Source organism: Chanodichthys erythropterus, chromosome 14, assembly GCF_024489055.1.
Source record: "Chanodichthys erythropterus isolate Z2021 chromosome 14, ASM2448905v1, whole genome shotgun sequence".
Lineage (NCBI taxonomy): Eukaryota > Metazoa > Chordata > Actinopteri > Cypriniformes > Xenocyprididae > Chanodichthys > Chanodichthys erythropterus.
In genome coordinates, this window is record NC_090234.1 from 601,650 (window position 1) to 673,738 (window position 72,089).

The 72,089-nt window shown below is 41.8% G+C and overlaps 2 pseudogenes; one reads left to right on the plus strand and one right to left on the minus strand.

Moving 5' to 3' along the window:
- The first annotated feature begins 2,055 nt into the window (after window positions 1-2,055).
- LOC137035480 (sacsin-like) lies at window positions 2,056-37,917 on the plus strand (annotated as a pseudogene).
- Window positions 37,918-57,636: 19,719 nt separating this feature from the next.
- LOC137035482 (disintegrin and metalloproteinase domain-containing protein 23-like) overlaps window positions 57,637-72,089 on the minus strand; it is a 71,260-nt pseudogene continuing 56,807 nt past the window's right edge.

Sequence of the window (72,089 nt, forward strand, 5' to 3'; positions counted from 1 at the left end):
AACTATGAGACAGCAAGAAAGTCTTCAGTTTCTGTTATGGCGCACTGGCCTGCACAATAATCAAATCAGAGTGCCTCTTGCATACATGAGGAGGCAGATACAAGGATGCTACTCCATGTGGCAGATTCTGCAAGAAAAGGACCTGTCCATATACCTCTACTGCAGATGACATGACTACAGAGGCCTTCCCTGTCAAAGGCTCCAAAGGCATTCAGCGGAGGTGATTTCTATTGTGGAACACTTCACAATACTCCTCTTTGATCGCACCAGCAGCCAACTCAACATCGATCGAGCTCATCTCAAGCTGTTCACAAAGAAAGGAAGAGGAATGGAACAAATCCCCTCATCTGAGGATGCACTGGTGCAGCACCTTAAAAGAGCCTCCTTAAAGTGTGCAACTCTGTATCAATGTAGTGGAGACTGTGATGAAGGCATTGAAGAATAGGTTCAACAACAAAACAGTCAAATATGCTTCTCAAAAAAATGAACGGAACACTCAATCATCACAGTATAATAACATTTAAAAATTAACAACAGTCAATTAAACTTCAGGGATATCAATCTGTCCAATTAGGAAGGATAAGTGATTTGGTGCAAGTGATTTGACTGCTTTGGTGCAAATAAAAGTAACAACAGGTGCACTGAAGAGGCAACAGCAAGGCAAGAGGTTTGGTGTGTCTCCCAGCACGGTTTCAAGAGCATGGAGGAGATACCAGGAGACAGGCTGTTACAGGGACGTAGAAGGGCAACAACCCAGCAGCAAGACTGGTATCTGCTCCTTTGTCCTCCTATGGACGCATACTGTTTGGGTAGCAATATTCAATTTGAAAAATAATATGTAAAATGGCAATGCATTTCTGTATTAAGTTTACGTTTTCCATACCATATGTGCAACATTTGGAGCAAAATGATTATTCAAATTCAATAATATAATTTACATTTGCTCTTTCCTACACTAGTTTTAATATGTAATTTAAACATATATTTTAACGCTTTATAAACTGCAATAATAAAATGACATTCACTACGCACCGACCCTCCACCCCTTCGGCTGCAGCAGGTTTCTCCCTCTGTCCTCAGTCACACTGTCATTGCTCCAGTCACCTATAGGCCTCCAGAACCTGTAACTCCACTCAGTGCCACTGGCTCTCGATCTGCACCCAGGGATCCATCTGCCTCGTTGACATCGGTTGTTCCCCAGATGCCATCAGCCACCAAAACACCATCGTTTCTCGTGTTGATATATATTCTTCTGCCTTCTTGTGTTTCTGCAAGCAACATGACAGTGCCTTATGTGTATATAAAATCACTTTTGTAAATTTCTATAGCTTATTTACTTACATGATTACGAAACAACTTAATCAATGCACTTAATGACTGCACTTTCTCGCTAAAATGCTCCCAAAAGTAAGATTGTTGTCTATCAAGTACCCCTTAGTTCTAAAATACTTGCAGTTTAATTTATTTTCCAGATTGTTACCCCTTTATTCCTATAATTACCTAAAGTTATATTGTAAATTTGTTGTAATTACACAGTATTTTCCAGGCTGTAATCTAAAGCGTTACCTAAGATTTTTCTAAAGAACAGTGGGCAGTTTAACTGCTCAGAGATGCGTTTCTCAAAAGCATACTATGCTGCGGTTCTAAGATAAACTTATACAATGCTGTTGGGAAACACAGCCCAGGACAATCAAAGGACTCTTGAACAACTATCACAAAACATGAAACAGTGGAAGATCATCCAGGTAAAAACACACAGTATAAGGTTCGAGTGTGCAGTATGTGAAGTTTTGAACTGGTTCAGTTGTGTAAATTTGTCTTGTGACTGTATGGAAAAATCAGTTTAGCTTATTCAGGGCAGTACAAAATAAAGGACAAAATGCAATTTTTATAATCCCTCTTTGTATGAATAAAAATAAATAAATTGCATTTACAATAGTATTATAACAATTACTATGGAATAACTGTTCAAAAAAGGCTTCTTTTGAGAATTTGGAAGTTAATTGTTTTTAAACAGTTTTCATTTTTAACCACAGGAGAATGTAAAGAAGCACAATGAGTTCAGCATCGAGGCAAAAGAAGAAAAAGAAGTATGTGGTTTTATTCACTGCATGTTTTTGTAATGATTATGTTCAGTTTATGTTCCTGTTTGCCTGTGTTCCCTTTGTTAGTTTGTCTCTGTGGTTTTTGATTGAGTTCACATGTTCCTGGTTACGTTAATTATCCCTGTTTGTATTTAAGCCCTGTTTTTTCCTCTAGTTCAATTGTCTGTTATCGTCATTGTTATATTGTGGTTGTGTTATATTTCCTGTAGATACTCCTAAGTGTTCTTTGTTTGGATTTATTACAGACGGTTTATTGTTTGTTTATTATCTCCTCAGAGACAGTTTTATGCTTTACCCCGGAACTAATATGGTGGAGTGTTAATGGAGAGTCATCAGATAAAGCATGTTTATGATAAAAAGAGTAGGCTATTATGTTTTACAAATTATGTGTATCGTGAACCTTGAATTTGCTCTGAATGTGTTTTGTAGAGCCCGATCACACGAAAATGCGTATCAATAGTACGAGTTTGTAATCTCGTAGAATATATAGGCTACGTCAAAATGAGTTTTGGCGTGCTTATGGTACGCAGTTTTTCGCATTTATGGCGTATTATACACCAGTGCGTATCATATGCACGCGAAAAACTGCGTACCATATATATTCTACGAGATTACAAACTCGTACTATTGATACGCATTCTCATGTGATCGTGTTGGTTTTGTACAGTTTGTGATAAACTTTACATTGTTCAAAGCAGAAATAAATTTGGTGCGACGTCTCCACCGTTCATTGATTACTTGAAAGAAATTTTGAGAAGGTACCCGGATGGAGAACAAATATTGAAGGAGGGCAAAAAAAGCATTAAATATTGTCGGAACACTTTTGTATCATTGTCAAATGGTGTGTATCTTATATCTCATCGTATGTGTTGATAATATTTATGCTGTATCATATCAGGAGCTGATACAGAATGCAGATGATGCAAGAGCTTCACGTGTGGTGTTTATTCATGACGAGAGGCATTATGGGACTCAGAGCCTGTGGACTGAAGAGCTCGGAAAGTATCAAGGTACTTGTGTTGTAAGACACCAGGTAGTCAACTTTTGTTTTCTTTCACACACAGCACACAAACAACTTTCTAATTCAGCAACCAAAACTGCTTGTCAAGTGATAGACAAAACTGACTATTTCATTTTAACCTAAAGGGAAAAATGCATTAACAGTCATAAATCTTTTCCTTAAAAGAAAACTTATAGAAAGCAGAAAGGATTTGCATTTCACATGTCGGCAAATCAAATTAAATTGGCAAGCAAGCTCTTAAGGACAGCGCAACATCAATGCACCAAAAATAAAATAATTTACAGAATTAAATTAGAACGGAATATACCTTTCTAATAAATAATAATAAAAAATAAATTTAAAAAATAAAGTCAGAATCATGTCACAAGGTGCTAAACAAATGTATGCAAAACACAGAAAGTGCAGGGGAACATATATTCAAAACACAAGCCATAAATAGTTAAATTAGATAACCCTGAGTGATCAATAAATAAAATAAAAATAAAATAAATTCAAATAACAACAGTATAGCCAGAATTGCCAGGTTTGTCTTTTTATCTGCAGAGACAACAACACACACTAAACTTTTTAGCTAAACATAATCACAGTGTAACACTGAATTACATGAGACTCAGATTATACTGTGTGAGAAGAGTGTTTAAAAAGATGAGACATACAACAACAGTTGTAAAGTGAATAAATAAAATGTATTTACAATAAACACAAGGAACTTAACACAATTGTACAGGCTGTTAAAAGTAGAGTCCGTTTTCACCATACCATAAAACAGAAACCTAGTGTGTCACCAGTCTCACTGTGTAAGTGTCCACCGGTGTGTATACAAAGTTCGTGGAAGTGTTGATCCAAATTATGCTGGAAAGGAAAGTCCTTTAAAAGTGCCAGCCAAAAGGTCCAACCAGCCAGTGATCACCAGTTTGTGAGAGACTGTTTGATTGCCATGCTGCCTCCTTTATGCTGGCTATTTCCTGTATCCTGTCATGTGATCAGTCACATGACAGGCAGACCAAGACTCATTTAAAGACATTAGGTGTATTCGACATCGGCAAAGAATAAACACTAACGAGAAGTGAAACATTCCATTGTAACACCGGCGCCCAGCAGCAGCTCTGCGTTTCCGCCATTTTGGGGTGAAAGCGAAAGGGGTCCACTAGTTTCTATGGCAATATCAGCTGAAAAAATGGCAATATGGCAATATTAGTAAAAAAAAGTATATTAAAGCTGAAGTCAAACCTGAATGATGACAACACAGAATGAAATACTATCGCTAGTGATCATCAAATCCTTTTAACAGTTTAATTTACAGACTTTGTGTTTAAGTCTTTTTTCACAAAAAAGTTTGCTCTCTAGAAACCCAGTCAGTTTGGGTTAAAATTATTTGAAGTTCAAATATTAGCATTATAAACACTGAATTAATACAACATGTGAAATTAAATTAAAGACATGCATCAGAAAAATTGAGAATGTTGGACAATAAATATATGAATATAACAGCTTTACAGTAAACTTTTTTTGCAGTGTTGTCTTATATTAATGTCTGTTAAAGCAAGACTATTTAAACAAATAAACACAGCCACTGTGTCCAAAAGTGGCAATTAGGGGATAACAGCAATGCATCATGTTTTATAAGGTGAAGTTACATGTTTTACATGTTTACATGTTTTATAACTTATAACTGAAGGCGTGAAAATAAACATGAAACACACGTGATTGTTGACATGCGGAGGGCATGTGGACATGCATCCTCCTTTTGCCAAGATAACAGCTCTTCACCTATAATGCCTGATGAGTTTGGAGAACACCTGACAAGAGATCCGAGATCATTCCTTCATGCAGAATCTCTCCAGATCCTTCAGATTCCAGCTCCATGTTGGTGCTTCTTCTCTTCAGTTCACTCCACTCATTGTCTTTAGGGTTCAGGTCAGGAGACTGGGACGGCCATGGCAGAAGCTTCATTTTGTGCTCAGTGACCCATTTTTGTGTTGGATTTGATGTTTGTTTTGGATCATTGTCCTGATGGATGATCCAGCCACAGCCCATTATAAGATTTCTAGCAGAAGCGGTCAGGTTTTGATTTTTTATCTGTTGGTATTTGCTAGAATCCATGATACTATGTATCTGAACAAGATGTCCAGGACCTCCAGCAGAAAAATAGGCCCACAGCATTAAAGATCCAGCAGTATATTTCATTGTACACATGGGGTACTTTTTTATCCATGTGTGCACCAAACCCATCTGGTGGGTTTGCTACGAAAAAGCTCTTTTTTTTAGTTTCATCTGACCATAGAAGCCGGTCCCGGTTGAAGTTCCAGTCTGAATATGCTGGATGTGGCGAGAAAGCGGTACAGGTTAACGCACACACAAGCTCAAGTTTGACTAGTTGTAGAAAATTCGACTACGCCACCTGGGAGGGTTTCACCCAGGAAATATAAATAAACCCCAAAGTTTGTTATTAGGTCACACAGGTTCGATTCTCTTAAAAAATAATGTAGGCAGGAAACGTGGGCATCATATAAAAATACAAAAATTTATTCACAACTTGAATTCAAGATAGAAAAATCACTTAAAATAGACTCAATGATATAGTACCATTCATAACAGCTCTATCTCAGTGACACTGCAAAATAAATTTACACAAAATGAAATTTCAAAAGGACAAAAACAGCACACAAAAATAATCACAAACTTAAAATTATACCAAATTACAAAAAAACAACCTTAACAAAAAGGGAATGTCCTCACTGGTAAAAAAGTCCAGTGACAGACAATTACACAAATAACAAAAACAACCAGAAAGAAGAAACATTAAACAAAACCAATTTACACAACTTCCAAATAAACTAAACAATATAATATAATTACAGGGCTGGGGTTACCCACCGGAGTGATCACCAGCGCTAGTTATCCAAAAGCACACTTCCACACACACCCCACCGTGAACTCAGATCACACACTCGTACACTTCAAAAGTGTCACACGGCAAACGTTGAAGCAGCACCACCACCACAAAAAGATCTTTCACCCGTGGGACCCCAGCTCCTGAAAGAAAGCAAAACCAAAATAAATAAATCTCAAACAGAAATAAATGAAAAGCAAATTAGTCACAATTCCACCGTAACACGATGGGCAACAGTCACCACAACACAGTACAAGTCACCGTATACAAATCTGCAAAAAAAACACAAAAATAAACGAAAAACTATTAAAAGGTTTGAGGAAAACAGGACTCGAAGGAGCGGCCACGTCGTCCTTAGGCCAGCCCCAATAAATGTACGATCGTCCACCCCAAAATAAACAAAAAAAAGTCAGTTAAACCCAATCACAGAAACCAGACGGCAGCAGCAGAAGTCCCTTTAAATGGTTGTACTCCGATATCGTTCGCTCGGCGCGCTGCGGAGACAGAACCGAGCTGCAATAATAATCGCCCAGGACGAAAGGGAGAATCCTATAGCATGCGCGAATGATACAAACACAAAACAGGGTTACTATTAATTGCACAATCACACACCGAAATTCCCCCCCGTAAACCCAACAAAACTTACCAAATGCGGATAGACGAGTTTTACAATCAGTTCACTGCTCAGGATACACAGCCTTCAAATAACCCGCTGGTAAAACTGAAGTACAGGGACTGCACATTAATCAAACCACCCGCCCCTCAGTGAAACGAGACCTAGCTTACAATAAAACTTCCTCATACCTGAAAGGAGGGCAGTAATCGCATCCAAAACAGCATCCGGAGAAACACACAAACCGATGAAAAGACAGGCTGGTGTACAATAAGCTAGCTATTAGTGCAACAAGCAATAATAAACAGTTAGCAAAATGCTACGTGCTAACAGCACATACCTGAAACCGCTGAAACAAAACAGAAAAGGGGGGGGGATCCGGACGTGACGCATCCCAGGCTGCAACCAACCAGCCCTGAAATAGTGCCCACTCGCTGCTGATTGGTGCTCATGAGCGTCAATCACCAGCCTTACCTCATTCATACTGTCACAATCCACCCCCAGCTTCTGCATCGTCGCCCCGACGGTGGACTAAACCAAGACTTACCCTCTTAACATTCAGTCCCAAGGACGGAACCAAACCATAGTTGTACTACCCACTATACTAGACACCGTACCTGCCCCCAATGATCGTGGGAGGTGATGTACATTAGAATGCTGCCCAGCAGTACTCCTTCCAGTCCTCCTCACCACACTCTCACCCATCCAAGCAGAGTGCAAAGAAGGGTCCATTACCGGCTGTACATTCACTACTGCCTCGGGGATTTCTTCTGATCCCTGGGCTTCACCAGAGCCCTGAGATTCAGACTGAACCATATCCCAAGGTGCTTGCCTACTACTAACCTGTGGTGTTTCAGGTACCAAGACAAACAAATCTCCCTCATCCACATCCTCTTCCCGAGGCCGTACAGGTTCCACTACTGGAATCTCCTGCAATATGGGAGAGGAGTCCCTGCCAATCTGAGGTTTCAGCAAAGATCGGTGCACATGCTTTAACTTACCTAAATCCGTGGTAGGAGCAATTGTATACACCACACCTCCTTCCTTAGGTGCCTTCAAGATCTGGTACCCCACTGAGCTCCACAGGTCGTGGATTTTATGTCGACCTCTCACGCTATAGTCGCGGAGATATACCAACTGACCCTCCTTCAGTGGTGATTCCCGTACCTGCAGATCGTGCCTGGCCTTTCGGCGGTCAGCAGCGGCCCCCAATCGCTCACGAGCGCCCTCAAACGCCACCTGCAAACGATCCTGGTGCTCCAGGACCCACCGATGAACACTGCCTGCCAGCGGCTCCTCGACTCTACCAAGCAGGAAGTCGACTGGAAGTCTAGGCTCCTGCCCAAACATCAAAAAATACGGGCATTCCCCCGTAGCTTGGTGAGGAGTAGTGTTGTAGGCGAACAGTACCTGGGGAAGACAAGATGGCCAGTCCCCCTTCTTTGACACAGGCAAGGTGCGCAAGAGATTGTGCAACGTCCTGTTAAAACGTTCGCACTGGCCGTTTCCAGCAGGGTGGTATGGAGTAGTACGTGACTTTTCAACTCCATATAAGCAACACAGCTGATGAATGAGAGCTGACTCAAAGTTACGGCCTTGGTCCGAATGGATACGGCCCGGCACCCCAAATTTACAAAACCATTCAACAACCAGAGCCTGTGCCACAGTCTCAGCTCGTTGGTTTCTAGTGGGTACAGCCAAGGTGTATTTGGTGAAAATATCGGTCATGACCAACACATTCTCAAGACCAGAACTTGAGGGTTCCAACACAGTAAAGTCCAAGGCCAGAATCTCATTTGGCCGTGCAGCCAACAGGTGTCCCATGAAACTAACAGGGGCAGGCTGGACACCCTTCGCACACTGGCACCTCTCACACTCATGGCACCACTGGGCAATGTCTGAGGACATCCTTGGCCAATAACATCGTTGCCACACCAGCTGAGAGGTGCGCTCCACCCCCTGGTGTCCGTGCTGTTGGTGTAGTTGTGTCAACACCTCTGACTTCATGGCCACCGGCAATAGCACTTGGAGGACCTCCTCTCCACCATCTGGGCGGAACACCCGACGATAAAGCACCCCCTCCTTCTCCACCAGGCGATCCCACTGCCGAAACAAAAGCACAGCAGACCTAGAAAGTTTCTTACGCTCCTCAGAGCTGGGCGGGGATTTCCGCCTCCAAAACACCAGCAGCTCTCCAATAACTGGATCGGCCTGCTGCTGAGCAGACATATCGCTGGTGGAATAACCAGGAAATGATACGATCTGATTTACCCGAGTCACGAATCCACCTTGGTCGACTTGACGCAAAGCAACTGGAACAGCTACACCTGGGCACAAATTCTGAACCTCCACCACAGATGGATTCTGGCGTGACAACGCATCAGCATTGCGGTTGCTCTTACCTGATCTATACTTAAGCTCAAAGTCGAAGGCTGCCAACTGGGCAGCCCAACGCTGTTCCATGGCACCCAGCTTAGCTGAGGTCAGGTAGCTAAGAGGGTTATTATCAGTGTAGACTACACACTTATGTCCCAGCAAGTACTCCCGGAACTTCTCGGTCATGGCCCACTTGAGCGCAAGAAACTCCAACTTCATAGAACTGTAGTTTGAAGTATTGCGCTCAGTGGGCCTAAGACCTCGGCTACCATAAGCTATGGGACGCACCTTACCTTGTTGCTCTTGTGAGAGGACCGCCCCTAGCCCTCCATGGCTGGCGTCCACCTCCAAAATGAAAGGAAGAGAAAAGTCGGCATAGGCGAGTACGGGGGCTGTGGTAAGTCTACCCTTTAACTCCTCAAAGCTACTCTGACACTCAGTGGACCATGCCTCAGCAAACTCCCGGGACCTAGACTTTGACCTCTTTGGGGCTGCTAGCTCCGCCACCAACCTGTGGAGGGGGCAGCCAGCCTCGCAAACCCCTCCACAAAGCGGCGGTAGTAGCTAGCAAACCCCAAAAATGACCGCAAACCTGCAACACTGGTTGGCTGAGGCCACTGGGAAACTGCCTCAATCTTGCCTGGGTCAGTGGAGACCCCTTCTGATGAAATCACATGGCCCAAGTACTGCACCTCACGTTTGAAGAAGGCACACTTGGACAACTTGGCCTTCAACCCCTCCCTGAGTAACCGGCTTAAAACTACCTCCATCCGAGCTAGGTGTTGGTCAACTGAAGAGGAAAAAACAACAATGTCATCAAGGTACAAAAGGAGAGACTGGCACTGTTGGTCCCCAAATAACCGCTCCATTAATCTTTGGAAGGTGCTGGGGGCGTTGCAAAGCCCGAACGGCATCCTGTTCCATTCAAAGAGCCCAAACGGAGTACAGAAAGCTGTCTTGGGTCTATCTACCTCACTAACAGGGACCTGATTGTACCCACTGGCAAGGTCCATGGTAGAAAACCAACGTGCCCCTGCCAGTGAGTCCAACGTCTCCTCGATACGGGGTAGGGGAAAGGCATCCTTCCTGGTCTTAGAGTTTAAATGACGGTAGTCTACACACATGCGTAGACTACCGTCCTTCTTCTTGACTAAAACAATTGGCGAAGCGTAAGGGCTGCAGCTCTCTCTAATTATCTGGGCCTCAAGAAGTTGGTTAATGTGTGCCTTTACTACCTCGTACTCGGAAGGAGGAATACGTCTATACCGCTGGCGCACAGGGACCTCATCTAGTAAGGGGATGTCATGGGAAATGAGATTAGTACATCCCAAATCCCCATCGTGAATGGAAAACACAGACGAATACCTATCCAGTAGCGCCCTCACCTTACCTTGTTCTTCCACTGACAACACAGACAAGTCAATTGCCCTGATCTGCTCTGGTACAGACAGGGAAGCCTGGACCACTTGTGTACTCACCCTAGCTGAAACCTCCTGAACTTCAGTGACCTCTGGGGGTAAGCTAACCACCTGAACATGGTTGACAGTGCCTACGACTGTGCTAGCATACATTACTACATCTATTGTACCCACATTAACCACAGGCACATAAGCTGTGCCATGGTCCACGTGTACCAGAGCAGGAGATGCCAACAAACCTGCTGGAAGACCAGAATCTGGTGGCTCAAACAATACTGTACCATTTGAGTACTGTGCAGAACACGTTACGGCAACCAATTTCATGGTGCCCCCTGGGATGCGACACGCCCGGCGTCCACGCACTTTGACTCGACCCCCCTGATCTGAAACTGGCTGAACGTCAATGAAATGGCAATGCTGTAAGGCCTGGAAAACAGAAATAGGGGCCTGTGACACAACAGGTAAATCAAAAAGACTTGTGCCATGCTGGCCAAAGAGCTCCCGGTAGCAGCGGCTCAGGACGTTCATTCCCAGAACCCCAGGAACCTGAGCACACAAACCACCGGGAGGATCTCTGACCACCAGCACTCCGCACCCTAAGACCACACGCCCACAAAGCTGTACATCCAGCTCTAAATAGCCGATATAAGGAATTGAGAGGCCATTCGCAGCCCGGAGCTGTAACCAGTGGCACGACCTAAGCTGTTCCTGACCCCACGACCCGAAATTTGTCAAGAAACAACTCTCTGTAATGGTGGACACCATGGAACCAGTGTCCACCAGGCAAGGTACCATAACCCCACCCATACACACGTCGAGTTGTGGACACGTCGACATAAAACGAGACATAAAATCAGCATCATTTAGAACACCCGAGCCTGTCTTTTCCCCGACCAAGCTGTGGCCCTGCAGCTCAGCGGGAACTAGTTTTCCGACGGCTGCCTGGACTGTGACTGCCCACCCCTCGTTACCGCGGGATCTGCACGTGCTGGTGGAAAACGAGAAGGTCTCCGTTCTCCATCACAATCCCTGGCAAAGTGACCAGGCTGCTGACACCTTCTACAAATGATCTGATTAAGCCGGGATACTTGCGAACGCTGAGGATTTTGAATTTGAGCCACACTTTGAGTAAGTTGATTCAATTGTTGTTGCTGCTTTTTCAGCATTTCTCGCAACTCGCTCAATTCGGAAGTCGCCGAGATACTACTTCCCCCCGTGTGCTGATGTCCCTGTACCCCATACTGAATACCATAAGCGGAAGGAACTGATTGGCTTCGACCACGTGCCCCCCCAGGCATTCCCTCACGTTCCCAGCGAATAGCTTCGCTGCGAACGTCCAACAACATGGCAGTGGGTTGGCGGCGGAAGCGCACGACGAAGCGCACCATCGCTCACATGTTCAACAAATTGATCTCGCAATAAAATATCCGCATTAGGCATACCATGGGGTGATTGACGTTTCACCTTATCCAGAAGATTCAACAGGGCCAGGGAGAACTCTAACAAGGTCTCCCCATCCTGTTGTTTTCTGGAAAAAAATGACTCTTGAAGAGCTACGTACGAACTTGTGCAACCATACAATTCACGCAATGCCTGAATAATTTTGTTTGGGTCCTCCCTCTCGTCCTTTGGTCGATATCGAATTTCCTCCCTCGCCTCTCCCTCCAAATGATCAACCAAGAAAAATGCTTGATCAACCGAGGAGAGATGGCGAAGCCGCATGCAGGCCTGAGCCTCCTCCACCCATTCCTCGATCATAACGCCGGACCTACCGTTAAATTTCGGGCACTTACGATCTCGAGGAACAAAAACGAAACGATCAGTTGCTGATGCACCGGTACCAGTGAGTGGAGGATCTACAACGGCAGACACAGGAGCATCAGATGGGCCAGGTTGTGCAATTGGCACTTGCTCCTGTCGCAATCTTTCATTATCTGCCCTTAATTGGGCTACCAATTCTCTCAACTCACGTAGTTCGTCGTCCATAATTGCAAAACCCGCAATTACTTACCACTACTGATGCACATATGAAACTTGGGATCTACTCTCCACACCCACAAAATTAAAGGACTGCTGCTGCCCAGCCTCTGAAAAAGAAAAATGAAATACAAAATATCCAAAACAGAAATACACAAACAATACCCACGTCTTCTGCACTACACAACAGAGACCCTGCCGACTACGCCAGAATGTGGCGAGAAAGCGGTACAGGTTAACGCACACACAAGCTCAAGTTTGACTAGTTGTAGAAAATTCGACTACGCCACCTGGGAGGGTTTCACCCAGGAAATATAAATAAACCCCAAAGTTTGTTATTAGGTCACACAGGTTCGATTCTCTTAAAAAATAATGTAGGCAGGAAACGTGGGCATCATATAAAAATACAAAAATTTATTCACAACTTGAATTCAAGATAGAAAAATCACTTAAAATAGACTCAATGATATAGTACCATTCATAACAGCTCTATCTCAGTGACACTGCAAAATAAATTTACACAAAATGAAATTTCAAAAGGACAAAAACAGCACACAAAAATAATCACAAACTTAAAATTATACCAAATTACAAAAAAACAACCTTAACAAAAAGGGAATGTCCTCACTGGTAAAAAAGTCCAGTGACAGACAATTACACAAATAACAAAAACAACCAGAAAGAAGAAACATTAAACAAAACCAATTTACACAACTTCCAAATAAACTAAACAATATAATATAATTACAGGGCTGGGGTTACCCACCGGAGTGATCACCAGCGCTAGTTATCCAAAAGCACACTTCCACACACACCCCACCGTGAACTCAGATCACACACTCGTACACTTCAAAAGTGTCACACGGCAAACGTTGAAGCAGCACCACCACCACAAAAAGATCTTTCACCCGTGGGACCCCAGCTCCTGAAAGAAAGCAAAACCAAAATAAATAAATCTCAAACAGAAATAAATGAAAAGCAAATTAGTCACAATTCCACCGTAACACGATGGGCAACAGTCACCACAACACAGTACAAGTCACCGTATACAAATCTGCAAAAAAAACACAAAAATAAACGAAAAACTATTAAAAGGTTTGAGGAAAACAGGACTCGAAGGAGCGGCCACGTCGTCCTTAGGCCAGCCCCAATAAATGTACGATCGTCCACCCCAAAATAAACAAAAAAAAGTCAGTTAAACCCAATCACAGAAACCAGACGGCAGCAGCAGAAGTCCCTTTAAATGGTTGTACTCCGATATCGTTCGCTCGGCGCGCTGCGGAGACAGAACCGAGCTGCAATAATAATCGCCCAGGACGAAAGGGAGAATCCTATAGCATGCGCGAATGATACAAACACAAAACAGGGTTACTATTAATTGCACAATCACACACCGAAATTCCCCCCCGTAAACCCAACAAAACTTACCAAATGCGGATAGACGAGTTTTACAATCAGTTCACTGCTCAGGATACACAGCCTTCAAATAACCCGCTGGTAAAACTGAAGTACAGGGACTGCACATTAATCAAACCACCCGCCCCTCAGTGAAACGAGACCTAGCTTACAATAAAACTTCCTCATACCTGAAAGGAGGGCAGTAATCGCATCCAAAACAGCATCCGGAGAAACACACAAACCGATGAAAAGACAGGCTGGTGTACAATAAGCTAGCTATTAGTGCAACGAGCAATAATAAACAGTTAGCAAAATGCTACGTGCTAACAGCACATACCTGAAACCGCTGAAACAAAACAGAAAAAGGGGGGGGATCCGGACGTGACGCATCCCAGGCTGCAACCAACCAGCCCTGAAATAGTGCCCACTCGCTGCTGATTGGTGCTCATGAGCGTCAATCACCAGCCTTACCTCATTCATACTGTCACATGGAGATTGTTTCTGGATGAGAGCAGAGGATTTGTTTGAAAACCCCCCAAGGGTTGTAGGTACTGTTTGATATTTTTTAGGCTTTCTGAGGCTCAAGACTCAACTAATTTCTGCAATTCTCCAATTGTGATCCTTGGAGAGTCTTTGGAGTCCTTGGAGAGACACACGTCCTCTTCCAGGCAGATTTGTAACATCTTTAATTGTTTGGAACTTCTTAATTATTACCATGATTCTGGATTTTCAGTGCTTTAGCTGCACATCAGAATTATTTTCTTTGGGTTTTTTTTTCTCACTGTGATGAATGATTAAGGGAATTTGGCCTTTGTGTTTCCTCATGTTTGTACTCCTGTGGAACAGGAAGTCATGGCTGGACAATTTCATGTTCATGATCACCCTGGTGTGCTAAAAAAATGTAAATATGAATAGGAATATACTTCAGAGATATTTTACTTATAAGAATATCTAGAGGTGCCAATAATTGTGGCCAATGTGAACTAGAGAAAAATATTTATTTCATAATGTGAGTTTCCCCCCATTTTCAATTGTTGTCTTTCAACGGAAGATTAGATTTTTTGAATGAAAGATCAAAAGGATAAACAATTTATTTTCACAGCAGCCTTTGCTTAAGGGTGCCAATATTAGTAGAGTGCACTGTAATTAAAGAGTGGACAGACTTGTGCTTGCCCAGAATCTTAATGGTAAGAAATGTGTTTTAAGTGGAAGGCCATGTTTGATATTGTTGAGTGGTAGGACAATAGCTGTTGGGACAACTTGCATCTTACTTTTTTGCATCATCTTTTGCATTTTCAAAGTGCATCCACACTTTAGATTTTCTTACGCCAAACATTGCAAACAATTTAAATCCCTGCCGCCAGGAGGCTCCTCTGTCGGTCACAGATCTTTTCTTTCTTTTCACACTTTTTATTTACAGCATTATCATAATAGTCTGTACATTAACTTATTGGGGGGAAAAAAAACGGTAGTTCTATGTGAATCAGACATTGAGCACCCCCATATTGCTCAAATTGCATGATCCTCATTTTATAACACCTCTGCGAAGATTTGACTGTGAGATTGGTAGTCAGTCAGTCAGAATCAGGCTCCTTCTATCGAAGCATTGAATCTTCTTTGGGGTCACCCCTTGTAGTCTGAATTGTTTCATTGTTTTGAGTTTTATGAACTTGTTTTTTTAATTTAGACAAACTTAAATTTAACTGAAACTGGGACACTCGAAATGGAGTATAAATGTTAAAATTAAGCATTATGTTTTTTTGTTTGTTTGTTTTTTTGCAAGATTAATGTTAAGTGGAGGATTTGGTAGTATTTAATGCTTTAATGCTACGCCAATTTTGAAGAGTTTCTGATATTTGTGTTTTTTTTCGGAGCTTTACCATCATGGTGTTGAGTAGAGCATTGGCTTAGTTTGAGAACAGGTTTTTCAAACATCTTCTATATTGCTGTACTCTCTAAGCAATTGCTATGCTTTGCTAATGTTATCAAAGCATTGTGATACCAATTACCATTTGCCGAATTAGCTAATTATAGCTAGCTAAACTTCCACTACTAAATATTAGTGATGGGCGAACGCAAAACTTTTCAAAGCTTAAAAATCAATTGAACCAAAGTGATTTACTGTTTACTGGTCAAAACAGTGTAATGCAACAAAAACTCTATCAGATGCAATTAACTAATCATCTAATACTATTTAATATTAAGTGTTTGTATAATATGTTTTTTTCTTTATCAATTTTCAGGGCTTGTTTTGTTCTATGGATGGCTCAGCTAAACAGAGACTATTAACTATTATAGTCTTCAGAGATTCAGAATAGTCATCAGAGATCATGTAATAGACACTTTTAGACACTTAATACACACGGAGACGCATTTCTGTGTATACATACACATTTTGTATCGTATAGGCATTTTGTCCACATGGATCCAGCATTTTCGGAAGGTGAAACTGCTATTTTTTGAAACTGGGTCCCAGAGTGGATAAATCTGACAACCCGTCTTTGCATTTTTGTGTGTATAGCCTATCTGTACATCTTGTGAAAAGATGATGTCATCACCCCAGGTGTTGACCCTAGTCAGACGGCGCTAACAGCACAAAACAGCACCAACAATAGCATACTCTAGATCCTTGTGTTCGTGCTGCAGAAGCTACTGAGCCAAAATAAAGCATAATTTCTAAGCTTTACTATGGTTTGTATACAGCACGCAAGGTTTATGCACATGCTCCAAGCTCCAGTACGGTTAAGAAATTTCCCATGCGGTTATTATGGTTATATATTCGGTATTACTGCCATTTTTTTTTTTTTTTTCACAAACCTAATTTTACTGCCTACAAAGCTCTATTGTTGAGTTATTATGTGTAGCATACATTGTTGCTTTTTAACTGACAGAGACACGTTTTAAAACATTTTTGTTTATTGTTAAATCCAAAACAGCAACAAGAACATGCCTTCTCCCATTTAAAAAAAAATAATAATAATAAAAGAAATCAAAGGACTCTAAAGTATCACATGAAAACAAGCAATAAGAAAATGCCTTTTCCAATTTGAAAAATGAAAGAATTTTAAAGTATCACATGAAAACAACGTGTAAGCCTATGTTAAAATCATGTCCTTGTTTCGCGCTAGGAAAACCAACATATTAACCTTAGGTGGTTTCAGGGAGGATCGCATGGGGGTAACAATATTCCCCGCGGCACTGAAAACCGTTTCTGACGGTGTGCTCGTTGCACAGATACACGTGTAGCAGCGGAACTCTAGACTTATTATTGCACCACTAGGACAGCGGATTCGCGTTGGAGTCAATGCACTCCTCATGCGTTATCTTGGGTATGGGCGCTGACACGGAGGTTGCCTGTGACTTCAGTAGGTCTCCAAGAGTCTTTTTCTTTACTGGTGGTGGCACCATCACTTGCCCTTCTTCTCCAACCACTGACGCACTGGCAGCGGTCTCTTCGTCCTCCACTCCCACCATCTCTTCGATGAGTGCAGATTTTGTCTCTGTGTCATTTATATGATCGGGGCGAGGATCTAAAAAACAAAAGTTCATCCAGTACTCTTCTGATAGCTGGGATTTGTTCCAAAACCCTTTCCACCATTTTCTGTTTGGTGCCCCATCTCGTAGCGCAGTCCTGAACAGAATTTTGGCCATTAAATCGTTGAATAGAAATTAGCCATTGACAACAAATCTAATTAGCCTACCAAAATAAATTATAGGCTACATTTTAAATTAGGCTATTTATTCATTTCAATATATTTTTTCACTAAACAAAAAAATATTTTTGTTATCCCAACTGCAAATGTCCATATCTGTCTTTAAAGAATATGCATTGGACATGATCTGAAATTAGCCTAAATATGTTTTATTTTTTTTCAATATACCTTTTGAAATAATTTGTCTCAAAATATTTATTTCAAACGAAAAATACATTTAATAGGCTACAAGTATCCTATTGTAACAGTAGGCCTATATTGTTTAATTTTCATATATAATTTTTATTTATTGCTTAATAACATGATCATTTAGCCTGCATTTTATAACTTACCAGTATGAGGCCATGCTGAGGATTTTGAAGTTCCGCTTGTGCTTTCGCTATATCTCTTCTCTTCTGAGAATATGTACTGACCAATGTGTGACACAGGCCCATTGCTCGGGTTGTGCAGTCCTTGACACTTGCCGTTGCATTTGTGACTGCCAAATGTAAATTGTGACCAAAGCAGTTCACCCACAGCCAGTTCAACTTTTTGACTGCTGCAACAATGTTGGCCCCATTGTCTTTAATAATGCATATCAGCTTCTTCTCATCCAGGGACCACTCTTCAAATGAGTGCCGGAGAGCATCCGAAATATTGTCGGACGTGTGGTTTTCGGGCATAAACACAGTTTCGAGGCAACGTGATATCAGAGTCCATTCCATACTGAGATAATGAATCGTTAGACTCATATAAGGAGTCATATTGACACTTGACCACTTCGGCTGTGGCAGAAAAGTAGTCGACATTCATGAGCTCGCTTTTGATCACTGTCTTTACCGTGCTGTACATTTTCGGCACAGCTGTTTCTGAAAAGTAAGTTTTTCCCGGCAACTCGTACTGCTTGTCAAATTTCTGAAGCATTGTTTTGAATGCTGGTTTCTCCACCGTGTTGAATGATACCATCTCCTGAACAAGATACTGCGTAACAGCGGCTGTAAGGCACTTATGCCTATTACTTTCACGGCTGTATTTTACAGATTTCGCAAAGGCTTCAGCTACTTCTAACTGTCGGCTGGTATCGTTACCAGCCTCAGCTGTTCTTTTTGATGTTGCTCCGTGACCTGATGCTTGAGGGGGCAGCTGCGCTTCAATGGCTGGATGACAGTTAGCGAGATGACACCTCAAATTAGATGTATTGCCACGTGTCACAGGAACCTTTTTGCCGCAAATTTTGCATATTGGCTCATCTAAATTTGCTGGCTCGCCTTTTTCATTGAGTTGAAAGCTGAAATGTTCCCAAACTGGCAATGTAACATTAGGTTTTGGGACGAGAGCACCTGCCGCAGTTTCTACGGTTTCTTTCCTTCCTCTGCAGCTGGCTTGACAACAGCACGGTATTACAATATTGCGGTTATCGTGACAGCCCTAGCTAAAGGCTAAGTGTGTCATTTTCAAAGTTGTTTGTCCATTTTTGTATGATCAGCTGTTTGTATCTTTGATCTGGCAGGACCTGCTCTCTATGCCTTCAATGATGCAGCCTTCACAGAGGAAGACTGGGAAGGAATTCAGAGAGTTGGCAGAAGTATCAAGCAGGATGACCCAACAAAAGTTGGGAGATTTGGGATCGGCTTCAACTCTGTTTATCATATTACAGGTGAAATACATTATAATAACAGATTGGCTCATTTACCATTTGGGTATTCTTCTAAGTGTTTGCTGATTAGAAATCCTACACTATCACTTGTTGATTTATGTAGTGCATACACAATATATCAATACATGTCTTTTTAAGTTATATTCCATATTATGTAACCAAACTTACTAATGATCATGTGATTTTTGTGTTGTATTTGAATTCTCAGATTCCTAATGGTTAGCATGTTAAGAGATTTGTTTGCTAAATTAGCACAGCTTACACAAGTTACTACCAAAGCAAACCTCCATAGAATGATGTGCTCAAAGTAATATCATAATAATTCTTTTATAATTTTATTATGATGTTAAATTGCCAGAGGGTAGGCTATATGTTTAAAGTATTATTATTGTAGGCATCACAAAAGAAAGATAATATGTTACAGAATACAGTAAACATTTTAATGGTTATTCTATTAATATTAAAATGTACGTGCTTATTTCCTATTTTTTTTACATTTAGATTTTCTTTCCATCATCCAACACTCACTTAAGTTAATCTTTTAATAACACTAAAATAACATACATTTCATAACACTGTTAATTATATTTAGCCAATCTCAAAACTGTACATTATAATGTTCTGATACCTAAATTCACTTGAAGCATTATAAATAAAATTTACTTTATATTTTATAGTTTTACTATTTAATCTATTTAGACAAAATAGTGGAGAATTTATAGAATTATTTTAATATTGGTATTGCATCCCTAATTATAGTGTATCAGCAATTGACTGCCCTGATCAGCTGAAACATCAGTTTAAATGACCTTCAGAGTACTTTTGGTGTCGGATTCTGACATGGGAATTTGCTAGCAATGCTAACACTATTTAAAATTAATATTATTATTGTTGTTTATTTACAGACTTGCCATGTGTATTCAGTTCTGAACACCTTGCCATTTTTGACCCTCAAAAGAAGATGTTTGGAGATGATGAAGAAGGCTATCGATGGTCTTTGAATGACGAGGAGGACAGAGAGAGCCTTTTGAACTTGAGAGATCAGTTTCAGCCCTTTCAAAGTGTTGTCAGTCAAGTCAACAGTTGTTCCTGGGAGAAGGTCATCAGCGAGGAGCAATACTTCGAAGGAACACTTTTCCGCGTAATGAGGCTTCTGAGATCTCCGATAACTTGTATGACTCCACAAAAGTTACACAGCTTTTTGACAGTTTCATTGCTGATGCAGACATCAGTCTTCTTTTCCTGAGAAATGTGTCATCCATTACTTTGCTGCATATTGACACCAATGGCTTCTGCAACAATAGGTTAAAAGTTTCAGTTTCAAATCACTTTGGCCTTACTCATGTCAAGCAGCAATCATTTGACAGAAAAATTTGTTTCAAAACGGCATCACATATTTCCCATCAAATGGAAGAAACAAAGTCCCAGTGGCTTGTGACAACTTGTCTTCTGAAACACGGATATAAACCAGAGATTGACTCTCTAGCCAGTAAGCTGAGCTTCTACCCTCAAGTTGATGCAGCTTTTCGATTAGATGACGACAGATCACTTTGCAATGGGCGACTAAGTTGCTTTCTGCCACTTCCAAATAATGAATCAAACAAAACTGGGCTTCCCATTCACATCAATGCTTGCTTTGGCCTGACAGATAATCGGAGGTTCATTAAATGGCAAGAGGAGAATCAGAAGAATGATGAGTCTGCAAAGTGGAATGAGCTACTTATTAATGAGCTTTGATGATCCTGGATGCCATTCAGTTATCCAAAAACTCAACCCTGCCTGCTGCCACTGTGTACAATCTTTGGCCTGACCTATCCAAGACTGTACATAAAGACAGATGGCATGAAGTTGCAACAGACACTCTGAAAGGTCTAATTGAAAACAAGATCTTTCACCTTGCCGAAGATGAGAAAATCTGGGTGTCTCCCTCAGATGCAGTTTTTCCAGTCAACAATATATATAGTGACACAATGTCTGCAGTGTCAAGATTACTGATTGCTGAAGGAGAGAACCTGGTCACACTCCCAGAACATGTTTTGAAAGATATTCAAGAAATCTTCCCTGAAAGTGATACCTTGACATGGGTGACTCCATCTTATGCAAGAGATGTCCTTCACAGAAGTAAGGCTGAAAACCTCAGTAAAGATGACAAATACTCTCTTCTTGAATTTGCTCTCAGTGATGAGAAGTACACAGAACTACAAGGCCTTAAGCTTCTGCCTCTCAGTGATGGAACCTTCACTTCATTTAGCAATGGAGTGCAGGACACTGTTTTGATCGACAATGAGAAGTTTCCAAGGTAAGGTGTGATATAATTGTCTCTTTTCTTCTTGAATTCTTTAGTGTTTTTATATTGTGTTGTCAAAGTAATAATGATCTGTTTGTTTGTTTGTTTGTTTGTTTGTTTTTTCTTTGTTTAGAACATTGCTGCCATTTTGTAAAGAAGGATTTTTACCCAATGATCTGAGCCATTTTTGCACTATGCAACTAAGGAAACTAGCGACAATGAGTGAGAAAATTGTTGTCATATGTTTCATTGTGTATGCTTATAATAATATAAAATTAATATTATACATGTTTGTGAAATTTGGTTTCAATCATTTCACTTTTTTCAGGCATATACAACATAATCGATTCGGATGCAAATCATGTTGTTGCACTCTCCAAGAAGCACTTACCCTTGGACTGGAAGATGACCCAAGGTCATGTGACATGGAAAACAGCAGAAGATCATCATCCACCAAAGAGCTGGCTGTCTGAATTCTGGAAGTTTCTTAGCACTGAATGGATTGAGTTAAATGACTTTACTGACATGCCTTTAATACCACTGGAGCCACTACAGAGTTCAGGCAATTCTGTATTGTTAGCAAGGTTGCAGAGTAACACAACTTTGATTTTTCAAAGGAGCACAGCATCTAGCTTGTCAGATCATGTTCAGAAAATGTTAAGGATGGTGGGGTGTACAGTCATAAAAAGAGATGAGTGTCTTGAGATGAGTCTTTGTAAACTCACACAGAGATCAGGTCATCAAAGGCATTGCCTCTGCTTCATCACAGGAAATAGAGGAGCTGAAAGTGTACCTCTCTTCTTTAGATTCTCTCTCAAATGCAGAAAAGAACTTGCTTTCCAAGTTGCCGATCTTCAGAATAATGTCTGGGAAATATGTTGCAGTTCAATCAAAGCAAGCAGTTGTTTCAACCACCAATCCAGCCATTCCAAATGATCTGCCAATGCCTGAGACCATTGTACGGTGTGCAAATGAAGCAGATCGCAGACTTTTGACTCTTCTTAATATTGAACTCTTAGATGCAGCTAATGTGGCTGTTCATTTGGTTGAATGCATTGAGACAGCCTCTTTCCAAAAAAATGAGGAACAAACAGTAATGACCTGGATATTGAATAATGGTAGCATTCTACTCTCACAAAGTGAGCAGCTTCTCATGAAAACTAAAAGTCTCAAATTTATTGAGACAACTCATGGAGAACACAAACAAGCTTCAGATGTTTTTGATCCAAGAAACAGGACATTTCAGGATCTTTTTGAGGCAGATTTCTTTCCCCCACCTATTTAGACAAAGACCAAGGAAATGTTTCAGAGTTTGCAACGCCTTGGCCTGAAGACAGAGCAAAAAGAAATATCAACAGAAAACATACTCCAAGTTATAAATCATATTGAAAAGCTTTGTGTCCACTCACCAGATAAGGCATTCAAAAAAGCACATACTCTTGTTCGAGTCCTTAATGAGAATGATTTCCTTTCAAAATTCACCAAGGCACAGATAGAAGAGCTGAAGCAAAGACAGTGGGTTCCCTGTGAAAATCCAAAGTTCTCAAATGCAAGCATTTGTAACATTAAGAATAGTTTCTATAAGCCAGCTGAAGTAAAGGATTCAAAGTATTCTTCAATTGTTGGATATGTAATGCCACTTACCTCTGAGCTAACAGGACATGTCTGCAAAAATCTTGGACTTTATGAGCCCCCTCCTGCTGAAAAAGTCTTGGAGAACCTCACTGCACTGAGATCAATGGTCAACCCAAATTCAGATTTCCAGTTTAAAACCAAGCTGCACAGTACTTACACATTCATGCAAGACAACATGAGAAATTTCACAGATGTATTGGACACAAAAAGCATCCCCTGGATTTGGAATAAAAGTGAGTTTGTCTGTCCGGGAGATATAGTTTTAGCCTATCCATCTGAACTGGATCTAAGCCCCTACATCAAGAAAGTGCCTGAAGAGTTTTTGCAATATGAAAACCTGCTAAAAAAATTTGGTGTGACAAAAACTCTGTCTGATGAGGAGATTGAAGACATACTCCATGACATAAAACAAAGAATTGACTGCAGGTATCCTCCTCATGGAAACTTGACATAAATTAAAGTGTCAATTGCCATTCTTGAATGGATGCGAAAGAATGAGAAGCTTTTAAAAGACAGTACCCCTGTGCCTGTTATGGCACAAAATCAAAACTTTACTCTGCAGTCTTTGTCCAAAACAGTCTTCTGTGACATCAGTGCCGAAGGACTTGATGACCTGAAACAAGACAATGAGGAGTTCTATGTCATTCATGAAGAAGTTCTTCCCATCACTGCAAGATGGTTGAAAGTCCCATTCTTAAGTACTCGCATCTTAAAACCACAGTTCATACAAGCAGAGCAAGATTCCTTTGGTATAGAACAGTGTGGGAAATCTGAACTAATTACTCAAAGAATTAAAAACATTCTTAAAGAGTATGATGAAGAAAGTGACATTTTCAAAGAACTCCTTCAAAATGCTGAGGATTCTGGGGCAACCACGTGTAAATTCCTCCTTGACTTCAGAAAACATAGAGATCCCCCTGAAACACTCTTTGATGATGGAATGGCCCTCTGCAATGGACCATGCCTTTGGATCTTCAACAATGAGCTTTTTTCAGAAGAAGATTGGAGAAACATTGTCAAAGTGGGGTCAGCATCAAGGGAAAAAAAGGTCAAGATGATTGGAAAGTTTGGGCTTGGATTTAATGCAATTTTGAGTGGGAATACCCTTCTCATACTTGATCCAAATGTAACCCATTTGGAAAAACACATAGTCAGCAAAGGAAACCCAGGAATTAAACTCGACCCATTCCAGGAACGACTGTACAAAAGGTTTCCCAGACAGTTTAAATCTTATGAAGGAATTTTTGATTTTGATCTGTCAGTGCAAAACAGCAAGACAGCTTACGACGGCACTTTGATCAAATTACCATTTCGCACTCTGGAGGAGGTCAACAAGTCAGAGATCAGTTCAAAGGTATATGATGAAGAGCGAATTAGGAGTTTTAAAAATCATTTGACTGACAACTCACAAACACACCTACTATTTCTGAAAAGCATTACATCTATGTCCCTTCAAATTGTCCCTGAAAACGCATCAACTCCTCCAAGGAATGATCAGATTCACACTCCTCTCAAAATATCCAGAGAAGTCATGAATTCATTTCCAGTCTCGATTGACAAACTTCTCCAAGAGATCGAGAACACCTTCAGAAATATCAGTGATATCAAATGCCACAACATTATTGATGTCAACAAAGCAAACATTGTTAAAATAGTTCAAGAGCAGTCAGATAAATCTTTCACCCAGTACTGGCTTTTGTACTCATGTTTTGGGACGCATGATTATTTGCAAATGTTTCAGAGAGGAAATGAACAACAACATGTGTTTTCAGTTCCAATGGGAGGTATAGCTGTACCTTTGCATAGAGAGGCAAAAACTAACACATGGTCCCCTGATGAAAACCTCTTTGGCCAGGCTTTTTGCTTTCTTCCTCTTTCAATTGAGACAGGTCTTCCAGTCCATATCAATGGAACTTTTGCAGTCACATCTAATAGGGAAAGTCTATGGGAAAAAGGAGTAAAGTCTGAGTGGAACAAAGCTTTACTGAAAGATGCGGTAACCTCTGCCTACATTACTACACTGCTTGAGCTGAAAAAAATGGCCCAAAATGGACATATCCAGAACTATTCCTTCCATACATTCTGGCCTAACACACATAGACAGTAAGCAAAGCATTTTTACCCATGGTTGAGTCATTCTACTCAGCAGTTATGCAGAATGCCAATGGTAAATCTCTGGAGCTTTTCAGCAATGGACAAAATTGGTGTTCAATGGACAATGTGAGATTTCTGAATCCAAAAATTGAGGAGAACCAAGTAATTGGAGACATTGCCATGGAAGTGTTCTTGAGCTTGGGAGCTTCATATTCCAGTGTTGTTTCTCTTCCATCATGGGTAAGACAGAGTTTCATCGATTGTAGCTTCAAGACAGAGATCAAACAGAGAACAATCAACTGGCCTGAGTTTTACAACATTGTTTTTAAGAACTTGAGCTCTCTGAACACACACAGTAGAAATACTCTTGTGCTGAATGCTATTGACTTGAATGTTCCTGCTGTTGATGACCTACTGAAAAGTTACCCTTGCATTCCAACACAGAGCTGTAAGAACCTTCAATTTATCAAGCGACTTGTGAATCGTTCTGGCAAAATGGCTTGTTTGTATGAACTTGAGGAAGGACGTTTTCTTGAAGGAACAGCAAATGACTTTCTCTCACCAAAAAGGATTCAACGACTTTCAGATTTGGGAATGCTGAGTGACCACCTCCCTTTAGAGGACATCATAGAAAGAGCAGGAATGATATCCAGTGTTTGGCAACAGAATAAATTTAAATGTCTTAGACATCTTCAGTGTCTTGTGGAGATAATAAAAGACTCCTCAGAAGATGTGAATTCTCTGCACTGGCACACACTGTCTCAAATTCCATTTCTTCCTGCCTTAGTTCCTTTAGTTCAGCAAAACAAGAATGCCACTGTTCTTAAAAAACCCTCTGAAGTTTACAGTGACATTTGTCGCAGTTTCGTAAGCATGACAGAATTCACAGTTGATCATTCAGCCCTTCAAATACACAATTACGATCCAGCTCTCCAAAAATTGAGAGTACTGACAAATCCATCAGTTGAGAGTGTGCTTCAGCAGCTGTTAAAAGCACACCAACACTGCAATGCATTTGAAAATACTGCCCTCTTCAACATTGTCCAGTCTTGTTATGAATATCTCAACAATTACTTGTTGGAACAGAAAGATCCCAATCCCATTATTGGACATGCAAAATCAATTCCATTCATTTTCATTGAGGATCACTTTGTAAATGTGAGGTCAGTGGCCAGAAGTGAAGAATTTGAAGAGAAACCATATCTCTATGTGCTTCCAGCTATCTTCTCCAAATTTGAGAGGCTCTGGGACTGCCTTGGTGTCAATAAACAATTCACAAAAGAGCAATTTGTTGCTGCACTTAATGAAATTGAGGCTTTAAATGGATCTCACCCTCTTTCCATGTCAGACCTTCAAAAGTGTGTTGCAATACTCATGAAAGGACTATACAAAATCAAAGATGAAAAGATTACAGACTGTCTCATACCTAATGAGAGAGGTGTGTTGACCTCTTCTAAAGAGCTGAGATTTAATGACAGCCCATGGATGCCTGTCTCAGCTGGTGTCAAGCTTGCCCATGATCTGATACCTCGGCCTGTGGCCTGTCATTTTGGTGTAATGACAACAAGACACCATACTCTGAAGAATCATTTAGTCAGTGCGTTTCCCCTTCATGCCAAAGAATTTGGACAATCTGAGAAACTTACTGTCCGAATAAAAAATTTAATTGGTGCATATCCATCTAAAAAGGATATTCTGAAAGAGCTCATTCAAAATGCTGATGATGCACAGGCAACAGAAATTCACTTTGTGTGGGACAAAAGACAACATAAGACAGAAAAGATATTTGGAAAGAAATGGGAACTGGTTCAAGGTCCAGCTCTTTGTGTGTACAACAACAGAACATTTTCTGATGCTGATCTGGAAGGTATCCAGCAGCTGGGGGAAGGAGGAAAACATGGTACTTTAGGGAGAACTGGTAAATATGGACTTGGCTTCAATTCTTTGTATCATCTGACAGATTGTCCATCTATCCTGACTGGTGACAAATGGCTCTGCATTTCTGATCCAAATTTAAAATATGTGGAAGATGTAACAGAACAGTCCCCAGGCTGCAAGTTTTTACTTGATGATGAATTAAAAAAGTCTTTTGAGGATGTTTATCATACTTTTCTTCCAGAAATGTTTGTACTCAATTCTGGAACAATGTTTAGGCTCCCTCTCAGGATAGAGGAAATGGCAGAAAAATCTGAAATATCTAGACATACAGTCACAGACCGTGACATGAAGGAACTTTATTGTGCCTTGACTGAAGATCCTGAAGAACTAATACTCTTCTTGAAACACATCACAAAAATACAGTTCTTGGAGATCAGTGAAGATGGAACACATAAATGTCCTTTCCTTATTGAAAAGAAATTCACAGAGAAGAACATGGTAAGCAAGGAAAACTTTCACAGACATGTTCGAGAATCCCTCATGTCAGGAACAGCAGAACCCTGCAAAACCATCTATGACATGCAAATCTTATCTGGAAATAAACAGTGGAATTGGATAATTGCAGAGTGCTTTAGCTTTTCAAAACAAAACTATATGCAAAAAAACAAGCAAGATGATTCCAAAGTTCCTCAAGCTGCTCTGGCTGTATGTAGGAGCAGCAGCTCATTTAACTACACAGGGCAACTTACTGGCAGGGCATTTTGTTCTTTGCCCTTACCTGGACAAACTGGTTTACCAGTTCATGTGAATGCAAATTTTGAAGTAGATTCTTCTAGAAGGGACTTGTGGAAAGAAGATGGTAATAGTCTAAAGACAGAGTGGAACCAGTCACTGAAAGTAAACATCATTTCACCACTCTATGCTGACCTCCTGTTACATCTGTGTTCAGTCATGAAGAAAGATACACCTACAACTCTTGAATCCCTCAAGTTACAGCTAGCAACATCTTGCCTTAATTACTTTCCATGCATTTCTCCAGGAGTAGACAAAGTCTGGCATGAGATGATCCATGAGGTCTATAAATCAGTCAGCCAACGTGACCTTCCTGTTATACCCACTGTACACGCTGTTTCTGAGTCATCACATCTTTCACTACAAAAATACACAGTTACCTGGTGCAGTCCATCTAAACAACATTCAGAAAATTGTCCATATTTTTCAAGTGAAGAAAATGATGGAATTTTCAAAATTTTAGATGATATTGGGATGAAATTAGTGCCAAACACTTACAAAATGCCTGAAATAAAAGACAACTTCAAATCAGCTGGTGTGAATGTGACAGAAGTCAGCGCTTCAACAGTGATTAATTTCTTGAAGCATAGATCTTTAAATGATCCTTCCCAGACAACTAGTGATTTGCCTTTGCCCATCAGCCAGACATGGATCAAAGACAAAACAAGATGTTCAGAACTTCTGAGCTTCTGCTTGACAAATGCCAATGAAAAAAATACCCATGACCTCAATGGGCTGCCTCTTCTCCTCACACAAGATCAGATGTTAAGAGTCTTTGATTCTAAATCCCCAAAGCTAATATCAAGATTTCGCAGTCTTTTCCAAGGACATCAGGAAATGTTTGCAGACAATGATGTCAATAAAAATCATGTCCAAATTCTACATGAGGGAGAGTTTATTGATGACATAACAATTGACATAGCAGCAACATATTTGAAACCAGAACTTGATGAACTGCTCAGTCACTCATTACCTGATCAAAGGTGCCAGCTTTACAAAGCAGAGACAGATACGATTCAATGGCTGAAAACATTATGGAGCTTCTTTGATGATCAAGAGAAAAGCAACCAAAATGAATGTCTGAATGTCTTCAGTGAGATAAAGAAGCACTTTGACAACAGCCCTATCTTACCAGTAATCTGCCCCAGTCAAAATAATGCACATTTCTTACAAACAATGGGGAACATATCAAAACTGATTGAGTATCAAAATGAAAAAATAGCGTCAATTCTCATAAAACTGGGGTTCATGAAATTAGACCTCAGCTTTTTCAGTGACCTCACACTTGAGTTCCGTCTCAAGTATATGAATCCAGAACTCCTGCAAACAGGAGACAGCAGTGCTGTTTTGGGGCAGGTTTATCATGTACCTCATTCACAATTTGAGGAACTGTCTAAAGAAGAATGTGTAGATCTTCAATGCTTTTTACAACATGGGATCAGAGATTCCAATAACAAGAGTCAAGATGTGTGGATGCTCAAGTCCTTGCCCCTGTTTGAGTCAATAACTGGAAAACGGAAAAAGATTGATTCACACAAAATGATATTCATTCTGAATTCTTTGCATTACACTGATTTTCCAAACTTGTACCAGGTTGAAGAATGTGACAGTATTTTCCTCAAGTACACCTGGGTGAACCTAGAATTGGCAGAACATCTAAACATACAGACACTAAATGATTTAGAGTTCTGTGTACAGTTTATTCTTCCTTCTGTGCACGATGAATGAGGCCAAGCTTCTTGATTTAATGCAATTTTTAGTGGAACTTGGACCAGTGGACCCCAGGGTTGTCTCTGCATTGAGAGATGTCAGATTTATTCGAGACATCCATGGCTCTCTTCAGGTGGCTTCATACTTCTATGATGACAATGTACCCCTATACAAGGTAATGCTTCCAAAAGAGAGATTTGTGCCGGAAACATTTTGGGAGATTTTCAGAGATAAATGTACTGAAGCACTTTGTCTCTTAAAGGACCTTGGATTGAAACATGAAGTGCCTAATGAGGAGATCATTCAGTTTGCAAAACAAATTGAATCTGAAGCTAGAGGCAACACTCCTCTAGATGTACTTAAGGAAAGATCAGATCTGCTCTTAAGGATTGTTTTGTCAAAGAGTAATGATAAAAACTCAAATTTAATGAACAGAGTTGCTAACATTAAATTCATCTTCCCAATACAAATTCAGCAAGCACTTTGTGATTATCATAAGGCCTTTGCTCAAGAAAGGGAGGTTGTTGCAATCAGTGGATCATTAATTGACAGAGACAGTGATCACCATTTTCTGATATGGACTTCTATGCCAATCCTACCTTCAAAACGCTGCTTTCCACGTCACATAAAGAAAATAAAGGATGCCGGAGCCTTGGAGACTCCACCTCCTGAACAAATAGCTGCTAATCTGAAAAACATCTGTAGGTCTCAGTGTCACAGTGACAGACTGTTGGAAACAAGAAACACAGTATTTAGCAAATCATACGCATACCTACAGTTAATAAATTTTGACGCCTGTCTGTTCTCAGACCTTCCCTTTATCTTAGTGGAAAACAGGACAAAACTTGTGAAGGCTAAACAGACATCACTTTTGCTACATGGCGCTCTTGAGTTTAGGCCTTATTTGTACAGCATTCCCTCAAATTATATGAAATTTGAAGAATTCTTCAAAAAGATTGGTGTAAAGGAGATGCCCACAGTCAATCAATATATCACTGTTCTTCAAGAAATCTATTCTGATAGTTTTGACAAAGACAGCCTTCAGGCAAATCAGCAGAAAGCTGTGAAGCGTGTTGTACAACAGCTGTTTTGCCTGCTGAAGGAGGAACAGGACAAAACCTCTTTCCAAAACAATCAACTTTATCTTCCATCAACAGATGGAAAACGTCTCGGGTTACGAGTGTAACCCCTGTTCCCTGAGTAAGGGAACGAGACGCTACGTCAATGACGTGATGGGAACCCTCTGCATTTTGTGTTCGTGAAGCACCTCTGTATCCAACCAATGAGAAGATGTGACGTCAGAGGCGGGTGACGTCACGGACCAGGAAACTATAAAGCATACCCAGAAACAGAGAACGCCAGCTTCTGGAATATGTCTGAAGCAAAGCGCTCCAGGTATGAAGGAGGTACGGCAACGCGACGTAGCGTCTCGTTCCCTTACTCAGGGAACAGGGGTTACACTCGTAACCCGAGACGTTCCCTTTCGTGGGAACTATCGACGCTACGTCAATGACGTGATGGGAACGCTGTCCCAACTACGCCGTATCTTCAAGTGCCTGGCTGCTATCTTGCAAGACCAAGGAACCTGGAGTAGAACTTATATTAAGATTATAAAATCTGATGAAAGTGTGCTGGGATGACCATCCAGCTGCACCACATATGTCGTCCAGAGACACTCCTGACAGAAGAGCTTTAGAAGCGGCCATACCTCTTGTAGAATGAGCTCTAACGGCTAAGGGACATGGCTGTCCCACTGCTTTATATGCAAGTGAGATGGCCTCGACCACCCACTTGCTCATCCTCTGCTTGGATGCTGGGCCCCCTCTTCTAGGGGACCCGTAACATACAAATAATTGATCTGTTTTTCTCCACAGGGCAGCTCTGTGGGTGTAGGCATCCAGCGCCCTCACAGGGCAAAGCAGATTACGTTTTTCCTGATCCTGATTTTCAAATGGTGGAGGACAGAAAGCCTCCAGTACAATGGGACCTGGGACTCTAGTGGGGACCTTTGGCACGTAGCCCGGTCTAGTATGTAAGAAAGCCTTGATCATACCAGGCGCAAATTCTAAGCATGATGGAGCAACTGACAGTGCTTGCAAATCACCAATCCTTTTCAAGGAAGAAATTGCCAACAGAAAGACTGTTTTTAGTGTTAGAAATTTATCTGACACTTCTTCTATTGGTTCGAAGGGAGCCTCAGGTAACCCTTGGAGCACAATAGATAAGTCCCAGGTCGGAGTTTTTGTGCGCACCGCAGGCCTCAACCTCAGTGCACCACGGAGGAAGCGTATGACTAGGGGGTCTCGACCCACCGAGGAGCCCCCTACAGGGTTATGATAAGCCGAGATGGCTGCAATATATACCTTCAATGTTGAAGGGGTTAAGCCTTCTGAAAATTTTTCCTGAAGGAATTGTAGCACACAGCTAATAGGAGAGTGGACGGGGTCCATATTACGCTGGCCACACCATGTGGCGAACAGTTTCCACTTGTACATATACAGCTTCCTCGTGGAGGGAGCTCTGGATTGAAGGATGGTCTCCACAACCTCGGTTGGGAGACCAGATTCTACGAGCCTTGCCCCCTCAGAGGCCAGGCCCATAGCTTCCACATTTCTGGGCGGGGATGGAGAATCGTGCCGCCTGCTTGAGACAGGAGGTCCTGTCTGAGAGGAAGCTCCATTGGAGAGCCGTGAAGGAGAGATATTAGGTCCGCAAACCATATTCTTGTCGGCCAGTAAGGAGCCACCAGTATTATGTCGGCCCTTTCCTGGCGAACCTTGTCCAGAACTCCCGGGAGCAACGAGACTGGGGGAATGCGTACAGACGTAGCCTCGGCCACGTCTGTAGCATAGCATCCAGCCCTAGGGGTGCTGGGTGCTCCAGAGAGTACCACAGAGGGCACTGAGTTGACTCCTCTGTGGCAAATAGATCGACTTGAGCTCGTCCGTAGACTTTCCATATCAACTCCACCACCTCGGTGTGGAGTTTCCATTCCCCCGGCCTCGCGCCCTGCCTCGACAGGGCGTCTGCTCCCACATTCAACCGCCCGGGAATATATGCCGCTTTCAGTGAAAGGAGTTTTCCCTGGGCCCACAGGAGGATGCGGCTGACCAAATTGCATAGCAGGCGAGACCGCAAGCCCCCCTGGTGGTTGATATATGAGACCACCGTAGTGTTGTCCGTGCGGACCAACACATGGTTTCCCCTCAGGTCTGGGAGGAAGTGTTTTAGAGCTAGAAACACTGCCATCATCTCCAGCCGATTTATGTGCCAGGAGAGCTGGTGGTCCTCCCAGAGACCCTGAGCTGAGCGACCACTCATGATCGCCCCCCAGCCCGTGAGGGAAGCATCTGTCGTTAGCATTACACGACGACGAGGAGTTCCCATCACGGGTCCTTGGGACAGGAACCAAGGCTTTTTCCACATGACCAGAGCACGAAGGCATCGCCGCGTGACTTTGATCATGCGAAAAGGATTTCCCCTCGGGGAAAACCCCTTGGTCCTGAGCCACCACTGTAAGGGTCTCATGTGCAGAAGGCCAATAGTAATAACGTTGGACGCAGCTGCCATCAGACCCAGCAGTCTCTGAAACTGTTTTACAGTGAGTGACTGGCCTAACTTCACCCCATTCACGGCCCCGAGAATGGCATTCACACGAGCAGGAGTCAATTGCGCCTGCATCGTGGTGGAATCCCAGATTACACCTAGATAATTCGCAACCTGACTCGGGACCAGCACACTCTTTTTGGCATTGAGTCTCAACCCAAGCTTCTTTATGTGTGACAGAACAACATCTCGATGTTGAACTGCTAGTCGCTCTGTTTGAGCTAGTATCAACCAATCGTCGATATAGTTCAGTACGCGGATGCCCTGGAGTCTCAGCGGAGCCAGCGCTGCATCCACGCACTTCGTGAACGTGCGGGGTGATAGAGATAGGCCGAAAGGAAGGACCCTGTATTGGTAAGCTTCGCCCCTGAAAGCGAACCTGAGGAACTTCCTGTGAGAAGGATGGATGGATACATGGAAATAGGCGTCTTTCAGATCTATTGCCACAAACCAGTCCTCGGACCTGATCTGTGGGATAATCTGTTTGAGTGTGAGCATTTTGAACTTCAACTTTTTTACAGATCGATTTAACACACGTAAATCTATGATCGGACGCAACCCTCCATCCTTCTTTGGAACAATGAAGTAGCGGCTGTAAAAGCCTGACATTTTGCTGGGAGGAGGAACCCTCTCTATAGCTCCTTTTTGCAAAAGCGTCGTAACTTCTTGCTCCATCACCAGAGACTGCTCTGGGGCTACCACTGTGTGGAGAACCCCATTGAACTTGGGCGGTCGAGAACCGAACTGAATTCTGTAACCCTGTTGTATCATGAGCAGCACCCATTTTGAAATGTTCGGGAGACGTTTCCATTCTTCCATATATTCTACTAAGGGAACCAGTCTCTCGAGACTGGTCTCTGGTGTTTTTTGAGCACTTGGCTCGTTCATCTGGCGCGGCGCACCGGCAGACAAACGAATCGAGCGCTGACCGATCCCCCTCGGAGGATCGGTGGAGACCGCTGCGCCCTGACGCACGCTGGGTGGCAGGGTTGGCAGGACGGCCCCCTGAGGGCACCGGGGTAGAATGGGCGCCCGAGATGATAATTGAATTACCCCGGAGGGGACTGCCCTCAAAGGTCCCAAATGATTGGCGTCAGGACCTTTTCTTGGAAGTCTTCCGGGAGATAATGACGGTCCTCAGATCCGTCCTACCCCCGGAAGGCTTCGCCTGTGCTGACCGCCCCGGTCCCCAAGCTTTCTGCGGGGGAGCCCGGGTGGCCACACTGGCTTTCTGCTGCGCCCTGTGCGCCGAGGAGCTGGCTATCGGCCGAGACTGCTCCCGCCCAGCAGTCTCGGGGGATGAGAGCGACGGGGGAGAAGCTTTTGGAACGCCGCTGACTGTTTGCGTGTCTCCTGAAACCTGTCGACGACAGATGTCACTGCGTCGCCGAACAGGCCAGCAGGAGACAGCGGCGCGTCCATCAGGACGTTTTTATCCTTTTCTTTGATGTCGGATAAATTAAGCCATAGATGCCTCTCCGTGGCCACCAGGGCTGCCATAGAGCGGCCGATTGATTTGGCCGTCTCCTTGGTGGCCCGGAGAGCTAGATCTGTTGCCTTTCTAAGTTCATGAATGGCTTCAAATGATGCTTCCCCACTCTCATCTATTTCCCCCAGCAGGTCGGCTTGGTATGCCTGCAAGATAGACATAGTATGCAGGCATGCCGCCGCTTGACCTGCCGCCGAATAAGCCTTGCCCACTAAGCTGGAGGTTGTTTTTAATGGCTTAGTGGGCAACGTCGGGGTCTTAAGGGACGATGCAGACTCGGGAGAGAGATAGCTCGCGAGCGTCTCTTCCACCCGAGGCATCGCCCCATAGCCGTGGTGTTTCAGCCCCATGATGTTTCTGTATAATGATGTTTGGGGGCTGTAAACACGGTATTGAACTGGTCTCTTCCACGACCTCGACACCTCGGTGTGGAGGTCGGGAAAGAACGGCAGACCCCGGCGCTGGGGTAGTGACCGCGCTGGAAGAAATCTTTCATCAAGCTTGCTTTTAGGTTGATTTTCCCTTTTTTCTACGGGCCAGTCTATGTTTAACTTTTCAACTGCCCTGGTCACTACCTCCAAAAGCTCCTCGTGCGCTGGAGATGAGGATGGCGGTCCCTCATCTCCTTCTTCGGCACCCTCCACATCAACCTCCTCGGAGGAAGACATGTTGAGTGCCGGTGTCTCTCTCCGGGGGAAAGAAACCGCAGCGCGTGCTTCCGCCACCAGAGGAGAGACACTGGGTTCAGCAGGTAAGGGGAGCGATAGGGCAGGACCCGTCTCTCCCCCCTCTGCTAAATCCATTTGTGAACCCCACGAGTGCAGCCTTCGCTGTGCCTCAGCAGCAGCGGGACCGGACCCGCGAGGAACACTCGCCGCGGCGCCCTCCTCAAAGAGCGCCCGGCGTGAACGCAGCACTCTGAGAGTGAGCCGCTCGCAGTGCACACAGACAGCTCCCTCGAGAGCTGCCTGTGCGTGCTCAACTCCCAGGCATTTTACACACATATCGTGTGTATCCCCGTCCGTAATGAAGCGCGGACAGGGAGGAACACACTTAGTAAAGTTTTGCTGCTTTTCCGCCATTTATATATATATATTTGTCTTATTTTGTGACTGTGAAACTCTTGTCCTCAGACGAAGAGATGAGTGTATGCAATGTGCAGGGACAAACAACAGTAAATAAGACAGACAAGATACAGATAGCGCTTGCTGAAGACAACAGAAGCTGGCGTTCTCTGTTTCTGGGTATGCTTTATAGTTTCCTAGTCCGTGACGTCACCCGCCTCTGACGTCACATCTTCTCCTTGGTTGGATACAGAGGTGCTTCACGAACACAAAATGCAGAGGGTTCCCATCACGTCATTGATGTAGCGTCGATAGTTCCCACGAAAGGGAACTCTATGAATCCAGCACTTTGTTTTTCAATGACATAGTCTTCCAGCCTGCAAGACTTGAGGGTCCTTTGGAAACCAAGCTGAAACTGCTTGAAAAATGAAACTGCTGCTATCTTGGAGATGATCACTATGAACATCAAACATTGTTGCAGCTCCTTCCCCAGCAAGTTCGCCCCAAATTTCTCTCAGATGTAATTTCTGAAAACCTGGAGGAAACAAGTGTCCAGTACTGTGATGAAGGGGAATGTGAATTCAGTGGCTGGTTTGACAAACACTTATCTTCTGCTGCTTTTCTTCATGGGCTAGTCTGTCTCATCAGAGAAGACAGCAACGGTGAGGTTTCACAGTCTGAAGCTGCTGGAAAGTGTGAAGAAATCTTTTCTAAGATTCAAATTATCTGTTGCAAAACACTTCAAACTGAACTTCTCTTAAACTGTGAGCCACTTGAAGGTAGTAAGGCTGAAACAGATGTTTATGTGAAAAAACAGAAAGATGGATTCAGTTTCTACTTGAAACACAATGATGACATGGCCTTCAAAGTAGTAAATGAAGTTAATATGTGTCTTACTAAAGAAATCAATGCTCTTCTAAAGAACTGCCTGACCATCTCAAGCCTTCTAGTGCTTGGGCAACTTCTGCTGTGTGATAACATGGAGGATGTTGAGAAAACCCTGGCAAATCATGGCATTCATAACATTGGTCACAAGGAGGAAGGACACAGTGCCTTACCGAAACCTGGATGCCGCATTCCTGAAGAATGGCACGACTGCCTTGATATGAACTATCTTAACAACTTTGAAAGTGGAGAGTATGTTGGCTTCAGCAAGGACGAATCAGGTGAATATTTCTATGCCATTGTTATCAACCGACTGGATGATTCAATGAGACATTTTCTTGCCAGATATAAAATACAAGTTGGCAGCGATGACTTCATTGAAGTAAGCTCTCTTGACCTTTACCAATTTAAACGGGAAAAGAAGGCAACTGTGTCAACAGGGTCCACTTGCACAGATAAAGATGTTCTTTTGACATCCAGGCCTCCACCCAACACAGAGTCCTCTTGCACAGATATAGAACGTCTTTTGACATCCAGACCTCCACCCAAAACAGTCTTTCCAGGGACATTTGCAGTGATCAAAAGTGAAATTGACCAAAGCTTAAATGAAATCTGGAATATGTCAAGTGAGGACAAACAAAAAGCCCTTAAACGTCTCTACCTCCGGTGGCATCCAGACAAGAATCCAGGGAATGAAGAACTTGCCAATGAGGCATTTAAATACCTGCAAAACAGAATTGAGGAGCTACAACAAGGTGAAACTGCTCATAGCACATCCTCAACCTGTAGAGACTTTCGAGATTTCTATGACACGTGGAACACAGAGGCACGAAGCCACAGGAGGGGACGCGAGAGGTTCTATCAGAACTACTCTAGAAGGCATTATAACTTTTGGTCATACCACAGAGAAACTCCAAGGCCAAACAGAGGAGAGGCAAAACGCTGGTTTGAACAGGCTCATTGTGACATCAGAGCAGCTCACAACGACACTGGAGGAGATTGCTCAGAGTGGTGTCTGTTCAAGGTGCATCAGGCTGTGGAAAAATCCCTGATAGCAGCAATGTACAACAAAAGTGGACAACATCCCAACAACTGCTCAATAACTAGCCTTGCTCAGCAGGTGTCCCATTACAGCTCACAGCTGACTTCTTTACCCAACATTGTGAGACAACTGACTGAACTTGGTGTTGATGGCAAAAAAACCCAGTATCCGAACCATCACCAATTTCCTCACATTCCAAACAAGCATTTCAGCCTTAATAATGCCAGACAGGCATTGGATATTGCAACAAAGCTTTTAGAAAAAATAGAAGAATACATTTCTTGAAACTACTGACTATGTTTCATTGAGAGAATCATGAGTTCATCAGCCCATTCAGTCTTAATTGGAAATGGTAAACAGACTTAGCTTGCTGTCCTTGAAGGAGGCTCGAGCCCGAGGCTCGGTACAAACTCTGAGCTAAACCCCCTATAACAGTACTGCGCAGAGGGAGAATAAGAGAAATAGAGGAGATGGGGAGGAGGAGAGATTCTGGAAGAATTGTCACTGGGATGACGCAGTGACTGCTGCTTATATACGCTCATTATGATGACTGACAGGACTGAATGTTTAGGTTCCTCCCGAACCTACGTTTGGAACTACATTTTATACTGCTACCATACATATTGGAAATTCTTAATTCTTTGTTTTGATAATTCTGGTTCCAAGCCTTTTTCTCCTCTTACATACAATTATATGCAACATTTATATTATTGTATACTGGGCATACAAGGTCATGGGTTTGATTCCCAGGAAATGCATGAAATAAATTGTATATCTTGAATGCAATGTAAGTTGCTTTAAATGGAGTGTCTGCACAATTTGCATTAAAAATTACATTAGAAATAAAAGTTCAACTTCAATCATTTAAAAAAGCATGTTTTTGATTAAAAAAATATTAATAGAATTCAAAAGCTGTTTCAACCAAATATTCTCTAAATGACAGAACTGCAAAAAAATTAACATTAACATAAACAGTCATCCTGCGATACAGATGCCGTATGTGCTTTACAGTCCTGACAGCAAAACCATTTCATGAGTCCATTGCAATAAAATCAATCTTGTAACGACAACTGCTGTAAATAATGTACATTTGAGCAGAAATATTTTTCAAATTGGGTTACCTGAATAAGACTCTTCATCTATTCACTGTTATTACCCTGATTCCTATCCTGCAAAGTCTAAAAGCTCAAACATAAGTAAAACAATATAATAAAAAATGGATAAAAGAAATGAAATACAAATAACAAACAATCCACAGGCATATGAAAATATTTAACCCTGTAAAGCCCACTCTGACAGTATTACAACATCACTTTCAAAAAAAAAAAAATGCCTGCAAATGTTTTTTTTTCTCAAGACCACATTTACATAGTTACAGTTTTTTTTTTCAATTGCTAACATACTTTTGTCCAATCTGTAGTCACATTTTCAAAACTCTAAACACATTTAGCAGATCATCTGTCTGTTGTGTCCATACTGTTAACACTATTCATGTCGTTTTCACACAAAATGCAGTCAATTAACACATTTCTTAAATGCTTATTTTTTTTTTTTCATATAATCTTATCCCATACCAAAATCATGGATCTTTCTCATCTTATTTGCAAATGCTTAAACACAGCAAGTCAGAAATGAAGACCCAATGTTCCAATCTTTAATTATAGTATAACACCTATACTTCAACAACAGCAGCAGCACAAAGGTATTGAAAAAAATATATAAATCAAATACTGAAATAATTGATAAGACATATTAAGAAATAGCAGATTCCAATCTCAGTTGGAGGCATAGTCAGGTGTTGAATTTACAGTTTTTTACGATTGCTTAAGCACAATTTTGAAAACAGGGCCCGGTTTGTCAAAACACTACACACAATTAACACAACCCTACACCAAAGTAGCACAACACTTCAGATCATTTACAAAATGAAACACTTCATTCAAAACTTTACATTCATTTAACAAAACCCAACTTTGACACCGTAAGGAACACACATGGTTCATATATTCTGATTCTGTTTGATTCATTTACACACTGCTGTGCTCAATCTTAAACTCTTGTAACTTTAATACTTTTCTAATTATATAGTCTGGGTTTGATTTTTTTCAGAGATATTGTTAGAGTAAAGTACATGAATATATATATATATATATATATATATATATATATATATATATATATATATATATATATATAAAAACACAAGATCAGTACTGCACATTGATGAAAATATTTATTTCTCACCACATTGCAAAACCATTCAATACATCAATGCCTTTCCAAAGGTTTTTATTTTGCACTGAAAATTAGAACATATTCTAAATATAATATATTACAAAAACAAAAATATTTGTGGAGACAAAACACCAAAGCATCATCTCTTGGCCTAGCTGGATCTGGCGATGTCCTTTCACGCAAGACAGCGAGGGAAGAATCTTCTTGAAAGGTGAATCCATCCTTGCACAGATCCTGCATCAGTTCAGTCAGGCCTTCTCCATGGCTTGAATGAGGCACATCCTGACAGAGGGCTGGAGATTGTAAACCTTCCATGCCAAAAAAAAACAACAAACAAACAAAAAACTCCTCAATGGGTTTAAGGAAGGGACTGTATGGTGGGAGGTATTGGAGTGAAAATTGTGGATGCTAATGAAACCAGTTTTTTGACCATGTTGTAAGGGTCTAAGTTGGCATGCTGGTGGAGGACTGCAACATATATTGTGATGTCAACACCACAGTGTCCCGGGACATTCAAAATGATGTTTCTCCCTCTCCCTCTTATTGCAACATTGCCTTTCATTTTGTTGAAGACACATAAACTCACCTTTTGCCTTTTTATTGTATTTGCACCTGATTGTTGAGTTTACAGTTAAGCACCTGAGTGTCTGCACACCTGACGGCTGTGTTTGATCAATTGGTTTATAGGGGTGGTATTTTGGAAAGCAGTGTCTTGAAATGACAAAGAAGTGACATTATGTTTGATTTCTGTGTCTAATGTAGAGAAGTGTGTGTAGTGTTTTGCAAAAAGTGTGAGGCTGAGAATGTGCTTATAGTTGTGCAGATCTGGGCTGAGGTTTTGCTCCTTGAGTGTAGAGTTTCAGTAATTGTGTGTTATTTTTAATTTTAGTGTGTAAGCAATCGTAAAAAACGTCTCGGGTTACGGATGTAACCCTGGTTCCCTGAGTAAGGGAACGAGACGCTGCGTGAAACGCATTGGGAACCTTCTGCGTGATATCGTCATTGAAGCACTCCTGTATCCAACCAATCGTGTAACGAGACGTCAGAGACGGGTGACGTCACGGACCAGGAAACTATAAAGCATGCCCGGATGCAGAGAACACTAGCTTCTGTGGAAAATCTGAAGCAAGCACTCGCAAGCATGCAGGGGTACGGCAAGAGACGCAGCGTCTCGTTCCCTTACTCAGGGAACCAGGGTTACATCCGTAACCCGAGACGTTCCCTTTCGTGGGAACTATCGACGCTGCGTGAAACGCATTGGGAACGCAATCCCAACTGTGCCGTACTTCAAATGCTTGTTCATGTTAGCTCGAAAGTACGGAGGACCCTGGAGTGGGGCCCACATCAAGGTTATAATACCTGATAAATGTATGCTGGCTTGACCATCCAGCTGCATCACAAACGTCACTCATAGAGACGCCATACATCAAAGCTTTCGATGCCGCCATACCCCTTGTGGAATGAGCGCGGACGTTAAAAGGAGAGGACTGTCCGACCGCTTTATATGCAAGTGAGATGGCCTCAACCACCCACTTGCTCATCCTCTGCTTGGACGCCGGTCCACCTTTATTAGGAGAACCGTAACAGACAAACAGTTGCTCTGTTTTACGCCACAGGGCAGCTCTGTGGACGTAAGCATCCAAAGCCCTTACTGGGCAAAGCAGATTCAGTTTTTCCTGATCCGAAGACATAAATGGAGGAGGATGAAAAGCTTGAAGCACAATAGGACCCGGGACATTGGTGGGGACCTTAGGCACATAGCCGAGTCTAGCATGAAGAAATGCTCTCACCATTCCAGGAGCGAACTCCAGATATGAGGGGGCCACTGAAAGGGCCTGAAGATCTCCAATTCTTTTCAGAGACGTAATAGCAAGTAAAAATATCGTCTTTAGAGTCAGGAACTTTAAAGACACCTCCTCCAGTGGTTCAAAGGGAGCCTCAGCTAACCCACGTAGAACCACTGATAAGTCCCAGACCGGGGTCCTTGTGCGCACTGGAGGCCTCAGCCTCAGTGTACCACGGAGGAAGCGTGACACGAGGGGGTCTCGACCGACCGAGGAATCCCCCCCAACATGATAGGCTGATATAGCCGCAACATAAACCTTCAAGGTTGAATAGGATAAGCCCTCCGAGAATTTTTCTTGGAGAAAAGATAGCACAAAGCTAATAGGAGCACGGACAGGGTCCGTTTCATGTTGTCTACACCAGGTAGAAAATAAATTCCACTTATAAGAGTAAAGCTTCCTCGTGGAGGGAGCCCTGGAGCTAAGTATGGTCTCAACAACCTCAGATGAGAGACCAGCCTCTATGAACCTGTCCCCCTCAGAGGCCAGGCCCATAGTTTCCATAGTTCTGGGCGGGGATGTATTATCGCGCCGCCCGCCTGAGATAGAAGATCCCGTCTCAAGGGGAGCTCCATCGGAGCGCCGTCTATCATGGACACCAAGTCCGAGAACCATATTCGGGTCGGCCAGTATGGGGCCACCAGTATCAGGCTGACCCCTTCCTGGCGTACTTTCTCCAGGACTCGTGGGAGCAGAGCGAACGGGGGAAATGCGTACAGACGTAGCCTCGGCCACGTCTGTACCATGGCATCCAGACCCAGGGGTGCTGGATGCGTGAGGGAGTACCAGAGCGGACACTGGGTTGACTCTCCCGAAGCAAACAGGTCTACTTGTGCCTGACCAAAGTTTTTCCAAATGAGATCCACCACTTCTGGATGGAGTCTCCACTCCCCGGGCCTCGGCCCCTGCCTCGACAGGGCGTCTGCCCCCACATTCTGACTCCCGGGGATATAGGCTGCCTTCAACGAAAGCAGTTTCCCCTGAGACCACAGGAGGATCCGACGGGCCAAGTAATTTAGTTGGCGAGACCGTAGACCCCCCTGATGGTTTATATAAGAGACCACTGACATATTGTCTGTGCGGACCAGCACATGATGGTCTCTCAGGTCTGGGAGAAAGTGTTTTAGTGCTAGAAACACCGCCATCATCTCCAGCCGATTTATATGCCAAGAGAGTTGATGGTCCTCCCAAAGACCCTGAGCTGAGCGACCGCTCATGATCGCTCCCCAGCCCGTGAGGGAAGCGTCTGTCGTAAGCATTGCGCGACGACCAGAGGCTCCCAACGCGGGACCCTGGGACAGGAACCAGGGGTATTTCCACACGGCTAGAGCACGAAGGCATCGCCGTGAGACTTTGATCATTCGAAAAGGGTTCCCCCTCGGGGAAAACCCCCTGGTCCTGAGCCACCACTGTAGGGGTCTCATATGCAGGAGGCCAAAAGGAATTACGTTGGACGCAGCTGCCATTAGACCCAACAGTTTCTGAGACTGTTTCACAGTGAGATACTGGCCTAACTTCACCCCTTTTACGGCTGACAAGACAGAGCTCACACGGGCAGGAGTCAGACGTGCCCGCATTATTGTGGATTCCCACATAACACCTAGATAATTGGTGGTCTGAGCCGGTATCAGCACACTCTTCTTGGCATTGAGCCTCAGCCCAAGCCTTTTCATGTGAGACAGAACAACATCTCGATGTTGAACTGCTTGTTGCTCTGAGCGAGCTAGAATCAACCAATCGTCGATGTAATTCAGTATGCGAATGCCCTGGAGTCTCAAAGGAGCCAGGGCTGCATCCACGCACTTCGTGAATGTGCGGGGTGATAATGATAGGCCAAACGGAAGAACCTTGTACTGGTAAGCTTCGCCCCCGAAAGCAAACCTGAGGAACTTCCAATGAGAAGGGTGGATGGACACATGAAAGTATGCATCTTTCAAGTCTATCGTCACAAACCAGTCCTCGGACCTGATTTGGGGAATGATCTGTTTGAGTGTAAGCAACTTGAATTTCAGTTTTTGTACAGACCGATTTAACACCCGTAAATCTATGATAGGACGAAGTCCCCCATCCTTCTTTGGAACTATGAAGTAGCGGCTGTAAAAGCCTGACAGCTTGCTGGGAGGAGGAACCCTTTCTATAGCTCCTTTTTGCAAAAGTGTCATAACTTCCTGTTCCATAACCAGAGACTGCTCGGGGGTCACCACTGTGGGAAGGACCCCATTGAACCTGGGCGGGCGAGACCCGAACTGGATTCTGTACCCCTTTTCTATCATGAGCAGCACCCAATTTGATATATTCGGTAGAGTTCTCCATTCTTCCAGAAAATCTACTAAGGGAACCAGTCTCTCGAGACTGGCCTCTGGTGTTTTTTGAGCACTTGGCTCGGCGCTCTGAAACGGCGTGCCGGCAGAAGTCAGCCGAATCAAGTGCAGGCCAACCCTCCTCAGAGGATTGGTGGGGACCCGACGCACACTGGATGGTGAAGATAGCGTGGTCCCCGGAGGGCGCTGGATGGAAGCGGGGGCCAGGTGTTTCAACACCACGCTTCCTCCAGACGGGGGCCGCCCTCCTGGGTCCTGATCCACAGATATCAGGACCGCTTTTTAGAAGCCTTCCGCGCCACAATAACAGCCCGCAGGTCTGTCTTGGGCTGAGAAGGCTTCTGTGCAGCCCGCCCCTGTCCCCAGAATCTACGTGGGGGAGCACGGGCGGCCACACTAATTTTTTGCTGCGCTCTGTGGTGCGCTGAGGAGCTCGTTGCGGGCCGAGACTGCTCCCGCTCAACAGTCTCGGCGGGGATTTTAGACCGGCGGGGGAGGAACCTCTGAAACGCCGCAGATTGTTTCTTGGTCTCCTGGAACCTCTCGACGACAGTTGTGACTGCGTCGCCGAAGAGGCCCACAGGAGACAGCGGCGCATCCATAAGGGCAGCTTTGTCTCTGTCCCTTATGTCAGAGAGGTTCAGCCACAAGTGCCTCTCCGTGGCCACCAGGGCTGCCATAGAACGGCCCACTTCTTTAGCCGTCTCCTTAGTGGCACAGAGAGCCAGGTCTGTCGCCATGCGCAGTTCCTGGATGCACTCGAAAGTGGCCTCCCCGCTGGTATCAATTTCCCCCAGCAGGTCAGCCTGATAAGCCTGCAGCAGCGCCATAGTATGGAGACACGCTGCTGCCTGACCTGCCGCCGCATAAGCCTTGCCCACCAAGTTAGATGTAGTTTTAAGGGGCTTGGTGGGCAGCGTCGGTGCTTTTAAGGACGATGCCGATGCAGGCGAGAGATAGCCCGCGAGCGTCTCTTCTACCCGGGGCATCGCCGCATAACCATGCTGTTTCAGCCCCACGATGTTACTGTAGATCGAGGTCTGGGGGCTGAAAACCCGATGTTGAACGGGTCTGTTCCAAGATCTAGACACCTCAGTGTGTAGATCTGGAAAAAATGGTAAGCACCGACGTGGGGGTAGTGACCGCGCGGGGAGAAAGCGTTCATCAAGCTTGCTTTTTGGTTTAACGTCTCCCCGCTCTGCTTCTGGCCAGCTGATATTCAATTTGGCTACAGCTCTGGTCACTACCTCCAAGAGCTCCTCATGTGCAGGGGAAGAGGATGGCGGTTCCTCTTCCCCTGCTTCGACGCTCATCACATCAACCTCCTCAGATGAAGATAGATGAAGCGCCGATGTCTCTCCCCGCGGGGAAGAAACCGCTGAGCGTGCTTCCACCACGGCAGGAGAGACACTGGGTCTGGCGGCTGAAGGGAGAGATAGGGCGGGGCCCGTCTCAACCCCCGCCGCCAGATCCATCTGTGAACCCCACGAATGGAGTCTTCGCTCTGCCTCGGCAGCAGCGGGACCCGATCCGCGGGGAACACCAACCGAGGCACCCTCCTTATTATCAAAGAGTGCCCGGCGAGATCTCAACACTCTCAGGGTGAGCTTCTCACAATGCACGCAGACAGCCCCCTCGAGAGCTGCCTGCGCGTGCTCAACCCCTAGGCAAACGACACACATATCGTGTGTATCCCCGTCAGGAATATAACGAGTGCAGGGAAAAGCACACTTCCTGAAACGCTTGCCTTCATCCGCCATTTTATATATATATATATATATTGTGTCTAGTGTGTGTATATGTATGTAGTGTTGTGAAACTTTTGTCCTCGGACAAAGAGGGGAGACAAACAAACACTAAATAGGACGCACAAACAGCGATCACAAATATACACACGAGTGTTGCTGAAAACTCTTGTCCTCAGACAAAGAGTGAAACCACAATATTGGGTAGACAGACAAACACTAAATCAGACACACGGGATAACATGGAGCGCTTGCTGAAGATAGCAGAAGCTAGTGTTCTCTGCATCCGGGCATGCTTTATAGTTTCCTGGTCCGTGACGTCACCCGTCTCTGACGTCTCGTTACACGATTGGTTGGATACAGGAGTGCTTCAATGACGATATCACGCAGAAGGTTCCCAATGCGTTTCACGCAGCGTCGATAGTTCCCACGAAAGGGAACTGTATTTTCATTACATGGACACGCAGTAAAATAGGACTCTTTGAATCAGATTTGTTCAGTGTGGATGAAGAACAACACAGAGGAGCAGAGAGAAAATAGTATCTGAGTAAGGGAGAAGAATAGATGAGGGAGGAAAGGAGAAGTTGGATCAGGACAAGGGAGAAGAAGAGGTATGGGAGAGGTGGAAGAATGCCGGACTGTGCATCTCTGTTTTTTTACCTATGAAAGCTTATTTCTGCCATGAATAGAAAATAAAAAAGGTAATTATGTCTTTTTATCTCACAATTCTGACTTTTTAAACTCAATTCCTATAGTTTATATATCACAATTCTGAGGAAAAAAAGTCAGAATTGTGAGATGTAAACTCACAATTGCAAAATAAAGAAATAAATAGAATTGTGAGATAAAAAGTCACAATTATGTTTTATACTTTTTTATTCTGTGGTGGAAAAAAGCTTCCACAATAACCAAAGGCCATGTATGTTGGATTTGCTGTTGATTAATGGCAGCAATTTCATGTTTTCATTTCAATTACAACGATTCCACCATCACTGTTCCATATATGCAGAATGTGTGGTCTGCGTAGGGCACTAACTACCAATGCGACACTATCCCACCCTCTATGGGGGCAACATCAACACCACACACCCACCCCCAGAAAGAGATTTCAACCAAGGGGGCAACTGAAGTCCTGCATATATGGGGACTCATTTGACCAGTAGCTGCCCTGAGCAATTATGTTACTTTCTTCTTCTTCTCTTTTTCTACTGCACATTCTATAAAATAATGACTCACTTCTGTTGCCAAGAATGCACACATTCAACACTCAACCAAAAATGGAGAATGGCTTACATGCATTATACTTTTACTGCAGTAAAAGGAAACTGCATTTTTAAAACTATGGATTTCATATTTTCTGCAGGTAGAACTGAAACATGACAAGTAATGCAGTTTTCATAATGCCATCAGCTGTTAGTATTTTGACAGTCATTGCAATTTGATTGACTACATGTTCATATTGGATAGAAAACTAGTGCTATGTTTTGACAGAACGACTCGATTTTGAATCAGGTTTGCTGTGTTTTGATAGAGTTATTATGTGTTGAAAAAGGTTTTTAGCATTTTGAAATGTGGAGTTTGTGTTTATTTAACAAAATATGGTTTTGGCCAGACAATTAACTATTTGGCTAATTGTGTGATGTAGGTGTGTTGCTGTGTTAAGAGTTTAGAAAAAGTATTTTAAGTATTGCTAAACGCTTGTTAGCAATTGAAAAAACTAATGGGTTTCGCATCAAGCTCATCTCCTCTTTTTACATGACTGGATGTCATCAAGATTCAAGTAAGTAAAATTCCTTACATATTTTTTGTGTGTTTATTACAATGTCTAGAACACATAAATATTTCGTTATTTTGGAAAACATTCATCAAATTTGATTTGGAGCTTTTTAAGTCCATGTTGTAATTCTACAACGTTGGGTCAGAGTGGTAGTCAAAATAGCCTGTGCTCCTACACATTACATAAGGACACTGCACTTCTCACATGGTCACAGATTGAAATTTAAACTGTTAGATGATTCATTGTAACTAAGTTAGTAGTTTAGCTTATACCATAATTAAACACAGAAATATTATTGTATGTGGAATTTGAAACTCCATCATCTAGCACAGTATCTGAAACTCCCTCTATCTTTGTAGTTTTTTAACTTCTAAATGATCCTGAGATTTTTTTTTTATGAATGTTGCAGTTGCAGTAGTTTATAGCATTAGGAGATAGAAAAACAGGCTCTGAATGTTCTGGATTTTTGAAGGAGGATGCCTGTTGCATTGTTCAGAGGTGTGAATGGTCTTGAACATGTACCTGTAAGTGCTCTGGGGGGATGCATGTGTTCTTTTAGTATGATAAGTAGAGAGCATAATAGGCCAGCCAGACAGTATTGTTTGAATGTAGTAGTGGAATTTTGATTAGCATTTGCATTGAAATTATAATACTTTGATGGATAATACTTAGATCTCTACCCTCGACACATGGTCTATTCTTTCAGTTTATCTACTACAATATAAGACCCATATGTATTATTCACTTTTTTTTTTTTTTTACTTTTTCCATTTCAGAATGCCAAGATGTCATCGGACCACTCCCCACTGGATGTACGCAAAGACATGATTGCATATTTCCCAGTAAAGACGAAGCGAGGACGCTGCAGACACTGCAATAATGGATACACAAATACACTGTATCAAGTGCAATGTTCGCCTGTGCTTCTCAGATGAAAAGAACTGTCTTAGGGACTATCACTGCAAAACACAGACTTCATTCAAACCACACTGAAACTAATAGAAGAAAAAGTTTTATAAATACAATTGTTTTCAATATTTTTATTAATAAATGCTTATTCATAAAAAAATATGATTGTTGTGTGATTATTACTGTTATATACTGTTATGGGGCTAAGTAAGCAGTCAACCCTGCAAATGAATGCTTGAATGCTTTGTATATCTGTTCAGACAAAGTGAGTACAAATACAGAAATTCTGCTTCTAACGGCCCAACGTTGCAATATTACAACATTTCCCTAAAAACATACTAAAATGTATTTAAAAAAAAAATCTTTAATTTCTACATCAGAGGCCTCCTAAAACAATATCTGAGAGGTCAAAAAATGTTTTGCTCATTTTTTCTATATTTGGGTTTTACAGGGTTAAGGCTCATGTTGAAACTCTAGCTGGGAATGCATAAGCTTGTGAATTTGTGGAGCAGCATAACCACAGCCCACCTCTTCAGTACTGCTTTCTTGCAAACAAAGATTTCAGATTTCCATTTCCTTATTGCCATTTGGTCTCCGGATAAAACACTTATCAAACAAAGAACAAACCAAACGATACTTGGGTTTGTGCATATTTTGTTTACAGCCACAATAGCAATGCTGTGAAATGAAATGCATTACACATTTTCATATGCTCTTGAAAATACAATTGTCCTGGAATCTGGATTCTGCTTTTGAAATCAGGCACTCCTCTGCCCGTTTGGGCTGGTCCTCCTCACAGACAGGGAACATTCAACATGCATATCATCTCTCGTATGTCAAATTAGCAGCAATTGCTTGAATGGTGGTTATTATTTTTATTGAAAAACACAACAACAAAACAGTGCAACGATAAACTCGCTTATATTAAACATAAAATGTTTATTAACAAAACGAATAAGAATATATGCTATATTCTATGCTAGGCCTAATATAAAATAACAAATAGGCTAACTTACACAACATTTATAAAAAACTGAAAATCAAACCGTGGGATTTTTGATAAAATGCAATGCTCAGAAAGGTGCTAAAAACATATTTGAAACAGTTCATGTGACTAGAGTTGTTCAGCCTTAATATTATAAAGCTATGAGAATACTTATTGAGTGGCAAAAAACTCAATATGACTTTTCAACAATATCAACAATAACTGATTTCAGTAAACGAGGCTTCGTTACGTCAATAGTAATGTTTCGCAATTTCAATAGTTCACGTGACTTTGGCAGTTTGATATGCGATCTGAACCACTGATTCGAAACAAAAGATTCGTAAAGCTTCGAACCTTCATGAAGCACTCTTTTGAAATCAGCCATCACTCGATATTGTTGAAAAGTCATTATTTTGTTTTTTTTGGTGCACAAAAAGTATTCTCGTCGCTTTAAAATATTAAGGTTGAACCACTGTAGTCACATGAACTGTTTTAAATTAGTTTTTAGTAGCTTTCTGGGCATGTGTTAGTGTAAATGATCTTGCTGTCAACGGAGGCCTCACTGAGCCATCGTATTTTATCAAAAAATATCTTAATATATCTTAATTTCTGTTCTGAAGATGAAAGGTCTTACGGGTGTAGAACGACATGAGGGTGAGGAATTAATTACAGAATTGTCATTTTTTGGGTGAACTTACCCTTTAAGATATGCCGCTGCTGCACACGACGCAGATGTGACACACGTCCCATTTTCTCACAAATCTTTACGATCAGGACTTAATTTAACTCATTTGAGACTGCTCTTATGAGGACACTTGATAAAACTGACATTTTGCCATAATTTGTGTGTTACGGTTCGTTCAAGCGCGGAAGAGAGGTCGATAGCTACTGGTGCACATTGTGTGTGTGTCACAGGCAGGACATTCACAGACAGCGTGTTCTCTTTTGTTTTGTCATGCTTGAATGGTTTAAAAGCATTTGCATGAATATGAGCTTGATCATATAACACAGAAAAATGGATACTGTGTTAATTGTGTTAAATATCTTTAACGCGTTAAACTGAAAAAATTTGCCTCGGTGCCCTAGTGGGCAAGTGATGAATCCGATGTTGCGACTGAACACCGGTAACACCGACTATCATAGCAAGCCTAATGCTTCCTTTGTAAATCTGCATATGAAGAGTTTTCTGGCATGTGGTTGCTCCTCCATGTTACACATTCTCACATGTTGTAGGCCATGTACTGTATATGGGATCCAGCTGGTAGGCGAGGAAGCCACCTTACAAGTGCTTCTCCCCTCTGGAGTTGATAGGAATGACTCCATGGTCCACTACCACAACAACCCCTACCAGAACCACATTGGTCACCAGGTGCCTCAACAAGTAAAGTCATAACATAATGATATCTTTGCAAATCATGAGCTAATGATTAATTAAAGCAGACAAATAGAAGTTGAAATACATACTGTATCTTCAACCTATTGCGGTAATTAACATTAAATTACACTGTTAGTTAATACTATGTGTTGTTAAGGAATGAATACATGAAACATTTAATTAAAATCAATTTATATTACTTAATCTATTAATCAGTCCACAGTGTTGGGCAGTAGCTAGCTACAAGTAGTGACGCTATTAACTTAACTACATTTTTTCAGTAGCTTGACAGTAGCTAACTACTTTTTCCAGCAAGTAGCAGTGAAGAACGACCAAAAGCTACATTCCTTTTTGCATTCAAAGGAGTCATGAGCCTATAATGCAGTGAAGCAGTGCAGCTTCTTCTTCTTACTAGATCACAAACTAAATTTGTTCATTACCACCATCTGTCGTTATATCACAGATCTTGTGGCTTTACAGTCCGTCCACCGACAAGAGATCTTCTGATGATTTTGTAAAGGACGTACAGGAGTGGATATTTCACGAGTCGACTGTAGTCTATGTCAAAGACTTAAAATACATACAGGAGATGAATAATAGCTTTTTAAAAATGTTTAATTATCCTGCTTTTTGCACTCTATATCAAATGTCTATTTCTGATTTAATTACAAAGATTACCCACCATGGTTTAATCTGTTCATCCCGTGACAGCCCCATAGAAGAGGCTATGCTGTCTGTACTGGAAAGAGAAATGATTAGTTCACCTCCCGTCTTCGGGTCTGACTCTGAGTTGTTCGTTCTTTTGTCACATGACATGACAGCCAAATACAAAAATGTGTTAATAATTCCCAAACTTCCTTACAAACAAGTGTGTAGTCAGTATTTTTCTTTAAATATTTAAAGGGTAAGTTCACCCAAAAATGAAAATTCTGTCATTTATTACTCACCCTCATGCCGTTACACACCCGTAAGACCTTCATTAATCTTCGAAACACAAATTAAGATATTTTTGTTGAAATCCGATGACTCCGTGAGGCCTGCATAGCCAGCAATGACATTTCCTCTCTCAAGATCCATTAATGTACTAAAAACATATTTAAATCAGTTCATGTGAGTACAGTGGTTCAATATTAATATTATAAAGCCACGAGAATATGTTTGGTGCGCCAAAAAAAACCCTAAATAATGACTTATATAGTGATGGTCGATTTCAAAACACTGCTTCAGGAAGCATCGGATCATTATGAATCAGTCAAATTCACGTGATTTCAGCTGTTGGCAGTTTGACATGCGATCCGAATCATGATTCGATATGCTGATCAATTTGTGCTCCGATGCTTCCTGAAGCAGTGTTTTGCAATCAGCCATCACTAAATAAAGCTGTCACATCTGCAGCCAATGAGCTTGTTGCTCACACATTTAAATGGCTGGTTACATTTATTATAGCAGTTTGCAGCGCACTTCAGAGTTCCTCTAAAGCCATCATATCAGTTACCATGCTAACAATCTTCAGAGAGTTGTCATGATTGAAATTTTATTATAAATAGTTTCCTCTCCTTATTTTCATAATTAAGGCTCCTGATGGCTTAGACCTTTTTTCTTAACCACAATTTCAATTTGTGTTGATTTAAAACCACTCTTGAGGTGAGGTAAACTACTTCTCCCACTCCTTATTACTTATGACTATGCGAGAGTACTTCTCTGGTTGCACACTCCGAGTCCCGACCAGGTTTATGACCCACATGGTGACATGATATCATTGACGTGATGTGCAAATGAGCGGTAAAACCCAGATTGTGCATTTCTTCTTTTTCCTTTTTGCATGGGCACCCCATGCTGCCCCGTCAAGATGCCGCTGTCACGTGTGTGGACTTTCAGTTTGCATTTTGATTCTTTCCTGTGCTCCTTTGTTCAGTTTCCCACCAGTACTTTGTTTCCATGGTTACCATCTTTATTGGTTCTTTAATTCCAGCTGTGTCTGATTCAATTACCTCATGAGTTCCCTCATTAGTTTCTGTATAAATAATCCTTGGTTTGTTTACTCTTTGTCCTGTCACTGTTATGTTTTGAATGTGTATGCTTACCTATTGAGTCATTATTAATCATTTTGAGTATTTTGGAAACCTGCTTCTTCTGCCTGTGGTCACATCCCATTACAGCCGCCCTGGGAGGTTGCCCATGTCGCTCATGCCTAAATCTGCCACTGGAAATACAAACTGTAGTCTATAATAAAATTATGTACACATGTATGTTAACTGTTTACTGTCCCTTATACACTGTGTGCAGAATTATTAGGCAAGTTGATTTTCTGATCATATTTTTTTTCCAAGCACATTTTACCAATTCCAATCCACATCAATCTTAATAACTACTATTAATATTTTAATGTGATATATAATTGTTCATGAAGGCTGGAAATGAAGAATGCCCTATATTCAGGTGTGCAGAATTATTAGGCAGGTTTTCTTTTACAGATAAAATGAGCCAAAAAAGAGATTTAACTCAGACTGAAAAGTCAAAAATTATTAAATACTCATGAGAAGGACGCAATACTAATGTAATACTAGAAATTGCAAAGTTAAAGCATGACCAGTGGACAGTGAAATGCTCATTGGGTCAGCGGGGTCATACAAAAACAGCTGGAGAAGAAAAGACACGTTAACTGCAAAATAATTAAGAATTAAGGTGAAGAATTAAGTGTGAAACCATCAGGAACCCTTTAGTCTCCAGCACCACCATTTCCCAGTACTGAAACCTACCTGGAGTCTTCAGAAGTGTGAGGTGTATGGATCTCAGAGACTTAGATTAGCTAAAGAATCCTAAAAAATGACCCGCTCTTAATAAGAATCACAAGCTGAAGTGTTATAAAATACATGAAGACTGGGTTTTTATAGGCCTTATAGACAGACAGCTTGAGAGTGACTCCTGAAGGACCAGCACCACATCCTCTTGTACCACTGTGTGAAGAATTTATCTTCCAGAATCTGGCAGTAAGGTGTGGGAGTTCACTTTTAGTCCATCTCTTATCCTGAAATGTCCATCTTGCAGAGATGGACTAAATGATCTTCCAAAACTTACTGCCAGATTCTGGAAGATAAATTCTTCACACAGTGGTACAAGAGGATGTGGTGCTGGTCCTTCAGGAGTCACTCTCAAGCTGTCTGTCTATAAGGCCTATAAAAACCCAGTCTTAATGTACTTTATAACACTTCAGCTTGTGATTCTTATTAAGAGCGGGTCATTTTTTAGGATTCTTCACCTAACCTAAGTCTCTGAGATCCATACACCTCACACTTCTGAAGACTCCAGGTAGGTTTCAGTACTGGGAAATGGTGGTGCTGGAGACTAAAGGGTTCCTGATGGTTTCACACTTAATTCTTCACCTTAATTCTTAATTATTTTGCAGTTAACGCATCTTTTCTTCTCCAGCTGTTTTTGTATGACCCCGCTGACCCAATGAGCATTTCACTGTCCACTGGTCATGCTTTAACTTTGCAATTTCTAGTATTACATTAGTATTGCGTCCTTCTCATGAGTATTTAATAATTTTTGACTTTTCAGTCTGAGTTAAATCTCTTTTTTGGCTAATTTTATCTGTAAAAGAAAACCTGCCTAATTATTCTGCACACCTGAATATAGGGCATTCTTCATTTCCAGCCTTCATGAACAATTATATATCACTTATAAATGATTAAAAACAATATTAATAGTAGTTATTAAGATTGATGTGGATTGGAATTGGTAAAATGTGCTTAGAAAAAAAATATGATCAGAAAATCAACTTGCCTAATAATTCTGCACACAGTGTATATATATATGACATTTGTGTTTTGTTAAGTTTATGTTTCGTAATCAAATACTACTTTAATCTTGATAAACGCCCTGCGATCCACAGCCCAAATGATCAGACAAGCTTTTGAATTTGGCGTTCCTCGAGTGTCATCTTTTGGTTAAACTTAACGGAGATCAAGGACACTGACAAGACAGTCCTTCTTGACTCACCTGTCTCTCCCCGAGACTATTCGGTTCCTCGGTGGATGGCTTTGCAGAGCATTTTACCATTGCCCAGAAGTCATCGCAAGCTATGCGCAACTTCCTTCCCAAGAGGGCTAGTTCTACTGCTGCTTTCCGTCTCCCCAGGCCAGCGTCGACTCAGCAGCATGCCAAGCCAGTGTCTACACCTGTTTAGTCCCAGCCCAAGGCAGAACCCGAGGTAGGACAGCGCTCCTGTAGCTCTAAGCTACCACTTTCCAAGGTGCCAGGGACCCCGTCCTCAGATAGTGCAGGACTCTGAGCATTAGCCTAAGTAGCCCTGATGTTTCAGGCACAAAAAGTAGAAGGTTAAGTCCCACTAAGGCCGGACTGTACAAGCAACCATGTGTTTACCTCCCAACCCCGTTCAGTTCCAAGCATTGGAGGCGTCGTGTTTGTTGCCGATGCTAGGTCCGCACTCAAGCTCCTTACTGCTGTTATAACAACTCAGAATACAAAAATATAAAACATCATAAAAAAAGAGCACTCCACTCTCCAGATCATTAACCAATGATGGACTATTCACAACTCACCATCTTAAACCATGGAAAATATCCCAGATTAAATAAACATGTGAGACCACAGGCAGAGGTGCAAAATACTGTTGATTTTATTGTTTACTTTGATGACTTTCCCTATAGTTCAGAGTAACAGCAGCAGGTAAATGGAGGAACATTTAGGCTAATGAACAGAGATGATGAAAAACAGAGAAAATATAAAAGGCAAGTGTCCAAAATCGCACCTGAAAGGCAGAAACCTTGAATGTGAAAAACCTGGGAATTATTTTTATTTAACAAAGGGAAATACATTCATTCCTTTTTATTAAAGGATAATGAGCAACAAATATGTTATTTTTCCTGATATGTGAAGCTCAGCATAACTATCATATCATGGCTAAAAACAGAGTCAACTGTGATACTTCAATGTGGTATACTCAATGTTTTAACCCTTCACTTTGTGCAGCAAATTCTTTTGCATAGTACGGTAAATAAAATTTTGTAGCTGACATGCACAAACAGCACAGCACAGTCTCTGTATATAATATGGGGTTGGGCACTTGTCCTTCATACTTACAGAGTAATATGCCCACTATAGAGAATTCATGCAGCAAAGCAGTCATTTCCAGTAGGGTTAGCAGCACTGACAGCTGGGGGAGATGGACGAGAAAGGCCATATAATAAGGTCTGAACAATGTCTGGACCAACAGATTGGGCGTACAATTGCAATTACGTTAAGCAGATGAAACAAGGTATATTTAAAGGACTGATCAGGGTTATTGCATGTATTTCGGGTGATCAGTTACCATAGTAATACCTCGCCCGAGCAAGGGAAACAATATCACTGTGTATTACATCCTAAACTTACATTTTTACCCTAGATCTTTGGCTTAGAATCACCTCCTCATTCAGAGTGGATGGTGATGTGCAGCATCTATAGATGTGTTCACTTATATTTAGCTGCACAGCCCCATACCAGAGCAAAAGAATGACAAATATCAGACAGCTTACAACATACACACACTATTAAATGAACAGGATTTATACAGTATGAAACCAACTTTCACTTATATTAATGTTCGCAAAAAAAAAAAAAAAAAAAAAAGTAACAATTTAGTCATGAACATTCCTAAAAAATGGAAACCAAACATGCTCTGCAATAAACAAAAATAAAAAAACAATAAAAGTAATGAATTAGAAAGAGCAAAATTATGTTATAAATTATTTTATTCATCTTAAAGGCATAATTCACACACAAAAAAAATGAAAATTCTGTCATCATAGCCTTAAGATTTTTCTAAAATTGAGTTATTTTGTATGGAGCCCTGCACATGACATGTGGAAACAAGAGATCTTGGCCACAAAATTTGTTCCCACAATTGAACTATATTAAAATAATGGAATGGATTTGTCATGTTTATGTTCAGTTTTGGTTTAGTTTTAGTGTTCCTTGTCCCTGTTTAAATGTGTGACCATTTGTTTCTGTGCAACCCATTGTGATCACCTGTGTTTCGTTTAGCTCCATCATTTGGTCTGTGTATTTAAACTCTCCGTTCTGGTGTCTTCTACATAAAGGTTGGTTTGTGTAGTTCTGCTGTGCCTTATGCCAGAGTGTACTATGGTACATTCACTGTGTTATTTTCACCTTATTAGTGCTTATTGCCATTCACTTTCACAGTATACAAAGAGTTGGCAATATATTCTGCTTGACATCCTCTTTAGTTCCCCACTGAAGAAAGAAAGACACACAGTTTTGGAACAACATGACGGTGACTAAATAATGACAGAATTTTTACTTTTACTTTTGTATGAACTATTCCTCTCTGGCCATTTATATGTAGAATCAAATCCATCCCATAATTCTACTCAACATGTTTCTCTAAGGCTAAGCCATGCAGCTCTCAATTACTTCTGTCAAATAAACAATTGAGAAATGATGGGGGTCTGAGTTCGTGTTGACAACATTTATATTCTTCATAGGACGTTATGCTGTATTCTGCTGAATATGGGCATCAGCCATGCAAACTCTTCAAAGAGGTGCCAAGGCCAGGCTGTTGTGTTGTCATGCTTCTGTAGTGTAAGAATGATCTGATTGGCTGTTGGGGGAGAGGGGGATATATCAATAAACTGGCTCTGAGAGAGAAGGGCGGAGCTTATAAAAGGGGGTGGAGCTACACAACTAAGGTATTGTTGGTTGAATTCATCACTATTATGTATAATATTTTCAAGTATAACTAATGCCAGAATACAGAAGCTCTGGAGATTGGAGCGTTCCTTCTGTCCACTAGATGGCAGAAGCATTTGGATCATATCCTCGCCGTTTGACGTTTCTTGTTGTTTGGAAGAAGAGGAAAGAAGAAAAAAGTTATTGGGAAACAAAACACTGCTGCTTTTGAGATTGAAATGTATCATAACCAAGACTGTTTCAGCTCCACAGTATCCAAATAAGAAGAATCAAATTCTACAGTTTAAGTGTATGCAGTTTTATGTATCTACACATGGTCACTGAAATGTGTTCTTATGTAGTGAATTTGTAAACACATTTGTTACACATTGTGGAACTGAAGCAGAACAATGTGCACTACAGAGAACAAGCCTTACATCAGCAGACAAGGACATACAGAGTGACAATGGACTATTTCAGTGGAAATGCACTGCTTTAAGAAGAACAGACCACACCCGTGTACATGTGACCTACTGAAGTGGTCTCGGTCTTGAGGGCGTTTACACTGACAGCAAATTGCAGGGACCAAGCAACCGGTTGGAGTTTGAGGTGACATAAACAATGATGTGACATAAGTGTGTCCAATATAAAGAAAAAAACATTTTAAAAATGTAGTAGAAATGTACACTTTGTATCTATGTTCATTCTATATAAAGAAACCTTTATACATTGCTGTACAAGTTTTTTTTTTGTTTTAAATTGAATTACTCTAAAATGTCATGTGCTCTAGCCATCCAGTAAAAAGTAATAGTGAGACTTTACATTTCATTTTTTTAACATTATTTAACTACATTAGTTAACATGAGCTAACAATTAATTTTTTGTTTTAACTATTCATTATTAATATATTGGCTAATATAATAATGTTAATTAATGGGACCTTATTGTATAGTGCAGTGGTTCCCAAACTGGGGTACGCATACCCCTGGGGCTGTGTGAGGTGACAGAGGGGGTATGTGAACAAAATCCCCACTTTAAAATAACCGAATTAAAACCGATCATGTATTTCTAATAGGCACAATGCCGTAAATACATAACATCCAAAAATACCACATCTGTAGCATTCCTGGCTGAACAGATGCAATTTACTCTCAGGAACTGATGTTTATAAAGAATTTAATTTCCAAAAACACCGTAAGAGCTGAATAAAAACAAACAAACAATCATTAGATATCATAAAAAATCATAAAAAAATGAGTGCCATGTCACTGACCCTACTATCAAAATGAGTAAATCGAACATGATCCACCTACAGTTGACAGTCGAGCAGAAACATCTACTAACAGTATACTGTGACTTGCAAACCTCCAGCAAACGTAGTGAATTGCTGTCAGTGTGAACCGCCATCCAAAATGATGCATTTCCTGGACAGCCACATGCAAATGGTGTAATAGTGTGCGAGAGTGAAATGCCAGCATTTCTGGACGTGGTCATGCAGACCAGTGCCAGCGAGAGCTGTCTGTACCAGGTGGGTTTGCCAGCCAGCAGCTCCACAAGGAGACAGGAAGTGAACAGCACATGTCATGTCACAAAGGCTGATACCCTGCTTTCCTCTTGACTTTACACAAGACTGAAAGAGAGTGTAAGTTAGAGTGAGTGCTGAAAGATTGTTATCATGATGTCTCACCACACTCCTCCATTACTTACCAACACACTTCATCATTTAAAGGAACAGTGCACTCAAAAATGAATATTCAGTCATCATTTACTAACCTCCAAACCTGGATGAATTCATTTTTGTCTCTCTAGTATTCTGGACATTCTGCTAAACATTACCTCTTATTCCATGGATGAAAGAAAGTCATACATTTGGAACGACAAGAGGGTGAGTAAATCATGATAGGATTTTCATTTTTGGGTGAAATAGCTCTTTAAAATTGGTTGTGAATATGAAGCTCATTGTAGAAACTTTGTATGCATAGATATCTATCCTAGATACCACATCAGACTGCTCCAGATACACCAACGTGTCCGCCATCTTGGAACATCAAAATTTCAGACAATACTCTTCAGTCACATTAAAAACCAATGAGTTTTCAAAAATACCACATTCCCTGAAAAATAAGTGCACTTGGTTGTATTAAAAGTGCACTTGTAGTGATCTTCAATTTTTTTTCACTTAAGTGTACTTAAAAAGAGTATACTTTCATGACCGCTTTTAACAAACTTTAGTACACTTTTAAAAAATGCTCTTTGTAATAGTAAAAATTTTACATTAAAGTACTCATTTTGATGTTTACTAACATGCTAAAAAACATGTAAAGTACTTGATTGTAACTGTAGTGTGTTATTTGATATTACATTTAAAGTTAATTTTAAATGTACTAATTATTACAAATGTTTATTTAAAAATATATTTAAATACACAACATTCAAGTTTTAATAGAAATGACATTATCATAAATGCTTGTCGGTACATTCAGCAGTACACTAACTATATTTCAAAGACAATAATAATGAAATCACATATTAAGATTGACTTAAGTGGGTCAAAAAGCACTCTAAAGTTAAGCTAATTGCATTTAATATAAATTTAAACTATTAACTATTACACTGCATTCCAAATTATTATGCAAGAGACAAATCAGTAAGATTTCTGTACAATAAACATTCAGATTTTAGTTTTTCTAAGAAAATGTTTGTTTGTTTATTTATCCATGTCTTTTTAGATAACTGGTATCAACCTCAGACAAAATAATTTGCCAGATCTATGGAAACATTATTAAATGTTTCTCTTTGTTAGGTTTGGATTGTGGTGTCTAAAATGCATCTTTACGCTCAACTGCCAGCCTGCATGGTGAGGTTCTCAAGACTCCAGAGACACCAGCAGCTTCAAATACCTGTTTGCTGCTCAACACTGGCTTTTTTATAGCTGCCCTTTTAATACAATACATTTTTTTAATAGGAACTTTCATTAATAAGCCTTTATCTGACCGAGTTCTGCTGTGCTCTAAATCACTCACAAATCTTATGATAATTCGATAATCGCCATTCAGTTTCACACAATATTAGTTGTTTTCATGCCTTTTGCACAACATTGCACCATTTCATGCTTTTCATCTTCAGAAAGATCTTTCTTCCTCTCCATATTGCATGAGAACCATAACTTGCTTAATAATGTGGAACAACCTCTAAGTAGGGTTTCCATAGACCTGGCAAATTATTTTGTCTGAGATTGATACCAGTTATCTAAAAAGACATGGATAAATAAACAAACAAACAAACATTTACTAAGAAAAACTAAAATCTGAATGTTTATTGTACTGAAATCTTACTGATATGTCAATTGCATAATAATTTGGCACGCAGTGTAAATTATAACTGTTATATACATTTCAAATATAAATATTAAACTATTATGCTGAATATTGTAAGGAAAGGTTACAGAATTCAGTTTGCCTTCCGCCCACCTTGATTCAATGACGCAGTAGCTAAATAGATATGTCAGAAGTCAGGAAAAGTTTTCATCAAACAAGAACTACAGACTCTCTTGACAAAAGGGGCCATGGGAAGTGTTTCCCTCCCAGAGAGGGACTTGGGGTTCTTTTATTGTGCCCAAAAAGGACGGGTTGCTTCCAATTCTAGATCTGAGGGGCCTGAACCATACCAACCAAGTTCAAGATGCTCTCCCTAAAGTTAGTTGTGTTGCAACTTGAGGACTGGTGTGTGACAATAAATCTAAAGGATGGCTATTTTCACATCAAGATTCTGCCAGAACACAGGAAGTTTCTCAGGTTCGCTTTCGGGGGTGAATCATACCAGTATCGAGTTCTTCCCTTCAGCCTGGCTCTATTCCTTACACATTCACCAAGTGCATGGATGGTGCTCTGGCTCCTTTGAGACTCCAGGGCATCCGTGTGGTAAACTACATAGACCATTTGCTGATTCTGGCTAAATCACAACATCGAGATGTTGTGCTCACCCACATGAAAAAGTCGGGGTTGAGATTGAACGCCCAGAAAAGTGTGCTTTCTCCAGCTCAGAGAACCGCTTTCCTTGGGGTGGTTTGGGACTTGAACACGATACAGGCATGTCTTGTTTCCTGCATGCGTAGAATAGTCTCTAAATGCTATGAAAGATATCAAGCTAGGTCAGGAGCTCTCAGTTTTTCAAGTTCAGAGCCTGTTAGGTTTCATGTACTCCTATTCCACCAAGGCAGTTTGAGTGCTGGTTCGGAGCCAGAGCCTAGTTTCAAATCAGTTCTTTGTCTTTCGACATCCAAAGCACCAGCTCTGAACCAGGAAAAGTGGTTCGTAACTAGCACCAAAACATTGCTGGGCTAGAAGTAACAACCGCTTGCATCAGGGGCTGGGGGCGGGGTTACCGCGACCAACAAGAAACTTGAGACCGCCATTTTTGAAATAGCAGCTAATCGAGCTAATACCAGCTCGATTGTAATCTCTGTCTATACAAATTATGGCGAGCCGTGTTTGAATGCCGATGTAGGTTCACAAAGCCATGAGCATCAACAGTAATGAAACGTCTGCCATTGTTGATGGAAGGCTTGCTCGAGATGCATCGGAGCTGCGCAGACTGATCAGCATCTGACATCGGAGTGCCGCGTGTCCGCGGGAGTATTTCTAGAACACACGACTCCTTGTGCTTTTGGATCACTCTCGTGGTCCTTTGATGTCATGCGCCAATCACCGATGCAACACGAACAAGCTTGGTGTGTTTGTGTTTGGTGATGCCATGCTAGCGTTTCTGTGAAAGATAAGACGTATACAGTGACATAAGACCTGGCTCTGTGCTGGCTCTCTAGCCCATGGAAAGGCAAACTGGTTCTTTTAAGGCTCTACTCTGAACTGGCAATAGAACTAGCTCTGAACTAGCACCCGGTTCGTGCTTGTGCAAAAGAGGTAATGGTGGCAGCGGCCAACATCATTCCACTAGGCCTCCTGCACATGAGACCATTTCAGTTCTGGCTCAGAAGCAGAGGATTTCATCCTCTGAACCATCCCTTCAGGGTTGCAAGGGTCACGTGCCATGGGCTCTATGTGCTCTATGACTGAATAAGTCACGGTTCCTGAATAAGAGCCAGGCTCTTTGGGAGTGTTGCCATCACAAGACTTGAACAGTCTCTCACAGGATGGGGTGTGGTTCTTGATGGTCACCCAGCCAGTGGGCTTTGGGGGGGCCTTCATCTTCATTGGTACATAAATTGTCTAGAAATCAGGGAAGTCCACTTTCTCTTTGTGGCTCCATTTTGGACGGCATTACATGGGGCATTACAGTTTGGAAAGATCTTATCTCTCAAGTACAAGGGACAATCAACCACTCCAGGCCAGGGGTCTAAAAACCTTGGATCTGGCCCCTGAAGAGTCCCAGCTCATAGATTCTGGTCTCTCAGCTGAGGTTGTTGAGACAAATACCCTCATACCTGCATGGTATGCTGTAGAAAAAGAAAACATCCAGAAAGAGTTACAAGATGTGAGGCATGTGGCTGTGACTGCTGCTGGCTGGGCCAGCATTGCACAAGACCACTATCTGACAGTGTCAGTCCACTATGTGAGAGAGGGCTCCATGAAAGAGAAAGTCCTACACACAAGGGCAGTATACACATCCCAGACAGGGGACGCTGTAGCAGAAGAGATAGGAGATATTCTTGATGAATTCAAAATAAAGAGTAGTTGCAGTCACAGTAGATAATGCAGCAAACATGGATGTAGCAATTAAAAAGATGAGTATTAAAAAAAATTGCTGCTTTGCTCACACTCTCAATATTGCTGCTCAAAAGCTTTACATTTACATCAGTCCCACAGTGGGCAGGAAGGATCAGAGCAATGGTGGTGTGGCTGAAAAGGTCCAGTCTGGCTAAACCTGTCCTTAAGGAGAAGCAGCGTCTTCTTGGTAAGTAGAAAACAAAATAGATCAACCTTAGTGCAAAATTTTTTCCCCATTTCATTTTCAGAAGAAAATGACCTTGTTTGCATTTACCTCAATAGTGTTTTATATTTCTTTACCCATTTGTTCACAGAAGAAGCCAAAGCTCTCTGCCCTTGAGGAGCTGTTTGCTGTGGAGGACATGGCAATTGAAGTAAGAACAGAGACCACTAAAGAGAAGATTCAGTCAGAGATAAATCACTACAGATCACTTCCATCAACGCTGTCCTCAGCGAGTCCAGTAACCTGGTGGTGGGACATGAAGCACACTCTGCCATTGCTTTCTGATTTGGCAACAAGGTATCTCTGTGTGCAAGCACCCTCCACACTGTCAGAGCATACATTTTTTACTGCTAGGGACATTATCAGTCAGGAGTGGGCTTTTCTGTCTCCCGAAAAAGCAGACAGGCTAATTTTTTGATTTAGTGTTTTAAAAAGCCTACATATGCAGCAGTGAGCCTCTCAAAACTGTTAATTTTGCACTAAAACTGATGTATGGTGTTAGTTACATTTTGCTCCTCTGTGCTTTTGTTTATTGTTTGTGCACTGGCTAAGGAGATGAGATTTTAAGTGTGTTAAAAAAAAAAAGTTTTTCTGAGGTAATGTGTTATGTCATCATGTTAAAATGGATTTCATACGTGTAAACATGTAAACAGTTTTTGTAAGGTATCGAAAAAGGTATTACTTAGGTATTGGTATCGAAGTCAAGGTATCGGTATCGTATCGGTTCTGAACAATACCCAGCCCTATGAATGATACACTCCAGTGAAAATCAGTTGCTAAAGACTATTGAATGTGAATAACTAGGTTGCAGACTCACAATTAACTTGCTCTCAAGTGCTCATGGACCGGCTTTGACTGTTTCAATATGGCAGACGGGTTATGCATGGAGCACCATAGAAACAGTTGCTAATGTGGTATGTGTTGTATGACTGTTTGTGCAAGATGGGTCTAAAAAGATTTGAGCAGTACAATACTGTAGCTGAATTTAACAGTATGTTTAATTGCATATTACAATTCACAAAATTATTGTCTGAAAGTATTAAAGCTGTTAGTTTCAGCTGATTGTAAACTATCTATTCCCCCCATCCAGCAGAGATTTTCTGCAGCACGTAGATTCAGCTTCCCTAGCTTGTGCTGTGAATGCCAGTTCGTGAGGCTTGTGGATGGTGAATGACAACTGAAGCTGTGTGTCATTTTAACATGCAGGTCAGGATTTCAGCTGGGCCCTACAAGCTGGTTTGAGTTTCTGCTGCAGTGAAATTTAAACCAGGTTTTAATGCTCAGAGTTCTGAATAATTTGCTCTGGCTCTCAGTCAGCTGCATCTGCAGAGCGTTTCTCTCCTGGTACAGTGTCTGCAGCAGAAAGCCAGTCCGTGTGTAAGTGTAAGCTGCAGGTGTAGTGTTGCCTAGAGCGTAGAGACATGCAGACTGGTGCTTACTTAAACCCCCAGCCAGTCCCACCCAGGACTATAGCTGCCACCAGGATGGCCCCTGCGATGGACCCTATGATGAGATTGGTGGCGCTAGGACCTGTTTGGGCAAGTGCGGTTAGAGGGGACATGAGCTTTGATTCGCTTGAACTCAAAATATCTGTTCCAGCAAAACAGATGGTGTTTTCAAAAGATCCAGCATTTTTATGCAATGCTTGCTGTTTGTTATTTCAATTCTTCTAGTCAGACCTAATAACACTGCATGTGATGGCAAAGGGTCAAACTGTGTTTTTTTTTTCTTTTTCTCACCTAACTATCTAATTAGGTGGCTACTTACTGTTTGCTTTTTTACCTTTTGGACTTCCTGTTTATGTTGATCATTGTTTAAAAGATTTTAAATGTTTTTGAAAGAAGTCTCTTCTGCTCACCAAGGCTGCATTTATTTGATCAAAAATACAGTAAAACAGTAATATTGTGAAATAATATTACAATTTAAAATAATTATTTTCTATTTGAATATAATTTTAAATGTCATTTATTCTTGTGATGGCAAAGCTGATTTTTTTGTAACTTTCGTTTTATCAGTGTTAAACAGTTGTGCTGCTTCATATTTCTGTGGAAACTGTGATACTTTTTTTTCAGGATTCTCTGATGAATAGAAATTTCATTTATTCGAAATATAAATCTAATATAAATAATATAAATATAAATCTCTGAAAGGTAGTACAGTATACCCTGTACCTGCCTCACTGTAAGAAAAAAATGAAGAAAAACAGAAAAGGTACTGGTAATAATTTTGGCACTGCCAGAATATTATCCATTAACTTTACAGACATTTTCTTTAATGAAACGTGTAATTCAAAATATTAATTTGGAAAATTCCATACAGTGACGACCAGGGCGGGCGAGAGCCGTGAGGGAACGGCACGAGGCCGGTGGCGCGAGTGTTAATGAGCATCACCTGGGAGGCGCACCGGCCTTGAGTCCCTCACGGAGGAGCTCCGGGAGCACAAAAGGAGGAGCGACATCAGTGAAGGACGAGAGAGGACCAGGCCATCGGCTCTCGCCCGCCCTGGTCGTCACACATACATATACACAGTTTATTCATATTACACTGTGCCCAAATTTTTACTGAATTTTCTTAGAGTGAAGTTTCCCTCTCTTTGATTTATTCTTTCCTGTCCACTGGGTGGTGCTTGTCTCTGTTTCTTACATTATGATTTTAGGAATTTGTTGTGTATTAACTAGGGCTGTCAAAATAACGTGTTAATTTCGATGAATTAATCTGAGAAAAAATAATGCGTTAAAAAAATAACACAGATTAATCCATTCCGTATTGACCTTTGAACCTGGAGCCGTTCTCGTGCGTGCAAGCTCTTTCAAAGTAAGAACTGTCTTTGCACTCTCTCTACCTCACACATAATAATCTAAATCAACTGACAGGATGCTAAAAGTTCGTAAGACCGAATCCATGTTTCACGAGGCGCATTCGGAGAATGTTTTTCCTGAATAACCGCTGGGTGTGAATAGTGCTCAAAAGAACGTCACCTCATCTTCTCTGACAGGCAGCTGATATAAACCACACTTTCAGTAAACAAAAAGAAAATCCTATCCAGTGGTGAAGTGTTTTCTGTGTTGACAAATCTTTTGCGATATCCTAATAACAGTCGCGATTCGCACGCAACGCGTCAACGTCTGCTAATGTCCGATTCACGACCTAATGACTCATTTGAACAGATTCATTTTAATGAATCATGACAACAACTGATCGGTCCACACGTTCTATAATGAATCATTTACTCGAACAACTCTGAAATGAGAACATAAGTGTGCTTACCCCATTTAGCAAGAGTGGTTAGTAAAATTAGCCTTAATAATCCACAGTATTTTCAGGTTATTTAAATGACAATGTGTAGTATATTAGGCCTACCTATAAAATCAGTTAGTTTAGACTGGAGTGGGGTGAAACCAGAACAAAGCAAGCTGTTGTTAGCTAGGTGCATTCAATTGTATATGGTAGAAAATTATATTATTAGTTAATATAACTTCTAAATGCTACTTTTTAAAGGTGCCCAAGAATGCTTTTTCACAAGATGTAATATAAATCTAAGGTGTCTCCTGAATGTGTCTGTGAAGTTTCAGCTCAAAATACCCCATAGATTTTTTTAAATTAATTTTTTTAACTGCCTACTTTGGGGCATCATTAACAATGCACTGATTTACACTCGGCGCCGCCCCCTTAAATCGCAAGCTCCCTGCCACATGAGCTGTCGACTATATTACAGTGCATTTACAAAGTTCACACAGCTAATATAACCCTCAAATGGATCTTTACAAGATGTTCGTCATGCATGCTGTATGCATGCTTCGAATTATGTGAGTAAAGTATTTATTTGGATGTTAAAGTTTTATTCTTAGTGAATTTGAGGCTGTCCTCCGTGGCTAACGGCTAACGCTACACTGTTGGAGAGATTTATAAAGAATGAAGTTGTGTTTGTGAATTATACAGACTGCAAGTGTTTAAAAATGAAAATAGTGACGGTTCTTGTCTCTGTGAATACAGTAATAAACGATGGTAACTTTAACCACATTTAACAGTACATTAGCAACATGCTAACGAAACATTTAGAAAGACAATTTACAAATATCACTAAAAATATCATGATATCATGGATCATGTCAGTTATTATTGCTCCATCTGCCATTTTTCGCTGTTGTTCTTGCTTGCTTACCTAGTCTGATGATTCAGCTGTGCACAGATCCAGACGTTAATACTGGCTGCCCTTGTGTAATGCCTTTCATAATGTTGGGAACATGGGCGGGCATATGCAAATATTGGGGCGTACACCCCGACTGTTACGTAACAGTCGGTGTTATGTTGAGATTCGCCTGTTCTTCGGAGGTCTTTTAAACAAATGAAATTTACATAAGAAGGAGGAAACAATGGAGTTTGAGACTCACTGTATGTCATTTCCATGTACTGAACTCTTGTTATTTAACTATGCCGAGGTAAATTCAATTTTTGAATCTAGGGCACCTTTAATACTTTTCAGGTTTAGCAAAAAAGCATCTTCCCTTACAAAGCTATAAAATTACTTTTTTTTTTTTTTTTTTTGCAAAGAGGGCAAGAAAGAATTACAGTGAGAGTGACAGGTACTTTATTGTCAGTATCGGGCTCGCAGATCACGTGGGTAGAGCACTTTTTACTGTTTGTGTGGATGATCATGTCTGTCACCACCGATGACCATTTTTGACCCAGGAAAAACCCTGCATTGATTAATTTGAATTGAAATATTTAATACTTTCACAGCAAAAATTATGTATTTTTTACATAATTATGTATATTATGTAAAAATGTAGATTAATTAATCACAGAGTATGTAATTAATTTGATTAAAATTTTTAATCAATTGACAGCCCTAGTATTAACTAATATATACATATTAAAATATATGCGCTGCAGTGGACACACAACTAAATTACTAAAATTACTATTACTACTAAAACGATTACTGTTCAAAAGTTTGGGGTCAGTAGAATTTTTTCCAAATTAATTCAAAGGGACAGTAAAGAGTTTTACATTATTTCTATTTCAAACTAATGCTGTTCTTTTGAACCTTCTATTCAAATAATCCTGATTTTTTTTTTTAACACTTTAGTTTAGAGTCCAATTCTTACTATGAACTAGTTGCTTATTAGCTGCATATTACTAGGATACTGGCTGTTTATTAGTTCTTATAAAGCAGATATTAATGCCTTATTCTGCATCTCTTAATCCTACACAATACCTAAACTTAACAACTACCTTGCTAACTATTAATAAGCAGGAATTAGGAATTTATTGAGGGAAAAGTCATGGTTAATTGTAAGAATTGGACCCTATATTAAAGTGTGATGGAAAAATCTAACTGGCCCTCAAATTTCTAAACTTCTGAGCCTCATTCATGAGGTGCAAAAATAACACATTTCTGTGTAAGTCTATCACAAAATTTGATTTTATTTTTTAAAATTGAAAAATGCTTTAAACTGAAATCCTTTCTGTTGGTGTTTTATGAATGAGCTCTTTATATGTGTAGCCTATGACTATGTGTTTGTGTAAGAGCAAAGCAACAAACCCTTGGGTTCCTCATCTTCAGAAGGGGCCGGTATTTTTGGAGGGTCAGGCATGCTACAGTCTGTCCCCGCCCATGTTGTGTCACATGTACATGACGCCTCATTATTGCACACCTTTTTACATTTAAAATAACCAAAACAATGCATAAAAAACAAATCACATTAATTATGTCTAAGTATTACTGAAAGTATTACTTTGTAATTATAATGAGACATGGATTTTGAAAAATGTACATCCTGCCCAGAATGACTGAGTAAACCTCAACATGGCATGCATTCAGTGTGTGTAGTCAGGAATGTTCTCACCCCATGACTGGAACAGATGTGTCCGTTGGGTCCGGTGGGACAGGAGCTCAGGTTCAGATACTGAATAGGGAGACACTTCCTGTCCAGACACATCATTGACGGACCACATGGAGTTCCATCCTCCACATAACCATGATCAGTCTGATCATCCAGCAAGACGTGACCACCACTGAGAACACAGTGTGTGTGTGTGTGTTCAGGTCAGAGCATTCTGATATTGGCAGCATAATCTCAGTATTAACGACTGTGATGTATTGCAATTGGTTGCTACTGAAATGATGCTGATTAACATACACGTTTTAAACTTAATGATCATACATTTGCCTCTGTGCTTCTCACCTGCAGTCAATCAGTCTGCCCTGATGGTTAAAGTTTGTGGGAGTGACTTCTCCTTTCATAATTCCAATCCGTGGGATTCGGCCAGTGTTAGTGCACAACAGATACCCGCAAAACACATCACTGCAAATACAGAGATCACAGTGACACTACTGTACTCAAATATTTAAAAAAAAATTCACACCAATAGCACATGTGTTACAGTTCCCTCGTCTCCAAGACTCCATTTCCCATGATCCTCCTGTTTCTACACCTGCACTCACTTCCCTCGTCAGCTCCTCATCATCACCCATCACCATCACCTGGACTTCCTCGTTTGCACTCCCTATATATATGGACTCACTCCCTTCACTCCTTGTCTGTTCTAAATGTTAGATTGTAGTGTTTGGTTGTGTGTTATGCTCCTGCTTTCATTAAATACCCATTAATTGTGGATGTCCGTATACGACTCGTCTATTGCAAACAGCACCCGTAACAGAAGAACAGACCCAACCGTTGGACCTCCACATCATAAGATGGGTATCTACCTGGTACCGGTTTCCACTACTGCTCATCATATCGAGGCTCCCACTCCTTCACCACCTCTCTCTGCGGCGGAACGGCTCGTAGGACTCTTCCAGGTTGGCCGTTCACTGGAGAGGTATGTGGAGGAGTTTGTAGAGCTGGCTTTCCTGACTAACTGGTCAGATGCACTTTTGAACGCCCTGTTTCTGGATGGACTGGACGAGGAAACTATCCGTTTTGATGAACCTAAAAAATTATTTTTCCTTGAGCGAAACCATTAATCTAATTTTGTATTTAAACGGATCTAATTTCTTTGTCGATGAGGTTCGGGATATGTGTCAATCCAGTCCAGTCCCTCCAGAAACAGAGGTGGCCAGGCCAGTCGGTCAGACTGCTTCTTCCTCCACATATCCCTCCAGTGAACGGATTTGCTGGTCAACGCTGGACCCACAATCCTCCGTTGGGTCCAGAAAGCGGAGGAGGAGGAAGAAATCAGCTCCAGCCGCCGCCGCCGAGCCCTCCGCTCCAGCCGCCGCCGCCGAGCAATCAGCTCCAGCCGCCGCCAAGCAATCCGCTCCAGCCGCCGCCGCCGAGCCCTCAGCTCCAGCCGCCGAGCAATCCGCTCCAGCCGCCGCCGCCGAGCAATCCGCTCCAGCTCCAGCCGCCGCCGCCGAGCCCTCAGCTCCAGCTCCAGCCGCCGCCGCCGAGCCCTCAGCTCCAGCCGCCGCCGCCGAGCCCTCAGCTCCAGCCGCCGCCGCCGAGCCCTCAGCTCCAGCCGCCACCGCCGAGCAAACTTCGCCAGTCTCCGCAGAGACGACCCCAGTGCCTGTGGGGATTCTGATTTTGAGGGGATCGAATTTGAGGGGATGGACTGGACCCCTTTTCCAGCCCCCTCCGAGCCAGCCGCTCCAGTCTCAGCCGCCGAGCCAGCCGCTCCCGTCTCAGCCGCCGAGCCCTCCGCTCCAGTCTCAGCCGCCAAGCCCGCTCCATGCTCCTCCACCCACATTTCCATGATGTCTCTGGGACTCCTTGTTGCTATCCTAAACCTCCCCAAGTATTTTTTTTTGGGGGGGGGGGCAAGTACCCGTGGGTGGGGGACATGTGGGGAATACACATGGGGGTGGGCTCCGAACACTGCCGTGGCTGCCCACGTCTCCTGACCCGCCGTGGCTGCCCACGTCTCCTGACCCGCCGTGGCTGCCCACTGCTCCTGACCCGCCGTGGCTGCCCATTGCACCTGACCCGCCGTGGCTTCCCACTGCACCTGACCCGCCATGGCTCATGGACCCGCCCTGAAGACCTACACTCCTACCCATGCCTCTCCCTGCACCAGCATGAGGTCTCCAGGGCGCCCACCCCCCCTCCCCGGTGTTACATCTATGGCGCGAGGTCGCGCCTACCGGGAGGGGGAGGTACTGTTACAGTTCCCTCGTCTCCAAGACTCCATTTCCCATGATCCTCCTGTTTCTACACCTGCACTCACTTCCCTCGTCAGCTCCTCATCATCACCCATCACCATCACCTGGACTTCCTCGTTTGCACTCCCTATATATGGACTCACTCCCTTCACTCCTTGTCTGTTCTAAATGTTAGATTGTAGTGTTTGGTTGTGTGTGATGCTCCTGCTTTCATTAAATACCCATTAATTGTGGATGTCCGTATACGACTCGTCTATTGCAACCAGCACCCGTAACAACATGCAAGTTTACAAAGTTTATAAAAGTTTACAAAGCACATTAATATTCAATGCCATAATAAACTCACAGAACTGAAGCTGAATGATTATGTTGTGTCTTGATTTAAAGTATGTAAATATGTGTATGAAAAATAGGAGCAGGTTGTTTTAAGAATTATGATGTGTTTCAAACAGGTGTCTGGGGGCCACAAGAGGGTGCTAGAGGGTCTGAGAAAAATGAAATGGTACTGGTAATGTTTTTG